This window comes from Tasmannia lanceolata, unplaced genomic scaffold (assembly GCF_043159265.1).
Source record: "Tasmannia lanceolata isolate RefF3 unplaced genomic scaffold, GAP_Taslan_0.1 ptg000013l, whole genome shotgun sequence".
Taxonomy (NCBI): Eukaryota; Viridiplantae; Streptophyta; class Magnoliopsida; order Canellales; family Winteraceae; genus Tasmannia; species Tasmannia lanceolata.
In genome coordinates, this window is record NW_027518690.1 from 46383203 (window position 1) to 46455291 (window position 72089).

Consider the following 72089-nt stretch of genomic DNA (forward strand, 5'->3'; position numbering starts at 1 on the left):
CAAGAAAATGAAAAAGATTATGTCCACAGATTCTTTAAAATCTCATCTGTCGCTTGCTAAAATCAATTCAAGAAATGGCAGAGAAAGAGGAGTTCTTAATAGAAAATCAATGGAGAATTAGAGAGATCTGAAACTGAGATCGAGAGAATTTTGGAGCGGACGTTAACTATTTACAGAGACATAGAAAAGCTAGAGAAAGATTTGGGAATTTCTATGATGTTGAAACATAAAGAAATTAGAGGAAAAAGAAAGGGTTAAACAGGGGAAAGCTTGGACGGATTCTCTTGTTTGAGCATTTGCAAATAAAGGCTCGTCACTTTGGTCTTCCAAAGTTTTAGAGGAATAAAAGACAGCAAAAAGAGGTAATGCTTATTCTCTTCTCTTATGAGTGTTGTATTTGATTCTATATGTTCACTCTTATTTAATTTTTGAATTAGCAATTTCTGTTTTGGATTGAATTCATTTTAACTGTATATAAGTTTTCATCTTAATTTGAAAATCAAATTAACATAAAAAATGAATGAAATTGATACAATCAGGTTCTAATATGAATAGAATCAGTTTATATGCTCTGTTTCAAAGAATTTTTTTTTAGAGTTATTTGGAAATTGTGATAATGTTTTGAGATATATTTTTTTACAAAAGATGAAATGATTTTTAGTGCTATATGATCAGGTATATCTATACTTGTTGGTTATAGTTTCATAAGCAGGGGCGTGATTTAACCATTTCTTGGGGATAGTTCTAAAAGAATGTTGCTTGTTGTAAAGAGCATACCTTGTGAGATTCAAGTTTGCCCTGTGTGTGAATTCAAGATAATAAAAATGGAAATGTTCAGTTGTTAGTATATTTAGTCTTTTGGATTGCTATGGTCTAGTTCTTCTAGGATTTCTTATTACACATGTAAGAAGTACACGGCTTGATTAAAAATTGATTCGATTATTTCATTTTGAAGTGTTTTCACTAGCAGTAGGGTTTTTCTTTCAATTCTCCCATTCCCTCAGATTTGATCGAACAGTGAAGATTGGATGCTCATATCCATTTTGCTTTTCTTTTTTTTTTATGTCATAGAGGACTGCTGAAATTTCCATTTCCCTAGGATGTACAGGGCTGATATCTGAATTCACTTTCTTCCAATAGTGGCACTCTCATTTTGATTGATTCGGGAAATCTTCTTTTAAAGGATGTTAATATAAAGGTGTCAATGATCATTAGGGGATTTGCTCAGTCCAAGTAGCACTCCCCTCTTCTATTCAAAAGACTTGCCCAATCTTTTAGATGAGTATCCCCTAGACCTCAGTAGCCTTATCATTGCAAGGGCGATGAAAGCGTTAGCCCAAGCCCATCCTTAGGGGACTTGCACAGTCTGAATAGCGCTCCCCTCTTTTTGTTTTAAAACTTGCTCAATCTTTTGGATACCCTTAAACATAGGAGCCTTATTATTGTAAGGGCAATGAAAGAGCTATCTAAAGCCTTCTTAGGAGACAGGCCATGTCTCATTTATTGGAGTGGTTATCATCCTTTTAGAGAGACAAGCTATGTCTCAACAGAAAAATCAAACCCTTTTAGGGAGACAAGCTATGTCTCAACATGAATGTCTTACCCTATTAGGAGACAAGCTATGTCTCGTGCAGAAATGTCTTATCTTGTTAGGAGACATGCTTTGTCTCGTAGAAAGTCACACCTGTTTAGAGAGACATGCTTTGTCTCGTAGAAAAGCTTACCCTCAGGGAGACAGGCTATGTCTCATTCAAAGAAATTTATATCCTTTAGAGACAAGCTTTATCTCATTAGTAAGTCCACCCCTAGGAGACATGCCACGTCTCTTTAGCACCTCTCTTAGAGTCACCAGTTTGAGAGTCAGTCCTTTACCATAGGAGTCTGTCCTTAGTTAGAGAGTCAGTCTTTCATGAGTCAGTCCTATCATCATAGGGGTTAGGATTCTTTCCAACCTCTAAACAAATCATGTGTTTTTATCCACTCTTACAAGGTATAGGATGCTGTCCAACCCTTGCAGAGTCGTGATTCTGTCTTTTTCCTCCGCAAAGCATAGGATGTTGTCCAACCTTTGCGGGATATCAGGAGTCTGTCCTCCCCTTATGATGATAGGATTCTGTCCTCTTGTGTCAAAAATAACAAAAACATTTTAAAAACCAAAAATCTTAAAAATCTTGAGTCATTCAGAGTAGTTAGGATAATCTTTTCTGAACTACGTTGGCTTGATCCTCTTTCACGGGGTACGTAGTGCAGCTTGGGATCTTTATCCCAGGTCCAGCCAAACCTTTAAAAATAAACATTTCAAACCTTTCAAAATTACAAAAGTCTTCAAAACCGTTTCAAAAAAATCTTTCCCTAGAGTTAGGAGTCTGTCCTAGTTGTTTGGGGTGTTTTAGAGTTAGGAGGTTGTCCTAATTTGTATTGATATAGTGTGTCATGTCGTGTGAGTGTCCCTAGAGTTAGGAGGCCTCGAGTCGATCGGTTAGACATTTAGCCGAACCGATGGCTAGACTAGGAAGCATATAGTCAGCCCATGATTTTCATTAGGTTGCACAGCCTAGATACACATAGGATGTAGGGCCCACCTGCATCAGCTTAAGGCTAACCAACTTGCATTAGTTAGGGCATATAGAGAGTCCTAAAACTTATAATTCACATGAACTTAAGCAATTGTGCAAAAAAAGCTTTAAAAATCAGTCGAGTCTAGTGAATCGAGTCTAGGATAGCGGTTCTAGATGGTTAGGCATCGTAGTTTAGAATAGGTCATCGAACTACGTCGACTCTGATTCTTCCCGAGGCCGGGATACGTAGAGCAGCCAGGGTGGACAGCCATCTTGGTCTGAGTCAAGTCTTACATTAGAGTTGTAGGATTTGTCTTGTCCAGTCATGTATATAATTGATTTGTGTTGTGTGTTTTGCTATGTTTTCTTACTTTCGTGTACAGATCCTATACCTTTAACTATAGCATGCATGTGTTTGCACATCAGAACTCAGACACCAATTAGGTATGACATTCATAACTTAGATATTCTTAGGCGACACTTCTTTCATTTATTTTGTGTGTGTTTATTATTCATCTCTGAGACATGCATGATTAGGTAGATGTCTTCTCGGAGATATATGTTCCCCTTTCACATGACTTCCGCTCAAAACTCTTCAAAATTAATAATAAATGGCATAAGAGACCAGGTGCTTGCACTTGGCCGGACGAGGTGCTCATCGGTCCTTCCAAATTCGTAACCAGGCACGAACCTTCTTTTTATATCTCTGGTTATCCGTTGCAACAGAGCATAGTATGGGATCCAGAGCCCACTTCCTTGGATGGCGACTCTTCTTTGTTTAAGGTACGCCTCGAATCTGGGCTAGTCCCCGAATCGAGAGGTATCTCACCTTATATCGCCACTCATGCTGTGAGGGGCACTTCTTTCGAGAGTTCCTTGGTAGAGCTCTCCATTCACGTGGATGATCTTGAGACTGCTCGTAGGGGCTCGTCCCCCGCCTCTCTCCCGGATCGGGGTCCACAACAGCTATATGATCGGGTCGTTTTGTGACTAAAATCTTAAATATTATGCATTTTTCTTGCAATGTTTTAGCATGCGTCCAAGGGACCTTGCAATTTATTTGTTTCTACTTCACATGAAGGGCATGTTTGGCTACCTTGATTTTTTTTTTACCGAAACAAGTTTGTTAGAACAAGGTTATGAGATCTTCCTTTCGAAAGATATGAGAAGCAATTTTCACATAACAACTCATTTGAGAAGTAGCTTGTTAGGACATCTTATTTATAGCTTGTTGGAACACTATCACCCCTTTTAGAAGACAGCAGAAGCAATTTTCACTTCTTGGATTTGATATTTTTGCTTTTTGGGTTTTAGTTTTACCCACGCTTTGCTCCTGCTTCAATTTCATATGTTTAAGATACATTCAAGATGTGGATCTTTAGCTCAAATGGTAGAGCACTTGGGAAATTACTTACAACCAAATATTTCTCAAGAGGATGGTGGTTCAAATCCACCAAGATCCTTTAACTTTTTAATCTATTTTATTGGCATTGCCTTAAATATTCTTATGAAAAACATAGTAGCTACTATGGGAACTGATCCTTGCAAAAAAAATCTTTCTAGGAGCGTAGTTTCCTTGGAGACACTAGACATATGAGTGTATGACCCTATCCAAAATGAATGACTACTTTAGTAGGACCCATAAATGCACAATAAAACTTAGATATTTTAGTAGGGCCCACAAATACATGGATCATTGTAAAAATTGATTATTAAAACTCTAGGACTTTAAATTCATGTATTTGTTGATGGCTAACGGGTGATTTCAATGTCCGCATGACTGTAAAAAGTCCCCGCTAGATTCCCCAAAGTCCCAAGTGTCCGCACATTAAAGTCCAAGTCCCCAAAGAGTCACGGACAATATGGAGAAGTCCGCACATTAATGTCCGCGCATTAAAATCCCCCGCGACTAACGCCCCCCCCCCCCTTAAGATATTAGGGGGTCGATTTTTCTATTAATTAGCAAGGGGTTTTCTAGACATTTACCAATGGCATGCTTCAGTCGTTAGCTGATAAAACCGAGCCAATTAGGGTGGCACTGACAGAATAACCCTCGAGAATAGGGGTGCAACTCGGGTCACGTTCAACCTAAAAAAATCACGGGTTGGGTTGTCTCTGAGTCGGGTCAGATTCGGGTTCGGGGTGAGGAAGTTGAACCCGAGTTGGAGTAGGGTTAAGGTGTTGGACTGTTGGGCAACCCAACCGACATCAGAACCCAATATTTTTTTTAAATTTTTTTGACCTTTTTCCACTTTAGAACATAAAACCTGAAGGTCAAAGAGATGCAATCACCATTTCAAACAAGTTTACCAGCAAGATATCATTATAACCGGGCTAACCGACCAGATTTGAAAATCGGGTTGTGTTCAGGTTGAGATATTAATTTTTCAGGTTGGGTCAGGTTAGCCTCTACTGGGTTAAGAGTCGAGTCAGGTCGGGTTCAAGTTGACGATTTAGAGTTTCGGGTTGGATTCAACCTAACCCAACCTGACCCGAGTTGCAGCCCTTTATGGAGAAGGAAATATGAGTTAACGGAAACGCTAGACTCGACTCGATATTTTGGTCTGTGGTTTACTGATGCAATTCCGCATAGCAAAATGAAAAGAAAGAGCACACCCAGTAGGATAATTCACACCTCTTTTCCAAGTTAAAGTGATGCGAATTATCCTAGTTGGGGTTGCGAATTTATCATCGCCCAAAGAAAAAGGAAAAAAAACATTTGGTAAGTGCGTCCCATGTTCCGAAATTTCTAACAGCAAGGTGTTTTTAAAGCTGTCACTTAGGGGTGTCAATTTTGGCTCGGGCTCGGAAGCTTGCTCGGGCTCGACTCAGTATGGGCTTGGCTCGAGCTCGGCTTGAATTGTTAACGAGCCGAGCCGAGCCTGCTCGTTAAGCTTAACGAGCCGAGCCGGAGCTAGGCTCGGTTGGTAGGCTCATTAAGAATTTAAGATATATAAAATTATAAATATATATAGGGTTCCTAGGAGTGTTATGTAGTGGGTCCTTGAAAGGAAAAAAAGTGCCTACTAAATATGTTGATGTGATTAAGGATATGTACGAGGGAGCAATAACTAGTGTTAGAACCACGTATGGCACGTCTAGTGAGTTTCCAATTACAATAGGACTACACCAAAGATCAGCTCTAAGCCCTTATCTTTTTACACTAGTTATGGATGAGCTTACGGAGGGTATCCAGGATGAGGTGCCGTGGTGTATGTTATTTGCGGATGATATAGTATTAATCGACGAAACCAAAGCAGAAGTAAATGCTAAATTAGAGTTATGGAGAACTACTTTGGAATCTAAAGGTTTTAGACTGAGTAGGAGTAAGACAGAATATGTGGAATGCAACTTTAGTAATGTAAGGAGACGGGACAAGGGCGTAGTAAATATGAGTGGACAGGAGGTACCTAAGAGGGATATATTTCGATATCTTGGTTCAATTCTACATAAGGAATGAGAGATTGAAGAGGATGTTATCCATAGAATAAGAGCAGGTTGGTTGAAGTGGAAGCTTGTCTCAAGAGTTCTGTGCGACCGTAAAATCCCTACTAAGTTGAAGGAAAAGTTTTATAAGACAGCTGTGAGGCCAACCATGCTGTACGGCTCAGTATGTTGGGCCACCAAAAAGCAGCATGTGCATAAGATGAGTGTAGCAGAGATGTGAATGCTTAAATGGATGTGCGGCCACACAATGTTAGATAGAATTAAAAATGAAGACATTCGTAAAAAGGTGGGGGTGGCTCCGATCAAGGAGAAGATGAGAGAGCACCGCTTAAGGTGGTTTGAACATATCCAACGTAGGCCTTTGGACGCTCCGGTAAGAAGAGGTGACTCGTGCCAAATTGAGGGAGTAAAATGAGGTAGGGGTAGGTTGAAAATAACATGGGTAGAAACAGTGAGGAAAGACTTGATAGCTAGGAACTTAACAGATAACATAACTTTGGATAGGATAGAATGGAAGAAAATGATCCACGTAGAAGAACCCAACTAGAACCAGGATTAGAGCCGGGTAGATCCCTTTTACCCTCTTCATCAATTTTTTCCCTCTAAAGGATTGAAATAAACAAGAGGGGGGTGAATTGGTTTTAACACTAATTTATACCTTTTTAATTTTAAGTATTAAACCTAATTTGATTTTTCTTCTCTTGATTAGATTTTGGTTAGTTCAAATAAGATCAAAACAAAATGAAATGCCAAACCAAAATCAAGAACGAAAGTGCAAGACAAAGAAGAAACACACCGATGTATAGTGGTTCGGGCAAAGCCTGACTCCACTCTTCTTAAGATCGTCCTTAAGGATTTCCACTATGTGAGACCTCCACGATGCCCGGCTCCGAGGCGATTACACTTCCAAGGGATATTAAATGAGGATGCCCTTGACACCTTTACACCGACTCTCCTTCTTCGCCGAGTTCTAAGCGATACTCCCTAAGGTATTAAGATAGGATGCCCTAGCCACCTTTACAAGAATAGAAGATGAATTGCTTGGCTTCTCTTGAAAGCTTGATGCACGATGTAGTCCCCTTGAATGCTTCTCCACAATAGGATGCAAATGAAAGCCCTAAATCCAAACTCAAAAGATTTGCAAGTGCAAGGCAAGTTTTGGGGAGAAAAACAAATTCTTAAGTTAAAATGAGTTGCAAGTTGTTTGAATGCTTAAGGAGGTTTTTCCAAATATTCAAGAGTGAAAAATAATCTTCTTGAATGTGTATTTATAGCCTATTGACAAAATATGACCGTTTGGGGGTTTAAAGATAAAAAACCAATTTTTAATTTAAAGACCAACGGCTCTATTTTGAGCTGTCGCGACGTTCTCTGAGTTCCGAGAACCATTCTCGGAGCTCCGAGAAATTCTCGGAGTTCCGAGAGAATAGCCAGAAAATGGAAAAATTCTACTGGACCATTTCTCGGAGTTCCGAGAGAATGGCCAGAAGTTGAAAAATACTACTAGACCATTTCTCGGAGTTCCGAGAAGCCTAAAATCAGCAGACTTTTTCTGTTTTTGTTGCCATTTGATTTTGGGCTTTTGGAACTCAATTCCTATGATAATTTGGAATGTTTATGAGGGTCCCAACATGTTGGTCCACCACATAACCATTCACTTAACCATTCAAGTTCTTAATTGGTTTTGGAAATTATTTTGAAAACCTTGCCTTGACTTAGAAATCTAAAGAGAAAAAAGATGTACAATGTATTCTAGGTAACTCTCAACTTCTCTTTAACCGTGGTCTTCAATTGGTCTTCCATCTTGTGTATGCTTGCTTGAGAGATAATGTGAGCTCCACTTAGCTCATTTGACTCTTGTGTGGTACATCTTCAAGCATGACCATGTGGTGTGTTGGTTCCTTCAATAATCAACCGATCTTAACACAACACTTCAAGGCAAATTGATTAGTATTCAAGAGCATAATCAATTATGTTTAGAATCATCAAAACAAGATAGGAGAGTAGACCCTTAGGCTTACAATCTCCCCATTTTTTATGATGACAAACAAAATTGATTATGAGGTGTGTGTGGAGTGACATAATAGGCAAGTGAATGCAGGAACTCCCCCTCAATATATGTACAAAGATAAACGATAACCAGTAAAAGCATATAGTGCATATAGGCAATTGAATAGATAATCAATTTCAAACTTCTCCCCCTTTTGTCATCGACAGAAAGGGCAAACTAAAATGTATAGCAATTAGGAGTGAATGAAGATTGAGTTAGGTGCTCCCCCTAAATCAATGCTTATGGTATAAAATATATAGCCAAGTAATGCACATATACCTGTTCATGATCGAGATGTTGACATATTGTCAAATTGTTAGGTATTTTAATTAAAGTGAAGGTACCTCTCCATCTTAGAGAACTAAGAAGGCTAAGAGTACCAATTGAGTAATTTTTTAAGATTAATATTTGACATTTCATTCATGCAGATACTACCAAACAAGGATGATATATATATATATATACTTTATAGATAAGCTGGTGAAAGGCACAAAGTATTTATCTGGCAATTTCTTTGACTTGATCCGCACTCCAAATGTTCAAGGCACTTCGGATATAACATATCCTATCATCACTAAGGGTTTTTGTAAAGATATCAGCCAATTGTTCCTCAGTGTTGATATATTTTAAGCAAATATCCCCTTTTTGTGAGTGATCTCTAATGAAGTGGTGCCTAATCTCAATATGTTTTGTTCTAGAGTGTTGTATGGGGTTCTTTGTCAAGTTTATAGCACTAGTACTGTCACATTGGATGAGAATATTTTCCATTTTAATTCCATAGTCCATCAATGTGCTTTTCATCCATATGACTTGTGCACAGCAAGCTCCAGCTGCCACATATTCTGCTTCTGTTGTGGACAGAGCTACTGAATTTTGTTTCTTGCTAAACCATGAAACAAGTGATTTGCCCAAGAATTGACAAGTCCCACTAGTGCTTTTCCTATCCACTCTACATCCAACAAAGTCTGCATCTGAATATCCAACGAGAGTGAAGGCAGTAGATCTTTCATACCATAGTCCCAGACTTTGGGTTCCTCTTAAGTACTTGAAGATCTTCTTGACTGCCGATAGGTGAGACTCCTTTGGATCCGATTGAAATCGAGCACAGAGACAGACAGTAAACATAATGTCTGGTCTGTTGGCTGTCAAATAGAGTATGCTACCTATCATACCCCTATACATCTTTTGGTCCACAGATTTGCCAAATTCATCCTTTTCTAACTTAGCAGTTATACTCATGGAAATTCTTGATGTCGTACTGCTATCCATACCATACTTCTTTAATAACTCTTTTGTATATTTTTCTTGATTTATAAATATCCCATTTTGGTATTATTTGATTTGGAGTCCTAAGAAGTAGGTTAACTCACCCATCATGCTCATTTTAAATTCATTTTTCATTAGAGTTGCAAATTCATCACACATTTTTTTATTAGTTGAGCCACAGATGGTGTCATCCACATAAATCTGGACAAGGAGGATATCTTGATTTTCTCTTTTGATAAATAATGTTTTATCCACCTTTCCCATCTCAAAACCTTTCTTCACTAGGAAGGTGCAAAGCCTCTCATATCAAGCTCTAGGAGGGCACTTTTGAATATAGCCATTTAGGAAGGCACTTTTGACATCCATTTGATATAGTTTAAATCCTTTATGAAATGCATATGCCAAGAGTATCCTAATAGCTTCCATACGGGCAACAGGAGCAAATGTCTCATCATAGTCTATTCCTTCCTCCTGATTGTACCCTTGGGCTACAAGCCTAGCTTTATTTCTAGTGATAATTCCATTTTCATCAATTTTGTTTCTATACACCCATCTTGTGCCAATGACTGGGTGATCACTAGGCCTAGGTACTAGCCTCCACACCTTGTTCCTTTCGAATTGACTCAACTCTTCTTGCATAGCCATCAACCAATATTCATCATTCTCGGCTTCCTTGATGGACTTAGGTTCTAATTCGGATAGGAACGCCAAGTTGTTACTCACATTTCGATATTATGATCTAGTTCTTACCGGCGATGTGGCATCACCTAAGATTTGGGATTCGGGATGATCTACCAATATTCTCCTATCCCTAGGTAATGAGTCATCATCTACACTTTCAACTTCATCACTAGGTAATGTATTTGTAGATGCATGGGGAGGAGCATTTGTCTTAGGTAAGAAGTATTCAATAGGTTCATCCTCATCATGTGGCATTTCTTGAGGTGTTCGCTCTCTCTCATCAAATGTAACATGCATGGATTCTTCTACAGCTAGGGTTCTTCTATTAAATACTCTATATGCCTTGCTATGTGTAGAATACCCTAAGAATATGCCATCATCCGATTTCTTATCAAATTTATGTAAGTTATCTTTAATGTTCAAGATGTAGCATTTACAACCAAACACTCTAAAATAGCTTATATTTAGTTTCAAGTTTTTCCAAAGCTCATAAGGTGTTTTCTTAGACATTGGCCTCATATATACCCTATTTATGATATAGCAAGCGGTGCTAACCGCTTCCGCCCAAAAGTATTTAGGGAGATCATTCTCATGTAACATGGTTCTAGCCATTTCTTGGAGGGTTCGGTTCTTTCTTTCTACAACCCAATTTTGTTGAGGTGTCCTAGGTGTCGAAAAGTTGTGTTTGATGCCATGTTCATTACAGTAAGTGTCAAAGTGTATATTTTCAAATTCCGTTCCATGGTCACTCCTAATGTAAGATATGGCAATACCTTTCTCATTTTGGATTTGATTACACAACTTAAGAAAATTTTCATAGGTTTCATCTTTATGTGCTAAAAATATGACCCATGTAAATCGTGAGTAGTCATCCATAATGACAAACACGTACATCTTTCCACCTAAGCTACTTGTCTTCATTGGTCCAAAAAGATCCATCTGAAATAGTTGTAAGGGGTAAGTGGTTGAGATCATATTTTTAAGGGCAAATGAGCTCTTCAATTGTTTGCCTAATTGACAAGTTCTACAAATGTGATCTTGGGTGTACTTGAACTTAGGCAATCCTCTAACAATATCTTTTGAGGAGAGGGTTGAAATGAGATCCATTCCGGCATGACCCAACCTCCTATGCCATAACCAAGAATCTTCACTAATGGCATTAAGACAAGTCATATTTTGGAGTCTAAGATTATCTAGTCCAATAGTGTAAATATTATTGTCTCTAGAACCTATGAATTGCACTTTTCCATCTATCTTATTTTTAACAATGCATTTGTCGGGGTTGAAGACTACTTCAAAACCATTGTCACACAATTGACTAATGCTAATAAGATTATGAGATAAGCCATCAACATAAAGTACATCATGTATGGGAGAGGTAGAGTTACCTATGGTGCCTTCTCCTTTGACTTTTCCTTTCTTATCATCTCCAAAGGTAACATCTCCACCATCCTTGAGTGATAGGGATGCAAATTGAGTGAGGTCTCCGGTCATGTGTCTAGAGCATCCACTATCAAGGTACCATGTGTTCTTCTTGTTATGACTTTTAAGGCATACCTACATATGAACAGGCAAATGAGATCCCTTAGGTACCCAAATCTTCCAAATCTTGCTAAGTTCATTTATTTTTACTTTAGAGTTCAATTTGATTTTATCTTGTTTAGCATACATGCAAGCAACCTTATAATGTCCTTCTAGACCACAATAAAAGTAAGTTTTAGTACCACTAGAAAAAGCCTTTACAAATTTATTTTTATAGTTTGACAATGTAGTATTCCATTTATGTCCAAGTCCACTTTTATTATGTGACAATCTTGGAATATCAACAAGCTTACCACTTTTAGTAAACCATGTTCAAATCTTTTAAAAAGTTTCTTTAACTCATCATATTCATGAGATAGTTTACTATTTTCATGCTTTAGTTTGTTGTTTTCAATAGATAGTTCTTGTCGATTTTCATTTAAAATCGATGGTAGCATTTAAATCATGAATTTCAACTTTATATTTTTCATTTTCATCATCTAAAAACTCATGGTCTTTCTTTAACCAACCAAATTCTTTCGTCATGTTAGAAAGAGAATTTTCAAGTGATGCATTTTTATCAAATTCAATTTCAAGTTCATCATGTGCATTTTGCAAGGAATCAAGAACTTCTTTTAAAATAATAACATCATTTAAAGTACTTACCTCTTGATTGTCATTTGTTGAGGCCATGAAGCAAACATTTTTTATTATCAAGCAATCTTCTCTATCATTTGGTTCATCTTCACTTTCATTGTCCTCATCCCATGTGGCGGTAATTCCTTTCTTGCCTTCTCTTCTCTTGAAACGATTGTTTGAAGTAGGCTCATTGTTGAGTGAACAATCCGGGCGAATGTGTCCAAGTTTCTTGCATCCGTAGCATCGGGGTTGAGATGATCCATCACCGAGCTCTTCTTTCTTCTTGAATGGAGGATTGGTTCTTCTCTCATGCCTCCCATATTCCTTTGCAAGAACTTGATCCTTCTTGTTACTCATCTTCCATGTCTTCCTTTGCCTCTTCATCATCGCCTAAATTGCAAGCAAAAGCAACACATTTTCCTTTTTCAATTTTATTTTCAATTTCGGGTGCTTTTGTTTTGAAAATCATCTCATGGGTTATCAAGGACCCTATTAGTTCATCTAGGTTTAATGTGTTCATGTCCTTGGCTTCGGTGATTGCGGAGGTTTTGGATTCCCATGATAAAAGTAGGGATCTAAGGATTTTGGTCACTAAATCTCTATTTGAAAATTATTTTCAAGTCCCCTTAGTCCATTTACTAGGTTAGTGAATCTAGTGTACATGTCGGCAATAGTTTCATCGGGTGTCATTTGAAAAAGTTCATATTGCCTAAATATATTATTCATTTTAGATTCCTTAACTTGGTTAGTTCCCTCATGTGTAACTTCTAAGGTGTCCCAAATTTCCTTTGCCGAATTCAAATTTGAAACTCTATTGAATTCTCCGGGTGACAAAGCACAAATTAGGGAATTCATGGCTTTGGCAATGTAGTTTGAGGCTTGTTGTTTGGCTTCGGTCCAATCATTTAGATTTCTAGTGGGCAATGTATATCCATTGTGAATGGCTCTCCACATTTGGTAATCTTGGGTTAAAAAGATTTTCATTTTGGTTTTTCAAAATCCATAGTTGGTTCCATCAAAATAGGGTGGCCTAGTGTTTGAGTATCCTTCATGGTGTTGAGGGTAGTTTGCCATTTTTAGAATCTTTTCTCTAAACCTGTTAGGGTTTTTTTTTTAAAAAATTTAGAGACGAGGCTTTGATACCAATTGAAATAAACAAGAGGGGGGTGAATTGGTTTTAACACTAATTTATACATTTTTAATTTTAAGTATTAAACCTAATTTGATTTTTCTTCTCTTGATTAGATTTTGGTTAGTTCAAATAAGATAAAAAAAATGAAATGCCAAACCAAAATCAATAATGAAAGTGCAAGACAAAGAAGAAACACACCAATGTATAGTGGTTCGGGCAAAGCCTTACTCCACTCTTCTTAAGATCGTCCTTAAGGATTTCCACTATGTGAGACCTCCACGATGCCCGACTCCGAGGCGATTACACTTCCAAGGGATATTAAATGAGGATGCCCTTGACACCTTTACAACGACTCTCCTTCTTCGCCGAGTTCTAAGCGATACTCCCTAGGGTATTAAGATAGGATGCCCTAGCCACCTTTACAAGAATAGAAGATGAATTGCTTGGCTTCTCTTGAAAGCTTGATGCACGACGTAGTCCCCTTGAATGCTTCTCCACAATAGGATGCAAATGAAAGCCCTAAATCCAAACTCAAAAGATTTGCAAGTGCAAGGTAAGTTTTGGGGAGAAAAAAAATTCTTAAGCTAAAATGAGTTGCAAGTTGGTTGAATGCTTAAGGAGGTTTTTCCAAATATTCAAGAGTGAAAAATAATCCTCTTGAATGTGTATTTATAGCCTCTTGACAAAATATGACCGTTTGGGGGTGTGAAGATACAAAACTTATTTTTAATTTAAAAACCAACGGCTCTATTTTGAGCTGTCGCGACGTTTTCGGAGTTCCGAGACAATTTCTCGGAGTTCCGAGAGAACGGCCAGAAAATGAAAAAATTCTATTGGACCGAGAAAAATTCTCGGAGTTCCGAGAGAATGGCCAGAAGTTGAAAAATACAACTGGACCATTTCTCGGAGTTCCGAGAAGCCTAAAATCAGCAGACTTTTTCTGTTTTTGTTGCCATTTGATTTTGGGCTTTTGGAACTCAATTCCTATGATAATTTGGAATGTTTATGAGGGTCCCAACATGTTGGTCCACCACATAACCATTCACTTAACAATTTAAGTTCTTAATTGGTTTTGGAAATTATTTTGAAAACCTTGCCTTGACTTAGAAATCTAAAGAGAAAAAAGATGTACAATGTATTCTAGGTAACTCTCAACTTCTCTTTAGCCTTAGTCTTCAATTGGTCTTCCATCTTGTGTATGCTTGCTTGAGAGATAATGTGAGCTCCACTTAGCTCCTTTGACTCTAGTGTGGTACATCTTCAAGCATGACCATGTGGTGTGTTGGTTCATTCAATGATCAACCTATCTTATCACAGCACTTCAAGGCAAATTGATTAGTATTCAAGAGCATAATCAATTATGTTTAAAATCATCAAAACAAGATATGAGAGTAGACCCTTGGGCTTACAAGGATTCATTTAGCGGACCCCAACTAGCTTGGGACAAAGGCTTTGTTGAGTTGAGTTGAGATATATATAGAGAAAAGTGAGTCTACAGCCGTGTAGAGAAGCAAAGTTAGTAATTGAAAAAACTCATCCCCGTTTTATTAACGCAGGGGCTTCCAGCCGTTTGTTTAAAAGCAAAGTTACGTTCAAAAAACTCATTTGTAAACCTTAGATAGACAGAAAGAAAAATGGAAATTTGGTCAAACGGTACCTCAAAATATCTGAAATAGTGAGATGGAACCCTTGAATTTCAAACTCGTCAAAGGGTTTCATTTTGCTTTTCCTGACAAGGTTTTTGACCGAAATACCCTTCCACCCTCAAAATACACGTTAAGCCATTAAAAAGGGATAAAAAAGTGGTCCCTTCTCTTTCTACCAACCCTTCTTTTTCCCCAATCCCCATTAACGCCCGGAACAAAAAAAAGGAGAAAAAGGTGAGTTTTATTTTTGTCCTATTAGGGTTTGTGCTTGTAACCCATAATATCTCATTTAATGAGTTTGATAACTCTGTATTTTTATGATGGTGTATAAGAGTGTCTTAAGGGTTTATAAGGGTTTATAAGGGCTCATAAGTGTTATTAATCTTTGATGGCCCTACCATTGAGTTGATCCTTTACTACGTATTTCATAACTGCCGTGATTAGGGTTGTCTAAGGGTTTATAATGGTTGATAAGTGTTATTAATGTTTGATGGCCCTACCATTGAGTTGAACCCTTGCTAGGTATTTCATAACTGCTGTGATTAGGGTTGTCTAAGAGATTATCCAAAAAATAATCCCTTATTTTTTGGCTTTGATAATCCCATAGAAAACTCCCATTTAGGTTCTAGAAACCACCTTTTAGCCCATGACCCTATTTTATTCCAATTTGTCCAATTGAAAACAGCATAGATAAGCTCCATTAAGCCATAACTTTATAGCCCATTTTAGAGTCTTGAAGTTTATGTTAGAGAGTTTAAAACCCCTGTGTAAAATTATAGAAAAATGCCCGAATCAATAGTTTCTCTTCTTTTACACTATGATGGAAACTTGAAGGATGAGGTTTCTTGGGACAATGTCGGGGGGAGGAAGACATTGTTATCGGTTTCCCGCCGAAATAATTTTGATGAATTTCAAAGTGCAATCCAAAGAAGAATTGGTATAACAGAAAGGAATATTTTATTATCGATCAAATGTCGATACGTTGTTGATCCATATATAATCACTTTAATCGACGTTGATGATGATGATGTCCTTCAAACACTGTTGAGGATGTTTGACAGAACATGTTTTATTCTGTGATGATATACATACCGAAAATCATAAGTGAGAACGGTATTAATTCATTGAATTAGTCAATGCTTCCCCCAAACAATGCTTGTATTAGTAGAACCTTTACTAATCCTAACATTCCATCTACTTCGATTCCGCTCCAAGAACATGCACGCAAACGGAAAAATGTCAAACTTCGCCCGCGTTTTGAAGTGGACTTGCAAAAAGACTACGAAAGTGAATTTGCAAGTGAAGACATCCTTGATACCAGTATAGGAGGTGGTCTAGGAGAACGCATCATAAGGTATTTCTTTGGTGATCTTTCAAGACTTCCATAGTTCAAATTATGAATTAATCATATGGATTGAGGCTGATTATATATTTTCGAACTATACAGGTCTCGATTTGACTTAAATGAAACATTGGCAAGTGGTTTGCATGCTAACCATGTTACCGGAGGTATATATGAGTTACAAAATGATGGAGATCAACGCAGCATAAGGTGTTTTTGTTCTTTTGTAATCTTTCAAGACTTCCATAGTTCAAATTATGAATTAATCATATGGATTGAGGCTAAATATATACTTCCAAACTATACAGGTCTCGATTTGACTTAAAATGAAACATTGGCAAGTGGTCTGCATGCTAACCATGTTACCGGAGGTATAAATGAGTTATAAAATGTTGGAGATCATGAAGTGGTTGTCAATAATATTTTTGAAAATGATTTCTGTGTAAGGGGTTTAGATTATAAAGAAGAAAGAAATGATGATGATGATTATGAGGAGGAGGAGGAGGAAGTGGAGGACGACGATGATCATCATGAAAACATCGTTGTTAGTCCAACCGCTCAGCCTATCAATGGAGGCTACAGCAGAGGCTTTCCTATCAGAGGGGGTACTCCTATTAGAGGTGGTACTCAATTAGTTTTGAGTGACGGTAGTGGGCCAATGGAAATATATGGCATATTTGTTGGAGCCCAAGAGATAGAAGCTGATACATTAAAATTTGACCAGTTAACAGTTGGGGCAATGTTTTATGACATGAGACACTTCAAGAAGGTTGTTCGAAAATATGCTATTAGACAGATATTCATCTTTAAGAAGGCAAAGTCATCGCGCAAAAAGTACTCCGTTCGATGCAAGGAAGATGATTGCAAATGGCGTATAACAGGTGTGAATCATATGACTTTTGTGGTACTGAAGTCGTTTATTGCGGACCATACATGTATAGCTAAAATAATGGGCAATGATCACCCTCTCGTTACAGCAGCTTGGGTAGGTGAAACATGTTTACGTTTATTCGCTAGCTCAGAGGACGTCCGTCCGTAAAGTCCCTTGAAACTACAGATTCCGTCGATTTGATAACTCGAACGTGTAGTTGTTGTGCCTTCCAAACATATGGACCTCCGTGCGGACATGTAATCGCAGCCATTAACATCACAGAATTCGATCTGTACGATTACTACGATGAAGTTTTTGATGCAGAGATGTATCAGGATACATACACTGAGGTTGTACACGCAACACTAGAACGGACACAATGGCATGAAAGTCCTGAACCGTTGATGTCAATATTACCACCGCTTGCAAAGTGACCGCCTGGAAGGCCACATACGAGAAGAACGGATCAAGAGTTGAAAGGTGGATTACATTACAAGTGCACCCAATGCCGACAACTTGGTCACAATAGAAGAAGTTACAAAGAACCACCCGTCGTCGGACCGAACCTCGACGAAACTGCTATTGGACCTTCTGCACCAATACTCATGAGGTCGGGCGTACCTCGTCAAGCTCCCTTCTTTGCGTAAGGGTGTGGGTTTTTTTTAGGAGAAGTTGTATATGATTTTTTTTGTTATTTTGTAAACAGTGGCCGTATTCAGATACACTTAAAATTTTTTTGGAGTAGAAGTCACCCTATTTTTGAAATGGTAACATATCGATTGCTGAGTTATTATAGTGGGTCCCACAGTTTGGCATAACTCGGCCTGATATGGTCAAGTAATAATAGAGGTCCCCTCCATCCCTGGTAATTTCTAAATTTTCATATGTGATACTTCCATTTCATCTCTTGGTCACCCCATTTTCATATGTGATACTCCCATTTTCCTTGACCCGGTAACCCCTTCCATGCCCAACAGACATGAACTGGAAATTTTCCAGGTATGATAACCCCATTTCATCTCTTGGTCACCCCATTTTCATATGTGATACCCCAATTTTCCTTGACCTGGTAACCCCTTCCAGGCCCAACAAATAAGAATCGAAATTTTTCCAGGTGTGATACTCCCATTTCATCTCTTGGTCACCCCATTTTCATTTGTGATACCCCCATTTTCCTTGACCTGGTAACCCCTTCCAGGCCCAACAAACATGAACAAAAATTTTTCCAGGTGTGATAACCCCATTTCATCTCTTTGGTCACCCCATTTTCATATGTCATACTCCCATTTTCCTTCACCTGGTAACCCCTTCCAGGCCCAACAGACATGAACCGAAAATTTTCCAGGTGTGATAACCCCATTTCATCTCTTGGTCACCCCATTTTCACATGTGATACCCCCATTTTCCTTGACTTGGTAACCCATTCCATGCCCAACAGATAAGAACCACAAATTTTTCAGGTGTGATACTCCCATTTCATCTCTTGGTCACCCCATTTTCATATGTGATACCCCCATTTTTCTTGACCTGGTAACCCCTTCTAGGCCCAACAGACATGAACCGAAAATTTTCCAAGTGTGATAACCCAATTTCATCTCTTGGTCACTCTATTTGCATATGTGATACTCCATTTTCCTTGACCTCGTAACCCCTTCCAGGCCCAACAGACATGAACCGAAAATTTTTCAGGTGTGATAACCCCATTTCATTTCTTGGTCACCCTATTTTCATATGTGATACCCCATTTTCCTTCACCTGGTAACCCCTTCCAGGCCCAACAGACATGAACCTACAATTTTTCAGGTGTGATAACCCCATTTCATCTCTTGGTCACCCCATTTTCATATGTGATACCCTCATTTTCCTTGACCTGGTAACCTCTTACAGGCCCAACAGACATGAATCTAAAAATTTTCAGGTGTGATAACCCAATTTCATCTCTTGGTCACCCCATTTGCATATGTGATACCCCCATTTTCCTTGACCTGGTAACTTCTTCCAGGCCCAACAGACATGAACCGAAAATTTTTCAAGTGTGATAACCCCATTTCATCTCTTGGTCACCCCATTTTTATATGTGATACCCCATTTTCCTTGACATGATAACCCTTTCCAGGCCCAACAGACATGAACCTAAAATTTTTCAGGTGTGATAACCCCATTTTATCTCTTGGTCACCCCATTTTCATATGTGATACTCCCATTTTACTTGACCTGGTAACCCCTTCCAGGTACAGGTAAAAGAGGGTTGTAAGCCTGTAATATTTTTAAAATAAACAAAACCGCCTGATGAGTGTTTAGGTAAAAAAACATGTCTGAAAAAGTATAATGGGCCATTCCACAAATTTGAAATGTGGGGCTACGGTATCTCTATTTCCGCTATTTCCGTTATATTTTGGCCCTTTTGATCAAATTTCCAAGAAAAAATAGGCGCCTCTCTCTCTCTCTCTCTCGCGAAGAAGTTTCGTCTCTTCTCTCCGCCTCTCACGCATCTCTACTCTCCACCTTTCTTCCTCACAAAAAAGCTTCATCTTCTTCCTTTCGGCAGCGTACCAGGTATGATTATTCCCCTCGTTTCATTTTTTTCTTGATTTTTTTGTTGTTGTGAAACGCAGTTGATTAGGGTTCGAACCTACTGGTTCGTTAGGGTTCGAGCCAGCAGAATAGAACCCTAATCATCTGGAGGAAAACGGGTTGTTTTTCTCTACTTTTGATTTGTTTTGTTTTGAAAACCCTAATCGAACCATCTTCTTTGTTTTTTTTTTTTTTTTTTTTTTTGGGGTTGTGAAAAAATACCCTAATCGAACCAGTAGAATCGAACCATCTGCCTTGATTTTTTTAGCAAGAGAAGATACCTTAATCTTCTTCTTCTTTCATTTAATTAGGGTATTTGCGAAAAACAGATTATTACGGTTCGATTCACTAGCTCCAGAGAGAGATGTTGTACCACATATGTCATGATTCACCCCCATTCTGTCATGATTTTATATCAAAATTGAAAATTTGAAACAGGTCACAACTGCATGCAGGTTTTTTAGGAAAAAAAAAATTCAACAAATGAGCTCGGTAAGGTTCGCGAGCCTGGTGGAGCCGAGCCCAAGCCTGGTTCGAGCCTGAGCCGAGCTGGGCGAAGCTCGGCTCGGATTGGCTCGTTTACACCGACTGTCGGTGGTCAAATAGTAGAAAAAAAAGGGTACGAAAAAATCTCTTTGTTTTTCCACTAACAATCACTCAATTTTTTTTGGAGCTTTATAATGGAGAGGGTCTGATTTTTCTTCTACTCAGTTCTATTCTAATTTGTTCAGAAGAACGATGAGTTGTTGTGGATCTTCCCAGGGAACGGGAGAAGGTGAGTTCTTCTGTAGCCTTCTAGTTTTTTTTTCTGTCACTATCTGTTGGGATTTTTTTTTTTTTTTTAAATTTTCTGCATATTATTGTTCTATCAATTAGCTTCATTATTTCTACACTTTTATGAACGATGAAACCTAGTTTTAGTATTTTTGTCTGTTGTGATGTGTTTCTTTGTGCTGCACATGTAATTTTTTGGAATAATTCGTGCATAATTAAGAAGTTTTTGTGGCTGAAAGTATTAAATACTTATGTTGGCTTTAGCCCATAACAATAAACAACCCCTACATTACTAATTGATTTTTTTTGGTAATATAATCACTATTTTTATGTGGGTTCAACTTCTAACATAGGCATCTCTATTGTTAAAGATTGAGTGCAAGATTATGTGATTTTGAAGCCTTTATAGTTCATAACTTCATATTTATTGGCCAATGGATGTTGGTAGGGGCACTGTTAGTTGATCTATGCATATGGGCCTCCTTTGATGTAGCATGTACAAGAAGTTTGTTTCAATTACTTGCACTTATTTTTTATTTCATGTGGTTATATTGGGATTTGTCTTGTGGGTTGATAAGGTAAGCAGGTAAAATATATAATTATGTTATTTTTCACAATTTTTATTCATGTTCCACTTTCTCTTCCTATAGGTCATTCCATCATTCATTTACCGAATGATAAGTGCTATGGAGCAAAGTTAGCAAGAAAACATTGTACATGACACCATATGAACTTTTTTTTTTTTTGAAAGATTACAATTTCATTAATATTAAACTAGCATTCGGGACCAGGGGTCCCTACCCGCGTTACATAGGTTAGAAGAAAAGAAAAAAATTGGTGTACCCAAGAACATTACTAGCTTGGCACATCCCTACAAACTATTACAAAAGCAGTCCATTCATCCCCTTCTATCCTTCATCCTTCAAGATGACCACCCTGGAAACTTGGGAGACCTCTGTGCCCTGCCACACATTTTCCTTTTTAATATAATAACCAACAAACCATCAAACGATTCTCAAGGGGCAAACAATTCCTTCGAATGCAAATTAGCAAGAAAAGTATCCTGAGCAAGGACAAGGCGAAAGACTGAGTCTCTCAAGCCAGAGTTACCGGGATGTGCGCTTCAGGATTAGGTCAGCCAGTCTCCATTCACTATTTGCATTGTAAGAGACTTGAATAGCTCCTCTACCATCTCAGTCTCAAACTTCCTTAGAAATTCCTTTCCATTATGTTTTCACCACTACTGTTTTGCCCTCCAAATTTTCGTCACAATCCTATCTCGCTTCGGGCCGAAAAGCGATTATACAGGCTTGATACCCTCGGCCCTTTTTACCGCTTGCTCTTCTCCTCATCTTTGTTCTCCTGCAAAGATGTAATTGCCATAGTGTAAAATAACTTTTTCGTAGCATCCAAATCTTCCTCATAATCAATTCCAAAGACATCTCCAATGGCTAGAAGTTCATCCATCTCCTCGTCAGGAACGACTGCCTCCTCCTTCAGCTCTTGAGTTTCTAAGAGGGGGGGGGGGGGTTTGACTCCTGCATCTCTTCATCCGTACGTAAACGTTTTCGGATTTCCATACTTACCTCCTGGTCAAGAGTGTCCCAAGATTCCTCAGATCTCGTTTGGGCTGTCTAACAATTTTTCCAGACGAGCAATTTCTGCTGCCCTAATCTCCTCCCACCGCTGACGACGGGCTTTTCTCTCGTCTGTTAAAGCCTTCTGAAAAAATTCCATTTTATAAATCTGAACAAAAACTTCCTTAGGATTAGACTTACCGGACATGAGGAGAAAACGCTCATTCTTCTCCATAGCATCCTGTTTAAATTGTTTCCATTGTTGCTTCAGAATTTTCCTCGAGACTTCTTTAGGAGTCGGGCATACTTCCGATGCTAGCTGTTCATTGTATTCTAAATCCCGAAGGAACTGTATATCGTCAACCTCGAAAGAAGCCGCCTCCCACATTCCTAGAGATGCAGAAGAAGAGGGCATTGAAGAAGTAGGGGCCTGAAAGGTTTATCAAAATCTTTCAAAAGAGTGCTAAACTTCGCAGCCAAGGAATTGTTTTTTATGCCCTCCTTACGAAAACCCAAAAGGTTTCTTTTAAAGAGAGATAACCCTCCTTTCGTGGCCGAGATATATTTTTTCTCGGTTACTACTCCTTTCCCATTATTATGAGGGCTAGCTTTTGGGAGAACAGATCTAGTCACAATCGCCTGATCATTCGAACTTTTTGACTTGTTTTTCTTGTACTTTCTAAATAAGCGGTTTTTTATTTTGACAGCTTTTTCTACTGCCACGAGATGAGGACTACCTTCGGAAATATCTTTTCTCATCCCTTTCCCCCAAAAAATACTCGATTTAGCTTTAGAGACCATCTGACATGTCTTTTCTTCGGTTCCGGTCTCAGTCATTTTCGATGAAGGGACTGAAAAATGCAAGGTTTTTGGGTTAGTCACCAATCTCGAGGTTTCAAAATTTTCAAAATCGGGGGTAGGTAAGGCCAATGGCTGCTGTTCATTTGAAATGACCAAAATACCCTCGGGCTCTGCCAGAGAGGATCCATTCATCGGCGATTCCACCGTTGGGGATAAGGTCTCATAGGTTATTGCCTCCTCCGAGGCTTCCAGAGGGGCATCGGCTGGGGCCCCTACTCCTTAAAGAGCTTTAAAGGCTCCTCAACCAATCTGATTCCAATGGGGTAAATCTTAGAATCTACAAGGATATTAATAAAGGAAGGCAAGCAGTTCCATAGAGGAGTTAATACTTTCACAGACGCAAATTCCATGCAATGATCATGGCTACCCGATAATTGAGATTCCAGGACCTGTCCAAAGTGATGGCCCAACAAATCTACTATTGAGAGGGACCATGCGTGAAGCGGGATATTGGAAAATCTCAGCCCCACAATCCTTGCACCAGTATTTAAAAATAGAGACCAGGGCTGAAGGGAGACAAGATATCCTCCCAAAGCATCACCCCCTATTCGAAGAATAGTGGTGGCTTGGTGTTGAGATTCAAAGGTGAATAGCATTGAGAGTGGGCTTAAACAAAAAGGCTTGCTCAGTTGTGGCAAAGCCCATTGCCTTTTTGCCCATAACCAAATTTGCTCCACCAGGGCCCTGTTTCTCAAGGTGCCTATTAGACAGCTTTTCAGGACTTGTTTTCTGTCGTTAACTACCTCAATGGGTACAGAAATGGCTGGGTTGCCACCCCTAGAGGGCTCAGGGGTAAGATTATGAGGCATCTTTGGCATCCACATCTTGCCCAAATCTATCTTTCTTCCGGGCTCAATTCTTGAACTAAACTTTGGTTCCAGGCATTTTCTACAAATATTCCTCAGGCCAAAGTTAAAATAGAAACATTTTAAGCATTTCTAATCACTAATATTATGCTTTGGATCAATCCTTCAACCATTGATGTTGTGGTTTGTTGACCACTTTGTCTGTATAATAGTCAATTGTCTGTGTTCCTGAAATTTGCAAATATGCAGGTCCCTTTCCAAGAATGGGAATTCTCCCCATCTAGCCGTCCTCTAATGTGGTATCATTCGTTTTTTTATTCTAATATATTAGTCTGATTTATTCGTTTGAATGGAGAGCAAGGGGTGAGATTTTTAGCAGGCCCTAAATGAGGCATTGTTCTCTGTGTCCGTGACTAGTTTTCAATTTCTCTAATTAAGGATACGCTTGCTATTTAGGTGATTTTTTTAAAGGAAGTTCCTATTTAGGTGATTATTTCTTCCTAAATGAATATTTTTTTCCTTTGATGATTCTGAAGAAGCGCATTTAAATAAATCATTTACAAATTGAAAACTGATCTTAAGTTTGAAAATTTTGCGGATCTTTTTCCAAAAACTCAACATTAAATGCACACGAATAAAACATGTGAAACTATAAATTCCTAAAACTTGTATCTCTATTTAGTCACAAAGGCTTCTTTTCTACTCGTAATCCTTGCCTATATTAACCATTCCTCCCTAGCCTACTAGGATTCTACTCTTTAAATGTACTTGTTCGCTTCCAATGAAGCTTCTTACATGCTTTATTTTGACTTTCAATGATACTTCACACATTTTCTCTTCACTTTCTCGCTTCCCACATTTTCTCTTTTCTAAATTCCATGCATTTTCTCTAGTAGCCTATTAGGACTCTTCTATTAAGAGCGTTGGGATTTTATAAATAGAAGTTATCTATTTATATTGGGCTCTTGGGTTGTTTTGGGAACTTATCCTTCAACAAAGTCAAAACAAATAACAACACTTGCATATGACTTGTAGAAAATATCTTCACAAGTGAAAAATGTGTGGGGACTCTTTGTGCTCTCTCTTGCGAAGGGAAAGTGAAGAGGATACTAAAGCTTATGGGATTTTGGATCTCATGAGGAGCTAAGGTGGGCACTGCCAATAAGAAGAAGGGATTGATGGTTGCGGCTTGAGGGCTTTTCGTTGTTGTCAGTGGGAAAAGCAATCGTTGTGCAATGAGGCCTCAATGCAGTCATTTGTGCACTTGGATTTTCAAGCATCAAGCATGTCGGGTCTGTGTGCTTCTTTTGTGATGTTTGTCCTTTCTCTTTTCTAGTATCATTTTCTTATATTTGGCTGAGAAAAGATTGAGGCATGCATACATTTATATCATAACACACTTATGCAGACTCACAACTTTTTGAAGACTAACTTGCTCTTAAAATGTTGTCGGTAAAGTAATACACAATGTCCATATTCCAAGCACTTGGGTTTATTTATAACACTTTGTTCCCGCAAGGAAGATTGATCTGATATTAGATGTATCAGATTTTTCCTTTTTTCGGGTGACGAAACCGATCAGCTAATGGATGCTTTTGAGCTGCAAGCTTAGTTATAAATTCCGTTCCGGTCGCCGTTCCGTTTTGGCTACTGGAACAGAACGTTTCGGTGTTTCGGCCGTTTCGTTCGGCGTTTCGTTTGAAACTTTCCGTTCCGCTCCGGCGAGGGGAATTAAAAAAAAAAGAAGTTAAAAATATGAAAAAAATCCAGTGGGTATGGTGAATTTTTTGGAATTTTTGTTCCACTCCGGCGAGGGGAATTTTTGGGAATTTTTTGATTTTTTTTCGAATTTTTTGCAAAAAGACGAAAATAGCCCTCCAAACAGCACCCCCACGGTCATAAAACGAGGGTAAATATGTAAAATACACTCCCCAACAGCCATACGGGCATTTCCGATTGTTCGGCGAGACGGTCTTTGCTGTTAAGGGCCAAGTTGGAGAGTTTCTCGATCGTTCGATGTACTCAATGATAGGCTCGTCCTTCCTCTGTCGAGTGGCGGCGAGCTCCTCCATGCTTACGGTCCTGCGGGTGCTGTAGAAGCGGTTGAGGAACTCACGCTCGAGTTGCTCCCAACTGTCGATGGAAGCAGGCTCGAGGTCTGTGTACCAGTCGAACGCATTGCCACGAAGAGAGCGGACGAACTGCTTCACCATGTAATCACCGAATGTGCCGGCGTTGTTGCACGTCTCCGCGAAGTGGGCAACGTGTTGTTTCGGGTGCCCTCCCTTCAAACTGTTGGAACTTAGGAGGTTGGTATCCGGCTGGCATGCGTAACTCCTCGATGCAGGAGCATCCCCTTGGAAAAATCACATTGGCCTAGAAAACTCAATAGTAATCAAGTATCTCTTTTATTTCATTACTTAGTGTTTGTTTAGCCATTTTAAGCCTTTCTTATCCATTTTGATCATTTTCTCTAGGTGGGGGTAATTAGGTATTTTCATGTTGTAATTGGCTATATATAAGGCCTAATTTCTTATTTGTAAGGGGCTTTTGATGAATATATTTTGAAACCTAGGGTTTTGGGGATTTGCAAGAAGAAGGGATTCTCTTGCTATTTTCTTGTGAAGAGGGATTTGTAAGCTTTTGCATGAAGCTTTTCCTCCTTCTTTCCCATCCTCCCTTGTTGAATACAAGGTTATATATATATATATATATATATATATATATATATATATATAGAGAGAGAGAGAGAGAGAGAGAGAGAGAGAGAGAGAGAGAGAGAGAGAGAGAACATTTCCTACACACTTGTGTAGGTAAGTTACCTACACACTACCTTAAAATACAGTGGGGGCCCACATTGTTTGGGTGATCCAAACCATTCATTTGAATGGTCCTCACATAGATAGGGTGTCCACAAAAAATCAGATCCATAGAATCATCCTAACCATTCAAACTATGGAGGCAAAAAATGGACTAATTTGTGAAGGTTTATACACGTCCATTTTACCTCCACAAATCGTAGGGTTGGGATGATCCTATGGATCTGATTTTTTGTGGACACCCTATCTATGTGAGGACCATTCAAATGAATTGTTTGGATCACCCAAACAATGTGGGCCCCCACTATATTTTAAGGTAGTGTGTAGGTAACTTACCTACACAAGTGTGTAGGAAATGTTCTCTCTCATATATATATATATATATATATCCAACATTGATCGAGCATCCCATGGCTTGGTCAGACATGGAGCTTTGCCAGAAATTTCAAGTGCCCATGAAGAAATTCTCTTATTTCTTGTTCGTGTGAAGTAGTGGCTGGAAATATGAAGATTTTGTGAGTTTTTGCTTTTAATTTCATCCACAATTCAGCATCAGTAGATAACCCTAAGCTTTCTTTATTGATTTTGGAGTAGAAAAACTCTTTACTGTGTCTCGGTTGTGCATTTGGATCAATGCCAATTTCAATTTCTACAAGTGTTAGGGATGTTGGGGTATGAGTGGTAGAAAGTTCCATTTATTTTGGGAGCCCTAATCCCAACATTTAATCATGTTGTCATCTTGATCGTGGGACACTGTTATTGAAAGTGTTATATATTGAAAGCTTATTCCCCATTCTTGGTGTTTGCATTTTAAGGAAGGTTTGGAATTGAATTTTAAGACTCTCTGGACTCTAGGAATGAGCTAAACATATGGAGCACATGTGGTGTTTGCTTTAAGTCCTTAAAGAAGCAGAAATTCCTCTCTTCAAAACGCATGTTTATTGCTTGACGAAATGTTTGTGTTAGGATCGTGTTTGGTCAGCATAACTCCATTGTGTTAGAAGCTGGATGGAACTGATTTCATTGGCTTTTAGTTTTGCCAAAGATGAAACACTTAATGTTTGATAGAAGGCCTGTGAAAAGGGTTCTATATAAGGTTTTTGTCTTTTGAGAGATATGACTTGCCCTGCGTCAAAAAATGGTATCAGAGCAGGTTGTGCAATGGTTCTAACCTCTGAAGGCCTGGTGAAATTGCATTTAGTATTCTGTTCTTGAATCTAGAATTTAAGTTGTTTATAAGTGACAGCATTTGATGGAAGCATTGACATTCATATGGATAGGATCCAAGTGATTGGCCGAGCTTACTAATTCTGGGACTGAGATTTATAATTGCAGAATCTGCTCGGCAGCACTGATAGTGTTGGAATGACAGTGTAGATGTGCTTCAATACTCCCTCATGGCCGGAAATTGAATTCTTTTGGATCCGTTTCCTGGAAGTTGGCTGCTGCCCATCATTTGGATTGATGAATTAAGGCACTGCTCTTGGGATTAGAAATGGTTTCAAATTTTATCATTAGAAGCAGCTCTTGCATGGCTCTAGCTCCCTTCAATCCAAACTGAGCACTAATAGTGAACTGAAACAGCTCAGGAAGACAGAAACAAGGTGAGCACAATGACAGAAAATCGCAGGCCCTTGCACTTGCTGCGATGACATATTCGGACAGTCAACTGTGTGGTTGAATCTGGTTCTGTTTTGGATAGTTGGAAATTCCTTCCATGCATACAAGCTCTCTAAGCCTTACTGAAATTCAAGTATTTTGAGGATCTTTCTTACATCACATTAAGAGTAGAAATTTTACAAGTATCTGATTCCTTCGCAGCAGAAGTCAATTTGGAAGAGATACTCTAAGCACGCACCCTTTTAGCTGGTCTTGCCTTGCATCTCAGCCTTATGTTCGATACCACTGCATCAAAAGCGATTATACACTTATTGGCCAATATCCACTACTACTGATTGCTACGGTTCAGATTCTATGTTGGTTGCTTCTTATTGTTAACATTGATTTGATATGGCTCATCCTACTTTCGAAGAATTATTTGATCAACTTAGGGAAGGAGCCAAGAGACAGGATGCCATGTTGGAAAAGATCCGTGGCATCATTCGTAGATGGGATCAGATTTGTTCCCAACAATACCAACCCCCTCCAATGAAGAAGCATACTTTTCAAGAATGGGAGAGGATTAGTAATGGAGAGAAAATGTCGAGGACGACATCTCCAAGGCCTAGTGCTCATGTTTCCTATGACCGCCATTGGGGTGAATTGATGAGGCTAACATTCCTGAGCTCTATTGGGGAATGGAGTCTGCGGAGATTGTAGATTGGGTACATACCGTGGAGAGAGTGTTTGACACCAAGCGAGTACCGGAAAGGGATTGAGTACAATTGGTGGTTGACAAGTTCATGGACCGAGTAGCAGATTGGTGGCGATTCTTGACTTACAGGCGACGAGAGCTCGATGAACTTCCAATTCAAACATGGGCTGAATTGAAGAAAGAGGTTGCACACCAATTCCTACCATATTGTGATCATTCCAAGCTGAAATCAAGGCCAAGAATGGCTTGGCCTTCTTCCCCACCACCACGGCCAAACAAGGTTCTATCTTATCCTTCTTCCATGATTGAATCATCTACTAATTGCTATGTTTATCCTAATTTCAGCACTCACTCGGTGGAAGCAATCCATATGCAAGGAAAGCATGAGAAAAATGATGATATTGACAAGGAAAATGAGCATGATAGTCACTCTCAATTTGAGCGCCAAGAAGAAGCCGACAATGTCATTATTTTGGAGCCAGATGAAGGCATTGAGCTTGATGAAGCTAGTTCCATTAGTGGTGACTTAGAGGTGAATTCTAACCATATGGAAGAAGAAAATGAAATGTTTGAAGCTATAGGGCAGCAAGTTCACTTGGAGCCAAGTAATGGAGATGATGCCCAAGTTACATCAATGCTTGTCATTGTTGATGGGCATCCCAATCATGATGAGCTTGAAGAAGAGGCCAATGACTTTCTAGAGGAATATGCCAATAATGAAGACCGTGATGAATCAATAATCATTGAAGAGTGCTTTGAAGATGTGAACGAATGGTTACGTGAGTACGCTTCTATGGCCGATGTTCTTTCACTTGCAAGTTATGAGGTTGGGGATATTGAAAGTAATGAGGATGAATTGCTCTATATGGCTGATATGGACAACAAGCGTGAAATTCATGGTGGTGAAGTTCCTATACTTGGTATTGGCTTACAGTGTGAACAATATCAATTTGAAGAAGCTTTTGGGAATGAGCAAGGGCTAACACATGTCGGTGAACTTACACATGGGGAAAACCTTGAAGAAGGATTTCATGAACCACAGTCTAAGAGGAGAATTTTGGCCATGGTTTGGAAAATAAAAAGGATGATATGTTAGAGCGTGTTGGCTTCTTGAGTTCTTGGTGCTGCCCTCACATGCCACTATAATTCAAGAGGAGTTCTATGAGGTATATTCACTTACATCTTCGCATGGATGGTTACATATCCATTTACTTGACTGTCGAGTTTCCTATCGTCATCATTATGGTAAGAAAATTGTTATGCTACAAAATGGGTCAAATATGGAAGATTACTATGGAGATGCGGTCCTTAATCGAGTATGGATTATATTCATTTTTGATCCGGGAGGAGTTTGAAGATGACGAGGCCGGTGGGGAACTCAAAGACGAGTTCTTTCAAGAAGGGGAATTTGATACAGGAGCATCCCCTTGGAAAAATCACATTGGCCTAGAAAACTCATTAGTAATGAATTTTCTCTTTTATTTCATTACTTAGTGTTTGTTTAGCGATTTTAAGCCTTTTCTTATCCATTTTGATCATTTTCTCTAGGTGGGGGTAATTAGGTATTTTCATGTTGTGATTGGCTATATATAAGGCCTAATTTCTTATTTGTAAGGGGGCTTTTGATGAATATATTTTGAAACCTATGGTTTTGGGGATTTTGCAAAAAGAAGGGATTCTCTTGCTATTTTCTTGTGAAGAGGGATTTGTAAGCTTTTGCATGAAGCTTTTCTCCTTTTTTCCCATCCTCCCTTGTTGAATACAAGGTTATATATATATACTAGCAAAAACCCCCGTGGATGATCCTAGCCCTCCAATCTATAGAGGTTTCCATAATTCCTCTTCAATCGGATGGTTAAGATCACCCTATAGATTTTTTATTAAAAAAGCATAAAGGAGGGGGTAAGATTGAAATTATGTGGCTTTAATGGTGCCTTTGTTAAAAAGCATAAAGGAGGGGGTAGGATTGAAAATATGAGGGTTGAATGGGTGCATTTGTTAAAAAAAAGTCAAAAAAGTGATGTGTAATTCTCATAGAATTTTCAAAAAATTCTCTTCTTTTCTCTTCTATTATATATATATATATATATATATATATATATATATATATATGCAACATTGATCGAGCATCCCATGGCTTGCTTGGACATGGAGCTTTGCCAGAAATTTCAAGTGCCCAGGAAGGAATTCTCTTATTTCTTGTTCGTGTGAAGTAGTGGCTGGAAATATGAAGATTTTGTGAGTTTTTTCTTTTAATTTCATCCACAATTCAGCATCAGTAGATAACCCTAAGCTTTCTTTGTTGATTTTGGAGTAGAAAAACTCTTTACTGTGTCTCGGTTGTGCATTTGGATCAATGCCAATTTCAATTTCTACAAGTGTTAGGGATGTTGGGGCATGAATGTGGTAGAAAGTTCCATTTATTTTGGGAGCCCTAATCCCAACATTTAATCATGTTGTCATCTTGATCGTGGGACACTGTTATTGAAAGTGTTATATATTAAAAGCTTATTCCCCATTCTTAGTGTTTGCATTTAAGGAAGGTTTGGAATTGAATTTTAGGAGTCTCTGGACTCTAGGAATGAGCTAAACATATGGAGCACAGGTGGTGTTTGCTTTAAGTCCTTAAAGAAGCAGAAATTCCTCTCTTCAAAACGCATGTTTATTGCTTGACGAAATGTTTGTGTTAGGATCGTGTTTGGTCAGCATAACTCCATTGTGTTAGAAGCTGGATGGAACTGATTTCATTGGCTTTTAGCTTTGCCAAAGATGAAACACTTAATGTTTGATAGAAGGCCTGTGAAAAGGGTTCTATATAAGGTTTTTGTCTTTTGAGAGATATGACTCGCCCTACGTCAGGTTACCCCTCCCTTCAAACTGCTGGAACTTAGGAAGTTGGTATCCGGCGGGCCTGCGTAACTCCTCGACGCGTTGGGTGTACGGCTTGGTGTAAACCGGTGAAGATTGAGGAGCTCTTCCATACTGAGCGCGGATGGTGTCTGCTATCATGTTCTGAAGTTGTTGAACCGACAACGAGGCCATGGAGGCCTGGGGAACATTTAGTGTAGGAGTGTTCATAGCAGGGTAGCATGCGCTTGCCTGCTGTTGTTGTCCTCTGGCGCTAGGGGCCTCCACTTGCGGGGTGAATCCCGGCGGGTGGGATGGGTCTATGCTTGATTCTTGGTGATGGCCCGACTCGAGCCTGTTCATGAGTCCGGCGATTTGAAGGTCTTTTTCCTCCACCGCCTTGTTGAGTTGTTCTAGTTGCTCTGCCATGCGGACGACCTGCTCCTCGAGGGTAGTGGTGTCAACCATCATCACATGTCGGACGAAGATGGGAGAGCTTCCTCGAGACGGGGAGAAGCGGATGTAGATCCGGTCCTCGACCCGACACTTGATCATGAACTTGTGGAGGATCCAGAGAGATCGAACTTGGTCCTCGGACTAGAGACAACTCTCGCCACCGGTCGCCCTTTGACATAGTTGACAGGCTCCATGAGTTGGGAGAGTCTCGCCGTCGTCTTCGCACGCGTTACGGGGCCGATGGGAGTGTTGGTGGAGGAAGACGGGCGTCGCACATTAACCCAAACTAAATACCCATGACCGTTGACGAGTCCTCAGTTCAAAATCAAAAGGGCAGAAAAAAGCTTAGATATTTCCAAACGGGAAGGGGTATATCCACCCTATTTCCTTACTTGGGACAGCCCCCTATAGTCTATTTATGAATTATGACTACTCTTTTAGACTAGAGGTGCGTGTCCCAAGTAAAAAAAGGGGCGTGAATATATCATTTACGCTTTAGAAAATCGATACATATGGAAATGAAATGGGCCCTTCTCTTGGATTTTAACCTTTAATGCCTTCTCTTTATCTTAGACACCTTTGTACGGTTACAATTCCCAATTCCCAATGAGCTGTATAAACCAATAGAAAGGTTCAAAATAAAGAAAATGGGTGGAAGGTACCAATATAGAGGCGACAAAATTCAAACGTTAGCTTAGTAAACTTTAACGTCAACATAGAGACTGGCACATTCTAAAAATAACAAGAAAAATTATTACACGTATCTGAGTAGGATTCTAATTTCCTTGTTTCTCCTTTCAACGGTAACTAGTTGCAGACCCTTGCGATGCACGGGGCGTTTAGGAGAAAACAGAATATCTATGCCCTAAAACGCCATGACTTCATTAATTAAAAAAAAATCCAATATGAAGAAACTAAAACTAAAAACAAAAAAATGCATTGAAATTGTTCAAAGAATATGAATAATACACACAAAAGACAAATAAAAATATATATGATTGCAAAATGTAATGCCTCATAAACAAACAAATAAATGGTAACAATCAACAATTACAATAGCTACCATAAATGGGTCATACACATTACTGAAATCATTACACAAAATCACAGTTTTCAAGCAAGAATAGAATTCTGACATTTTTTTCTGCATAAATCTAAACATAAAGCATAGACATGAACATGAGAGTTGGGAATTGGTGCTCTTGCGGTCCGAACTGAGAAAAAAAATACTTCACACAATATTGTTAAATAAATGAAGTCGAAGAAAATAACCCACCTCAATCACATTAACATCCTCCAATCTTGATGGGTTCCATTAAATCTGTAGCTTATTGAATGAGGGGAATTCTCCTATTTTCATGGGAGGCAAATATATGGACTTTTGGGTCAAATATATGGACTTTGGCAAAAAAATATGTAGCTTATTGAATGAGGGGAAATTTCCTATTTTCATGGGAGGCAAAATATATGGACTTTTGCAAAAATTCTGTAGATTTATCGATTTAAGATAAATTTTCCTATTTTGAGGGGGCTCTTTAGCTTATTGAATGAGGGAAAATTTCCTATTTTCATGGCAGTCAAATATATGGACTTTTGCGAAAATTATGTACATTTATCGATTTAAGAGAAATTTTCCTATTTTGAGAGGGGACTTGCTAACGGAATTGAGAAAAATTAAAAAAAGGGGATGCCACATGGTGCACTAGAAATATTTTTCTAAAATGTATAAAAAACCAATCAATCCACATAAATAATTCAAACAAAAAGTAAAACAAAAAGGGAAACAGATACCAATATTGTGGCCGATGCTGCAATGCCATGTACGTCTCTATTGACATCCTCTTTGCTGTAACTTTCCATCAATAATATTTTTCTTCCAATACAAACATGGCCTCAATGGGAAAGTAAATTGACATACTAAAATAAAACTGATTGGACAAACGTTTGCATGAAAAAGCTTCCCCAATGATGATATCCACTTCGTTTCATCAAGATCATTGGCATTGTTCAAGAGAGAAATGTATTGAGAACAGTATATTCCATGATAAGCAATCTGTTGAAAATATGGTGTACTAAAATGAAAGGAAACTCAAAAGGAAAAAAAAATCACTGATTATATATCAATTTCAGAATAAAAAATCAACCATAAATACTAAATAGACAAAATATAATTCTGGATAGTTTGAGTGGTGTAAAACTCCCTGTTCTGCAGAGATTTTAAATACCTTCAACACAAAATCACTTTTAGAGCCTTCATCTTCTTTTTGATAGGCATATTGGCAGCACGTATCTTCAAAAAAGAAAAAACAGAAATTTTAAAGATCATGTTTTGCTGGTGGAGGATAATTTAAAAGCATCCTAAAAAATGAAAAATAAGGGGAGACAGGGATGCCTGAAGAGATTGCTGAAAACCTTTTGAGTTCCTATAAATGGAAGAAGAGAGAAGGCATATGATTTAATGGCGAATTCCTTGGAGTAGATAACGCATGGGAACTCAATGAGTCGAGAGATCCTTGGCTTAGGTTTTGAAAGTAATCCATTATTATTGAGAATCACGTTTGGAATAAGCAGATAAGATTCGGAAAAATTGCAATAGGCGAAATTTATTAGAGATTTAACCTCTATAATTGATATTGATGTGGGTGATTTGGGACGTGGATGTAGCTGTTTTGAAAAACGGCAACCAATAGGAAATGACAATCCTTTAATCGTTGGAGTTAGAATAGATTATGGGAATAAGAAATGGATTATTTTGAGCTTTAAATAGCAAAAAAATAAACGCTAGAGGTAGAAATGTGTTTTTTTTTTCATTTCGTTTGATTTTTAATTGCCATGAAGAATGGGAAACCGCAATTTCACTTCCCAATTTAATATAGATAGATATAGAAGCGTTTAAATTACAGAGAGAGAGAGAGAGAGAGAGAGAGAGAGAGAGAGAGAGAGAGAGAGAGAGAGAGAGAGAGAGAGAGAGAGTTATGGGCATTTAAAGTGGTGTTAGTTATTTGGTTATTTGTTATGTGTTTTAGGTTGTGGATGTAGTTATTTCATGTGTTATATAAGTGGGTTAGTGGGGTAGTTATCTAAATCTACCTTTATGATTATATTTAAGTTTTGTATTCAATGAATTGAGTAGAGAAGAATTTTACAGCAGCAAAGGAGACTTTATTTGGAGAGTCATGGTTCCTCTCGAATCGAGCCACTAGGAGGTCAGGTTGCCTCGAATCAACCTCTTTCCCCCTCTTTTTCTATTTTCCGTTTGTTTGCTTGTGTTACGGCCGATTAGGCACGTAATAAATTGGTATCAGAGCCATCGATCCCGCGCCATGGCTACAACATGGGAGATTTTGGATTCAATGAGTGATGATTTCGAAAGATCAAAGCACTTGTTTTGGAATTTATGGACGGTCAACGACAATTTATGGAGGGATTGAACAAAATCAGTGCAACGATCGAGGAATTTCGCAAAGACGAAGAAAAAGTTCAATCTTGAGAAGGTTGATCTTGTGGTGGAGAAACTTGCAAGAATCAATGCCGACGAAGATAATTTGGTTGAACATCACGTCAAGGATCATCTTCATTTTGTCGACCCATACGATCGTTCCATCGTTTCGATGAGTGTTTACGAAAAATCGGATTTCTTTCCAATGATCACAATGGATTTTGAAGGCGAAGTTCGGATGATCGCAACTGTTAAGATTTGGGACCCCGGTGGAATAATGAATTTTCTCCATCAAATCAACCTTGAGGACAAGGTTGTTTTTAAGGGGGATGGAATGCTATGGGCATTTAAAGTAGTGTTAGTTATTTGGTTATGCGTTATGCGTTCTAGGTTGTGGATGTAGTTATTTCATATGTGTTGTATAAGTGGGTTAGGGGGTAGTTATCTAAAACTACCTTTATGATTATATTTAAGTTTTGTATTCAATGAATTGAGTAGAGAAGAATTTTACAGCAGCAAAGGAGACTTTGTTTGGAGAGTCATGGTTCCTCTCGAATCGAGCCACTAGGAGGTCCGGTTGCCTCGAATCAACCTCTTTCCCCCTCTTTTTCTATTTTCCGTTTGTTTGCTTGTGTTACGGCCGATTAGGCACGTAACAAATTGGTATCAGAGCCATCGATCCCGCGCCATGGCTACAACATGGGAGATTTTGGATTCAATGCGTGACGATTTTGAAAGATCAAAGCACTTGTTTTGGAATTTATGGACGGTCAACGACAATTTATGGAGGGATTGAACAAAATCAGTGCAACGATCGAGGAATTTCGCAAAGACGAAGAAAAAATTCAATCTTGAGAAGGTTGATCTTGTGGTGGAGAAACTTGCAAGAATCAATGCCGACGAAGATAATTTGGTTGAACATCACGTCAAGGATCATCTTCATCTTGTCCACCCATACGATCGTTCCATCGTTTCGATGAGTGTTTACGAAAAATCGGATTTCTTTCCAATTATCACAATGGATTTTGAAGTTCAAGTTCGGATGATCGCAACTGTTAAGATTTGGGACCCCGGTGGAATAATGAATTTTCTCCATCAAATCAACCTTGAGGACGAAGTTGTTTTTAAGGGGGATGGAATGCTATGGGCATTTAAAGTAGTGTTAGTTATTTGGTTATGTGTTATGCGTTCTAGGTTGTGGATGTAGTTATTTCATATGTGTTGTATAAGTTGGTTAGGGCGTAGTTATCTAAAACTACCTTTATGATTATATTTAAGTTTTGTATTCAATGAATTGAGTAGAGAAGAATTTTACAGCAGCAAAGGAGACTTTGTTTGGAGAGTCATGGTTCCTCTCGAATCGAGCCACTAGGAGGTCCGGTTGGCTCGAATCAACCTCTTTCCCCCTCTTTTTCTATTTTCCGTTTGTTTGCTTGTGTTACGGGCCTTACGGCCGATTAGGCATGTAACAAATATGGCAAGATTTTAGTAAAAGATTTAATTTTCGTTACCGAAAATATTGGTGCAAGATTTAAGGAGAAGACTTGATTTTCCAAAAATTTAAAAAAATGAGATAATTTTCGTTACCGAAAATGTTGGTGCAAGATTTAAGGAGAAATTAAAAAAAGTTGAATGCGGTATGCAGAGGGGGTGCCACGTGGCACACCCTCAGCGTACCACATCCAGCTTTATATATACTAGTAAAAAAACCTGTGCGATGCACGGGGCATCGAAGAAAAGATAGTGACTAATTAGAAGAAGCATTAAAACTATATGCATTAGAGAAATTAAATAAATGATCATATTGCATATTTATTTAAACATTGTAAAATAGAAAAATGAAGCAATAGTTGACATTGGTTGGTTGTAATCCTTGACATTGATTGGTTGTAATCTTTGACATTGATTGGTTCTTAAAGGATCGAACAATACTTGATTTAGACACATATATTTAAACATGAATTTGAAGATGTTTTAAAGAATTTACGGGTTGTTGTAATCAGGTGAAGAACCTGAAGGAATAAATTAGGACGTATTAGCTTGTTCTAATAAGTCAAATAACTAATATCCATGGGAAACAGTTAAAGGTCATTGCATGTTGAGGTGACAACTTGAAGTCTTTCATAATGTATCAAGAATATGAAGCAATAAATAAGAATGTATAAACTTTTAAAAGACATACCTTCAGTGAACCGTTGAAAAAGGGAATTCGGATAGGAAACCTTCCTTAACTACTATCAACCTGAAAATAAAAAAGACATAAAGCATCATATATCCAGAATAGATATCTTTTCATTAAGTCCACCAAAAAGAAATGAACAAAACATACCGTAGGCATCATATGAGGTTCAACTAATGATGTTTCATACATAGATCAAACATCATTGCCCATGGAAACTGTAGAATGCATGGCCCCACTTATTATCAGCTTCAGATTCCCAAAGTTGTAACACATTTCCCACACCAAATCCACAAACATTAAACTATTTATTAAGATCACTTTCTTTCAATCTCTCATTTGCAGGTGCATTGGATACCTCATACTAAATGAACGCCTGGTGGGCTCTAGCTTCAAACCCCTTCCTCGAGATACTTCGATGTACTCCAACTACAAACCAGTACCATCCCAAAAGAATTGCAAAATGAAAAATAAAACAATACTATACAGAAAATGTAATCCAAAGAAGCATTCCACTCATTATTAATTGCGTTTTTCAGTTCTTCTAGTAGTTTGGTTTCCAATCTCAGCCCATTTGTTACCAATCATCCCGTGGGCTTCAACTAACATCATGTCTTCTTCACTCTATGTATCCTTCCATAAACAGTACCCCAAGTAAAGAACAAAAAGTAAAAGAAAGGTAAAACACATTGAACATGTGAAGTGTTACAAACAAAAGAAAACATAAGTGTCACCGTTGCACAGGCGATTAAAATTTCTTGACATGTTGCATAAGAACAGTCATTAAGAAAATACAATTTGCAAATGCGGGTATGCCTAAAAGCATTGCGAAAAAAGAGTGCTATTTGTAATAAAGAATCAATTGATAGTTTAAGCAATAGAAATGTCTCCATTTAATCATAAGAACATAAACACATGGAAGCCAAAAAACAGAGAGAGAGAGAGAGAGAGAGAGAGAGAGAGAGAGAGAGAGAGAGAGAGAGAGAGAGACCAAATTAACTATTTGAGCTCGAGGAACGAAAGTCATACCATTGTCATGGTTTCTTGGCGAGCTCTTAGATCCAGAAGCAGCAGAAGAAATATAGCAGAGAAGAATAGTTAGGGAGATAAAAAGGGAAAGTGAAACGAAAAGTCCAGGGCAGCTTGACAACAGGGAGGTATAACTGGCCTCAAATTTTGAGAAGTTTAATTTTTTAAAACTCAGAAAAGCAAGTAATTGTAGCTTCAACTTACCTTCATTAGCATATTGCATTTCAAAAAACATCAAATGATCAAATTCAACATTTTGTAATTTCCATTGCAGCTGCAGAAATCAGCCCTATATTTTGCAAGAGGTCATGGAATAAGGAAAAATACAGCAGGGTAGAAACCCTAGTTGTATAGATTCCATCTAAGATGGGATTGGGGTTTGGAGAGGGACGGATTCGTGAAAATGGGGTGACACAGAAATTCCAAATTATAATACAGAATCTGACTCTCCTAATCTAGCCCAGTATGTTTCTACAAAAACAACCATTATAAGAACTATTAGGAAGAAAAATAAAATGAAAATACAGAAAACTAAAATGAATAATTCTAAGTGCGACAGAGCTTTAAAAGTAAGAGGAGGAGATCGCATGGCATGAAATACAACAGAACAGCCAATTTCAATTCAAAAGAATCAAAGTTGTTCAAAATTGGAAACAGAATCGACTTTTCTAGTGAGTATGGATGATCTCAACGGAAATCCCCAAAGTACAAATAAAACTGAGCAAAATCCAATAGATGTAATAATATTGAGATAAAAAGAAAAAAATTGAATTTCAGGAAATTGGAGAGATGACGGTTCCAAAACATAAGCATAAACATTCCCTACCTCAACCAAAACTCCACCGATGCAAAACCCAGTCCGTAGACCCAGCAAGAATCTAATATTTACGCTGGTTTTGACCCGAAACCCTAAATCTGTGAAAATATTTTGCAGGAGAAGATGGAAAAAAGGGTTTAGGCTTTGAGAAGGTTGGGAAGGGCAGTTGGAGAGGAAGGTGAAGGATATCGAGAAGGAGTGTCGGTGGGCGGTTGAGAGCGAGATAGAGAGATCGATATAGTTCTCCCCGGAGAGAGAGAGAGTAATGCTAGGAAACAAAGAGATGCGTGGACCGGGGGGGGGGGGGGGTGTGTGTACGACTGAAATTATGTAGTTCAAAGGGGTTTATTTGGTGAGAAAGCAACCAAAGTCGACGTGTTAAATTCACAGAATTTTCAAAGAAATGAAGATATATATCCGTGCGATGGACTGGGTGACCAAAAAAATTAAATGTTTCATGAAACAATGTCGTAAAACTGTTAAACAAAAAGAAAAAATATATACATTCGAAAAAAGGTGCACATTGAAAACGCAGCTGGGATCTAAAACATAGTAAAAAAAAGATTCATAGTCCTTATTTGGAGGAAGCTCAATTCATGTGAGGCATAGGTGCTATTGTATTTCAATTCATGTTCTCAATAGTCTATCATTGTGTAATGGAGGTTTAAATCTGTGTGTATGCATGTCAGTGGGTAAGCATTCACTCTATAAAAAATCATACACTGGGCATGTTGATTCAAGTCGACCATTAACCCGTGTTAAATCCTTTATCATCATATTTCTGATACTATTAAGTAACATCAACATAAAATTTCATCATTGCATCAAAGTGTGAATAATATTGAGAGTAGACCAAAAGTTGTCTCTATGAGAGCTATATAGCCCAAAATGATAGAAAGTAGCCCAAAAGTTGCAAGAGATCATATGATCCTAACAATCTGAAGAATGGACCCTGATTTTTTAAATCCATTACCCGGAGCTTTCGCTCTTCATACAAAGATGGCATCTTCAATCTCACAATCTGTATAAGAACTGTTAATGAGGAAAAAAAATAATCGTGTAGAAAATATCAGAGAAGAAATTTGTTACTAAGACGGAGACTTCTCCAAGAAATTCATTATGTGTTGCAACGTCAGATCCGAAGAGCTACAACAAAACCTATGAGAACAAACGCTCAAACCAAATAGAGAAAAATTAAAACCATAGAATTTCTACCTGTAATCTAACTTTAATCTAGCTACTCTAATCACGGCAAAACCAATCACAAAACATGAGAACTCTTCCCTTAAAATTCTATAGATATTTTTTACTACTACCAAACTCAAATAAATCAAGTTACAGGGTTCTTCATGATGACCGAATGAAAAATAATTTTTTTTTTTGGTAAGCAACGAAAAATAAATTTGGTAGCTAATTCCAATAGAACCTATAGGTTTCTAAATAAGTTTGGGTTTATTGCTAATTCCCAAAAAAACAAAACCCATATATTTGCTTCTGGGAATGGGTAAGCTATAGGGCTGAAGAGGATAAAAAAAAACATTTGTTGACAACTCAAGAAGGATAAACCCAAATATTTGCCTCTGGGAATGGGTAAAGAAAGAAATTAAACAAAAAATAACATGAAACCCCTAATACAACACAAAGGAATCAAGAAAAAAAGTAAGTAGTACCTTCCGGAAAAATCCCTTGTCATTTCCTTCGACACCTGATCCAGTTAAAGCTCCACAAAAAGGAAAACAGAGATCTAGAAACCAATAAAGCAAAAAAAAAAAAAAAAGAGTAAAAAGAAATAAAACAGAGAAAAAATGAATAGAAAGCTCACCTTCTCTTTATATATTGTGCAGTAGAATGTGGGAACGTTAGGAAGCCCTAGTGATTTCGACCATGGTTTTTAAGGAATGAGGAAGGAGGTTTTCTGTATTTCACAAAAAATGCTCTGACCTGCAGGATTCTGGTTTTGGGTTTGTAGGTGGGTTTTGAATTTGTAGGTGGGTTTTGAATGAGGAAATCAGTACTGGTTGGGTCAAAGACAGAGAGGGTGTGATAAAATCGATAGAAGAGGATGGTGTTGGAATTTTAGGGGACATGAGAGAGAGAGAGAGAGAGAGAGAGAGAGAGAGAGAGAGAGAGAGAGATGGCGTGGGAATTTAACGGCATAGGAGGTATTTTCACTTAGATGTGTTGGAATTTTAGGGCATAAGAGGTATTTATCTGTTTGGGGGTGATGTGTTAAATCCACCGAATTTTCAGAAAAACGGAAAAAATCATTCCTTTTCTCTTCTGCTATATAGTAGTAGATAGATAGATATCTTTCTTGGATAAATAAAGACCAACGTGGCTTTAGTCTTTTCCGCTGTACCTCGCCATTTTGTCACAAAGTTCGTTACAAGTACACATCAGGATCAATTTCATCATTTACTTTGGCAAAGTTGGATCTCCTCATGCTCCAATTTGAGTGAGGGGGGAGTATTGACTTAAGATATATCATAGTGATAAGCCTTTGCAATAGTGTAGTTGTAACAGTTTCTGTTGTTTTTATCCGTCCCGCCTTTGCAATAGTGATAAGTCTTTGAGTGAGGGGGTCGAAATATCACTGCCCTATTTAGAGAATCCTCTTTTTGGTGAGTTCCTATTAGAGAATCCTGTTGAAAAAGGAAATGGCGCACCCACGTGATTCTGTTTTTATGTTTTACATATAAAATAGAAACCAAATTTGATTGGGATTTTGCGTCAATAATATATCCTGCAATAATTTTTCAAGGCGGCCAAATATGCAAGTCTTCTCTATAAAATACTTCACACCTCATTCTACGTCTAAACAGAAGCTCTCTTTCCTTTTTTTTTTTTTTTTACTGTTTATTTTTCTCTTCTTCTTGGTCTTCTTTGTCATCTAAAAATCAACCATGACAGGCTCAGAGGGAAAAACCCTCAAAGTTCCGTTGCTCAATCAATCCAAAGGGGAGTCTTGTGTGATTCCATGGTCTCAAAGAGTTTGGAAGCATTTACAGTTGGCACACGAAGCAGGTATGCGTTCATTTGAAAATGGAGACCCCATAGAGAGGCTGCTGATGAACACAGAGAAGCTGCTGATGAACAAAGAGAAGGTATGCGTGAACTTAGAAAAGAAGACCGCATAGAGACGCTGCTGATGAGGCTGGTCATTGAACCAATAAAAAATAGATGTTCTAAATAAATTACGTGGAGATTTATCTTATGTTGGGTTGAGTGAGTATTTGCTTGGTATTACGCTCATAGTCAGTTTTATTATTCCAGTGGGAAAAGTGCCGCTTTTTCTCCAGAAAGTTATCATGTGGGCTTCATATGACATGTTCACTTGGGATCACCAAATGAACATTTTAGATCATGTATACCAGGTGGGCCAATTACTTTTTTGTGGGCATGTATTTACACTGAATACACACACATAAATAGGCTGTGCCCTCCGATCTATAGATGTTCCATAATATGCACTCATCTATAGAGATCATTCTATAGAAATTATTTTTTAGGCGCAACCTGTTTACGTTATGGCGTGGCCCATCATATGGACGGTTTGGATCATCCTATAGTGTGGTCACTTCAATACTTTTTGAAAAATAAGGGATTATAAGGACTGGATAAGGATTGTGTTTCCTGTTTTAAAGGGCTACTTGCTATTTTCCTTTGCGTTTTCTGTGTTAGAGGGGTCTGGATTCTATTAGGAGATTTAACCCTTTAATTTACAAGTCGGGATCGTTTAATTTAGGAGATTTGCACGGTGTCTAATCCCTTTCAATTTTATGGAGAGAGGGAGAGATTTTAGTGATAAATTTTATAAATAGAGGGAGAGATTCTTAGGATAGGACCAATTAAATATGGAGAGAATCGATTTTGGGGGCTAAACTAATCTCTCTTTCCACTTAGTCTTCTTGCTCTTACCTATTCTGACTGAATTTGGGATGGGAGGAGATTAAAGTATGGTTGTGAGTAGAGAAGAAGAAAAGGAGACGGAAATGGTTTAATGAGGAAAACCAACCTTCAAAATAAGTCTCATTAATTGATATCTTCCCCTAATTACAATCATAAGATATTAGAGAAAATGGTTTCTACACACTGTTCTCTTCACACTAGCTTAAAATACAAAGGAGGGCATATTGTTTGGGTGATCCAAACCATTAATTTGATTGGCCCTCACATGGATAGGGTGTCCACAAAAAATCAGCTCTATGGGATCATTCCAACCCTACGATTTGTGGAGGTAAAATGGATGTGTATAAACATTCACAAATCAGTCCAATTTTGGCCTCCACGGTTCGAATGGTTAGGAAAATGTTTTAAACGCATTTTTTCTGACAAGTTTGGCTACTATCAATTTGTTTTCATAATAAATTGGTTTCTTCAAGTGGATATGAGGGATGAAGTCGCTAAAAATCAGGAAACTAAATTCATGATAGTGTCTGCCGATTAGATGTGGCTAAAATTTAGAAAAAAGTTCATCAGATTTAGAGTAGAGATTTTAGTTTCCTGATTTTCAGCCACATCTATTGGCGAGAGACACTAGTTTCCGAGATTTGGTTTCTTGATTTTTAGCCACTTCACCCATTATCTCCACATGGAGAAACCGAATTATCATGAAAAAAATAATCATGATAGCCAAACGATCTCTCAACTCAACAAAGCCTTTGTCCCAAACTAGTTGGGGTCAGCTACATGAATCATTTAGAAAAAAATCATGAAGGAAGTAGAAGGAATCTACCTGGCGCAAATCCTATTTCTTGTTGGGTTCTTTTACATGTGGATAATTATTCCATTCTATCCTATCCAAGGTCATGTTCTCTGTTATGTTCCTAGATATCAAGTCTTTTCTCACTGTTTCTACAGAAGTTTTGGGTTTGCCCCTACCTCTTTTTACTCCATCAATTTGGCACGAGTAGTCTCTTCTCACCGGAGAATCCAAAGGCCTACGTTGGATATGTCCAAACCAACTTAAGCAGTGCTCTCTCATCTTCTCCTCAATTGGTACCACCCCAACCTCATCTTAAGCGGAGCCAAACGATCTCTAAATGACAAAATTGTAAACGCATTTTTTTTTTCTGAACCAATACAGTACAAAATTCAAAATTTTCCCGACCCATTAGCCGTTGCTCACTATGGCCGGGATAGCATTTCCAACACCTAGCTTTTTTTTTCTTTTTAACTTGGGACAACCCCTTCTAGTGTAAAAGAGTAGTTGTGAATACACTAGAGGGGCTATCCCAAGTTTAAGAAGGCGCAAATATATCACTTCCCTTATCGAAACACTATCAATTACAGTCGAGAATGCAGAGATTTTATATGGTGTAAGTAGGGGTGGCAATGGTTCGGTTTGACCCCCAAACCGAACCGAACCGAAAACCGAAATTTGAATGGGTTTGGTTTAACCAAACCGAAACCGAATTTCCGGTTCTGTTTCGGTTCGGTTCCATCAATTTTGCCATCTCTTATTCATAATCACTATAAATCTTCAGTTTCGGTTCGGTTTGACCCCAAACCGAACCGAAACTAAATTTAAATCGGCAACGAAACTGAATTTTCGGTTCGGTTTTGGCTCGGTTTCAGTTCGATTCGGCTAATTTTGCCACCCCTAGGTGTAAGCCCTGATAGTCCCTTATTTTTCAAAAAGTATTGTAGGGACCACATCATAGGATTATCCAAACCGTCCATAAGATGGACCAAAATGTAAATAGGTTGTTACCCAAAATCATTTTCATAGGATGATCCCAACCCTCGATCTATAGAGGAACTGCATATTATGGAAACCACAATAGATCAGAAGGTTAAGATTATCCTATGGAAACGATTTTTTGGGGAACAACTAGACCTGGCAAAATCAACTTGTGCCTGCGGGTCGACCCAACCCACCCGCAAATTTGCGAGTATGGGTTGGCATTTGAGTGACTCGTCAAAATTGACCCGCGGGTCACTAAACCCGCCAAAACGTGGGTTGGGTCGGGTGAACCCGCAGGTACCCACATTCAATGGCGGAGCCAGGATTTATACATAAGGAGGGCAGGCTTCAAAATTTAAAGGGGGCTGGGCCTAATTGAGCTGGGCCTACTAAGGAGTTTGGCCTAACTCAAGAGGGGAAGTTGCCCCCCTTAAACTCCGCCCCTGCCCGTATTTCGTTTTTTTTTTTTTTTTTTGTTCGAGTATATACCCGCTACATTTCCTAACTCGCAACAAAAAGGGCAGCTTCAGATAAAAGAGGTGTTTTCTCTCTTTTGGAGGGTACTCAAAGCATTTTTTATACTTCATTGAGAAGCAATCCATACAAACCGTGAGATCAAATAAAAAGAGAAATGGACGGTCTAGATTAAGAGAAAATGCAACCTAGTATAAAAAGGGGATAAGGGTTCGTTGGTACTCAAGGCATTTTTTCCAAGTCTTGTCTTCTATTTTGGATGCTATAATTTCCTTCTTCACCCAAAAAAACATACTCTTTGGCAAAAAATTGCGGGTTATCCACGGGTTGACCCAAGTACCCAACCTACCCACAGTGGTTGGGGATCTCCCAGGTGCTGACATGTAGGGATACGGGTTAGTTTTTACCCAACCCATTTGACGAGCACCCGCATGTCTTGTTCGTGTGTCTAGGTTATTTTTTACACCTCTCTGTCTCACAAATCTCTTTCTAGGGTTAGGGTTGTTTTCCTACTTCGTGTATCTAATGCTTTGATTGTGATCACAACCCACCTATCTTTAATGGGACTGTATATTATAGAAACCTCTCCACAGATCAGGGGGTAAATGAACAGTTTGGATCATCCTAAGAAGTGGGCCTGCTATAGTTTCTTAAAACTACTAGACTTCACACGTACACATCATATAAAATCTCCAATGCTAAGTGTTTCCATCTCATACTGAAGAAATGTTGAGATTGGTTGTTGTAACATTGTTAATCCCATATACTTTTTAGAGTTTAGCAAGTTTCTTACCTAAATTTCTATTAGACTAGATATCTATTTTGGAGAATGATGGCTTTGTTAATCTCATTATTTTTAGGTAAAACCAAAGGTATCCAAGATCGTACAGTTCCTTTTCTTCTAGGTCCCGTTTGGATTAGAGGGATTTTCTGGCAAAGTTTGGAAAAAGGGACTTTCCCGAATTTCCTGCTTTTCCATTGTTTGATTACACACAACAGGAACAGTTGGTGGGCCTAACAGAAACCGTTGGTGGAATGGTGGGCCCATTTTTTAACAATGTAGGCCCCGCCCATACCACACCATAGGATAATCCAAACCGTCCATTTGATGGGCCATAAACATAAATAGGTTGCCTCCCAAAATATTATTTCCATAGGCTGATCCTAGCCCTCCGATCTAAATAGAAACTACATCTTATGCAACCTCTATAGATTGTAGGGTTGTGATCATCCTACATAAATGATTTTTGGGGCACAACCTATTTATATTGTGGCCCATCAAATGGACGGCTCGGATCATCCTATGGTCTGGACAGTACACTTCATTTTCAAAAATATGGGTGGGGCCTAAATTGGTAAGAACCACACCATAGGATGATCCAAACCATGGACGGCTTGGATCATCCTATGTTGTGGACGGTACGCTTCAATTTGAAAAATATCGGTGGGGCCTACGATTGGGCCTTAATGTTAGTGTACGACCAACTCCATAGGATTATCCAAACCATGGACGGCTTGGATCATCCTATGTTGTGGACGGTACGCTTCAATTTGAAAAATATCGGTGGGGCCTACGATTGGGCCTTAATGTTAGTGTACGACCAACTCCATAGGATTATCCAAACCATGGACGGCTTGGATCATCCTATGTTGTGGACGGGCCTTAAAGTTACTGTATGACCACTGGATGATACAAACCATTCATTTGATGGGCCAACCCTTTTAGGGGCACAACCCATTTACGTTATGCCCATCAAATGGACGGCTCGGATCATCCTATGGTCTGGACGGTACACTTCATTTTCAAAAATATGGGTGGGCCCTAAATTGGGCCTTAATGTTATTGTACGATCCACACCATAGGATGATCCAAACCATGGACGGCTTGGATCATCCTATGTTGTGGACGGTACGCTTCAATTTGAAAAAATATCTGTGGGGCCTACGATTGGCCTTAATGTTACTGTACGACCAAGCCCATAGGATTATCCAAACCATGGACGGCTTGGATCGTCCTATGTTGTGGACGGGCCTTAATGTTACTTTACGACCAACTCCATAGAATGATCCAAACCATTCATTTGATGGGCCACAATGTACATAGGTTGTGCCCCAAAAATCATTTCCATAGGATGATCACAACCCTACAATCTATAGAGGTTGCATAAGATGTAGTTTCTATTTAGATCGGGGGGCTAGGATCAGCCTATGGAAATGATATTTTGGGACACAACCTATTTACGTTTATGGCCCATCAAATGGACGGTTTGGATCATTCTATGGTGTGGTATGGGCGGGGCTTACGTTATTCAAAGATGGGCCCACCATTCGACCAACGGTTTCTGTTGGGCCCACTAACTGTTTTTTATATGGGCCCACTAACTGTTCCTGTTGTGTGTGTGTGTGTGTGAGAGAGAGAGAGAGAGAGAGAGAGAGAGAGAGAGAGAGAGAGAGAGAGAGAGAGGTCAAATGGTGGGAAAGTGACAGCTAGGCTTATCAGTTACTACACGAAACTAAAATGGTGGGAAAGATACAACTGCACTATTGAATAGGCACTACTCGAAATTTCGGCAAAATTTAAGGATCGTCCCAACTTACAGATTTTTGGACACTTGTAACTGGAGCACAAAGGTATTCGGTCGCCCTTTAAAACACTACTTTACTGATTTTTGGATACTAACTTTTCTCTTAATAAATTAAGCTACTGGAGAAAAAGAAAAAGACAATGGAAAACCTGTAAGAGAGCTTTTTTTTTATTTTGATTTAATATGATTGTTATTTCGCTTTTCACAAGATATTTAGGTTCTAATTTTATTATTTTGTTTGTGCAGGGAATATCAACAAGGTGTACAGAGTTTAAAATAGGTATTCGGATTTACTTCAATAATCGTCACAATTGTGGGTGGTAAGGATGCATTCTGGATTTGTCTGGATGTTTTGGTAGCATTTGTTATGCTTATCCTGGCTCTTTGGACTCCGATCAAAACGATCTTATTTAACGACGTAAGTGTTCTTCTTTGGAAAATTGTTAAATTTTGTATATGAGTTGGCTCTTTGGTGATTTCCATTACCAATGTGCTCGTCTACATTGAGGGAAATATGAAGCCATTAGAATATACACAGATTATCATGGCTCCTATTTCCTTCATTGTTATGGAGTTTAACAGCCTTTAGTATCTTTTTAATGCATTGAAATGGAGTGTAACGGCTCCAAGGATGGCCAACTAGGCATATGTTTGTGGTCTTTTTTTTTTTTTTTTTTTCCGTTTGTTCTTATTAATTTGGAGAAAAAGGAGGCTGGGTTAAAAACAAAGCAAGATGAGAGTTCTTGATTATAATGTAACGTTGTTACTGTGTTAATGACTACTTTTGTCTTAAGTGAGGGCCTTTTTATGAAATAAATTAATTCTGTTGTTTCTCTCTTCGTCTATTGATTGTAATTGTGACACGTGTAGGGTGATATAACAATTTATCTGTTTGTTACCACGTGGGGTTGGCCCATACGAACTTTTTTTAAAGAACGGTGGGGCCCCACTTGATTGGATGATCCAAACTAGACCTGGCAAACGGGTGGATCGGGCCGGGTCAACCCGCGGGTGATGCGGGTGCGGGTCCACGGGTCGGGTGAGAAAATGACCCGCATTTTGGCGGGTCAAAATTTACGTGACCCGCGCGGCCCGCGGGTGGGCCGGGTCAACCCGCGGGTCACCCGCAAATATGCCGCAAATATGGGATTGTAATAATTATTTTGATTTGACAGCCTCTATTTTTCCCATAATTGTCATAACCTCCGATATGTGATTTGCCTAAATAGGTTATGCTCCAAAAATCATTTCCATAGGATGATCCTATCCCTCCAATCTGAATGGTAGAGGGTTGATCCTAACCCTCTATAGATCGGAGCCCTCTATAGATCGGAGGGTTAGAATCAACCGATGGAAATAATTTTGGGGCATAACCTATTTAGGGTATGGCCCATCTAATGGACGGTTTGGAACTTTGGATAATCCTACGGTGCAGGACATACCGTACTTTTTATAAAGTGAGGAGTTACTCATAAAAAACAAACAGCAGTGATGATAACATTCTCAAAAAGATTAAAAAATACTGTAAAAATGCGGGTGCCCGCAGGTTGACCCGACCCGACCCGTGTTTTTGCGGGTTGGGTCACCCGCGGGTTGGTTTTTGACGGGTCACGGAAACTTAGACCCGTGCCCGCAAATTTGCGGGTGGGCCGGGTCGACCCGCGGGCACGGGTCACTTTTGCCAGGTCTAATCCAAACCATTCCTTTCAGTCGGCTCATGCAGGTCCACAAATCAATGGTCCTGATAACGCTTGTATGCTAAGTTGGACTTAGTGAACACAAATTTTAACTTTTGATTCATGAGGAATGCTACACTCAAGCTCACCCTTGCATAAATAAGATGAAAGGGCATTGGTCTAAAGTCACCAAAGTGCATTTATAATAGCAGCACCGGAAACTGTAAAATCAATTACATCGAATGCACTTTGGTGACTTTCAACTAACAGTGGCACCCTTGATGCACATTGGTCACTTCCAACCATGGTTTTAGATTTTGGTTTTGGTATTGCGTTTCGGACCTCACCAAAACCGAAATTTCCGAAATTTCGGTTCAAAGTGGGGAAATTAGCTATATAATTAAAAAAATGAGATTTTTGGGTTGAATTTCTTGCAACTTCAAACAAAATTATAGAAACTCGAAATTTCAGCTGAAATCTAGTACAGTTTCTGGAATTGGTAATTCGGTTTCGGTGTTGACCGAAATCCGAAATTTCGGAGTTTGGTCGAAATTTAAAATCATGCTTCCGAGTTCCAACCAATGGTGGCGCTCTATCATCAAGGGCACTCCCTAGTTTATACTGAATCTATCTGTAATAGCAAATTGCTAGGGACTATTACAGAAGGCATTTCGCGGACCTCAGATGAATTAAATGAATAAGACAAAATATGAGCAGATAATTAAATGAATAATAAAAAATCTAAGCATTTTGTGGAACAGCTGTTGCATGAGAGTGCAGCCACCTCAAATGAATTAAAGGAATAAGACAAAATATGAGCCTAGGTGACTGAACTCTCATGCAACAGCCGTTTTGCGAAAAGCCTTATGCGATGTCCCTTGTGTTTCCTTTTGTCATTAGTCATCACCCCTTCTTTATACGGCATGTGCTGTTTTGATAGGGTAGGGTGGGGCGCAACATTTTATACCGAACCATATTAACCGTTTTAACTTAATGACTGGGCCCACCATCTCTACCCAAAACTAGATCTGGTAAAAAGTGACCCGGACCCAAGGGTCGACGGTGCCCGCCAATAATTTATGGGTCCGGGTCACTAATAGTTTGAAATTTGACCCGACCGTACGGGTCATGTCAAAACACAACTTAGATAGGTTGTGCCCCAAAAATAATTTCCATAGGATAATCCTAACCCTCACATCTGTAGAGGTTTCCATAAATAATAATATGCAATTCCTCCATAGATCAGAGGGCTAGGATCATCCTATGGAAATGATTTTTTGGGCATAACATGCTCATCACATGAATGATTTGGATCATCCTATTTTAGTCTGGGCATAAAAACAGTAAAAAAGGAAAAAAAGAAAAAAAAAAGGGTGACCCGTGGGTCACCCGGCCCGTACTGGTGGGGTCCGGGTTCACCAATCTGCGACATGTAAAATTCCAGGTCATTTATGACCCGACCCGTATGACCCGGACCCGTATGGGTTGGGTGAAACCCGGACCCGTATGGGTTGGGTGAATCCCGGCCAGGCCCACCCGTTTGCCAGGTCTAACCCAAACCCATGCATATGGTGGGGCCCTCTCACACGCTATGATGGTACCGGGGTACCATTTTACACCTTATGTTTTGACATGGCGGCCACCATTTCCACCTAAACCCATGCATTAGTGTGGGGTCCACCAGTTTACACCTCATGTTGCTGATAGGATGGGCCCACTATTTTTTATTTGGTGGGCCTACATTTTACACCTCAGGTTTTTATAGGGTGGGCCCCACCTCATTTTGCTGATATGGGGCCCACAATTTTACACCCATACTTAGCATAAGCTCGGAGTTTGCTGGCAACCAGAAAAGGCCACAATCTATGCCCATTGGCAATTCTTTCATATAATCTATTCACAGTTGAGATAAATTGCACGGTCGAGATGTATTCTTAGAATTCGATGCCACTGTCACATGATTTTGTGAGTATTAGACCTCTGATGACCACGATACCTCTGGCCCATGAATCTAAGCCCAACACAGACAATCTAGGAAGCCCACCTTGGACCATAAACAAAACAAACTTTTTCTAGCCATGACAACCTAGGACGCATGAGCCCAAACTAGACTCGTATAGTAGGAGCCCCGTTATAGGCATACCGGTCGGCCCATATGTATAAGTGGGCCTTAGCTTGGACCCATAAATTTAAAATATTTTCCCTTTCCAAACTTTTCTACAAAATTCTTACATTCCAAACAGGGCCTTAGGGTCCGTTCGGTTGAACCAAAAATAGGGAAAATAAAGTAAACTTAAATGGTTTCCTGGTATCAAATTGCTTTGATCGATTTAAAAGGTCCCTCGAAATAAAACTTGTTCAAAAAAATAAAAATAAAAATTCACGCCTAAAGAAGGAGTGAAAAAACAGTAAATTTTAGAAAAGTCATCCCGTTTCAAACTCTTATCCAAAGAGGGCATTAATCAATGACAATATGGGAGATGAGTTTTATCCGACCTCCACCAGATTTCCTCATCTTCCAATCCTTAGAAAATTGAAAAGTCATCCCGTTGCAAGAAAATACTTTCCACATTGGAACAAAAATCCCACCATAATCCTTTAGAAAATTGAAATCATATCTCAATTTTCCTTTAGACACCCCCCTTTCATTGAACCACACAAACGCAAGAATTCCTCACTCCCCCAATTTCCTCATCTTCCAATCCACTGTAACATAAAGCCAAAAAAAAAAAAAAAGGTGAGAAACATTAGGAAGTAGATCTAAAGTGCATGACAAATTATCAGACAAGGCTATAGAGACCCTTTATTTATCTAGGATCAGTCTAATTCAAGCCACCTTTATGAAGCTATAAATAGATTCAACTAATTAAATGAATTAAAACTAAACAAACCCATTAAAAAAAAAGGAGTGGGAAAGATGGGGATATATGTCCCTTGAATGAAACTCTTGAACATGTGCAAGATCTTTGTGATGGGCATCTGGCCAACTTACTTTCCTCCTCCCATTCCTTAGTTGTTGTTCTTCCACTATGGTTGTTTTCTTGAGATTACTCTTGAGAGGAGGGCCATTAACTATGAGTGATGTTGGCCCACTTGTTGCTTTACTGCTACTCTGGCTGTTCCTAACTTGCTGACCCTTTGCTTCATGAGTAGAAATGGTTTGCTTAGAGGAGAATTCATGGCTATTTTGATACCTAGTTGGTGCATAACAAGAGCACACTAGGGAGGTGCATTTGTTCTGCGCCGCTGCTTCAGCCAGTAGTACAGACTACAGACAAAAAGGCCACCTCTCTCTCGAATTGTCTCTCTCTCTCTGTGTTTTTATCTATCAATCTATCTCTCACACATCAAATTAGAGTAGATAACTCACTTCTTAGGAAGAGAATCTCTATGCTTGAAACTTTAGATTGATCAAAAGGAAACCACGAGAAGATATGAGATAATTTATGCAATTTGTGAATGTTAGCTGGATTTAAATGATTACTCTTGAGGTTCATTTTGAAAGGTTGATTTGTGGCGTAGAGAAAGATGAAAAAAATACCTTTAAAAGATTTGTGGGGTAGAGAAAGAAGGGGGGGAAGCTTTAAAAGCAAGAAAGACAACCATGCCTCCCCACTAATGAGTGTGTTTCTTACTTTTACCTTCGCACTCATGACTCGACCGAAAATTGGAAGTAAAACTAAAGTAGATGACAACTATCTTCTGAAAAGCGAAAGAAATGTTCTATTATTTCAGCCATATTCTGTTTTTAACTTTTTCTGTGCAGCAGAAAAACATACATACATTGATTATAGAGAGCTAGATTCTAAGGAACAAAATGTAGACTGAGAGTGAATCCTACGCCATCAAACCAAGATCGGATGGTGAGGGAAGTGCGCTCTGTTTGATTAACGACTAGAGGAAAATGCAAAAAAGAATGAAAAAAAGACAATGAAAAAGACACAGTTAGGCTCGTTTCTAAGGATCTCTAGTCCCCGAACAAATGCCTTTGAGAACACCTTGATCTGATGATCTTAGGTCTGCCATCCATCAAGCCGCTTTAAGGGTCCACCAACAGCGGCTAAAACATTGATTTGATGTCCGATATGGGACGAAGACAATGAGAATTGCCTTATTATGTTCTACAAGTTCAACGGTATTGATTGCACATTTGCACATGTCCCCATGTGGAACTGTAAGATCGATCATCACCATTGATCCTGCATTCCTGCCTATTCTTTCTCATTTATAGATGCAACTGTAAAACCTTAGAATGCTTTTGAAAGTGCACTGGTCCATTCTGTGCAGAGTGTGTAGACATAATCAAAGCCCATCCTGGTACTTGCCATTTAGAAATCCCCCCATGTTTACAATGATTTATGTCCTGTTGCCCCACACACACCATGCAAGAAACGTAAAAATATTCTCAAAAGGAGCAAGGTGAGGCCAGTTTTGCATACCTTCTGCTTTAAGCTTTAGATCAAGTAAACCAACAACAGATACTTCTATCATGATGATTGATATAAGTTTACAGTCAAATTTAAAATTAAGAGAAAAAAAAGAGGCCTGATACCACCCACTTAAATTTATTCCATCATCGTTTATTCAAGTCCAGCAAACGGAGATATATATGTGGGGATTGCTGGAGGGAGGGATAGTTTATAGGGCGTCCTTCGAAAGGAAGTTGTTTGGTTGGATCTTCCGGGCATTGCTCAAATCATCTACACAATCACCTCTTTCGAAAACAGCTGCAGCGCCCATCCCCGTACCTGTCAAAGATATCAAACATTTGGATAAGTTGTCAAATATCCACGACTAACCTTGACAACCCCCGACTAACCCTATATGTGTGTGTGTGTGTGTAGAAGGGCGAGAGAGACTCACCAATGCATATAGATATCACTCCAAATCGGCAATCCTTGCCCCAGCCTCGCATCTCATGCAACAGTGTTGCCACACAACGGGCACCTGTGACAAGAAACAATAGCAAGATTGTCATTAAAAAGTGTCTTTAACTGTAATTCAAACCAAATCACCATACCCAGATGGAGAAGTTTCCAATAAGGCATTTAGAAAATCATGGTCATGGAAGTTTCCAGATAACCTTATTTTATCTGGATAACTCTCCTCATCCCTGCTCCAACTTGAATTTAACTTACTGTTTAGACTTGATGTGTAATTAATTGTATATGATGTCAAAAGGTATTCATAATGTAATAAGACAAGCCTCAAATTTACAAGGTAAAAAGTGCCAACTGCATAGGCCTCTGGAGCCCCCAAGATACCTCTCGAGATGTATGCATGGACTCTCGAGATGTATGCATGGAAACAATCAAGGATGCCTCCGTGAACTGATCAAAGTTGTTTACTTCTTTTAACCATTTATGGTAACCTACACCTTTAGTAAAATGTAGAAATGAAGCAGAGTATACTGGAACAACAAAGGGAAACATGTAACTATTAGAAAGACGACACCCTTAGAAGATACATCCAAAGCCCTAGAAGAACACTTTTTTTTTTTTTTTTTTTTTTGATGGGTAAGCTGGGGTTAGGCAGGACCCCTACCAGATATATTAATTGAAATCGAAAGATATACAAGGAGCAAGAGAGCAATCCCTAACATAAAGGGGAAAACAAAGAAGCAACAAGCCAAACAAAAGCAACAAAACAGGGCGAAACCCCAAGATACAAGACAAGCCCGAAACATGGGCAAAGCTCCCACACTGCAGGGGGGACAATAGCAACCCACCAAGCAAGGACCGGAGAAAAGTAGCTATAGCCCACTGAGGATCAGAACCTTCCAGGGATAAGGCCTTTGAAAGCTGGTGGAGTTCGAAACCCAGGAAGGGGAGGAACAAAAGGTAAAACCTTCCCTTTCTTTTTTGAGACTAAATTCCAGGGTTCTCCATTGGAAGAAGAGGGAATAGAAGCTGAATTAGATAATGGGCTATCTAATGGGGGCTTACTACTATTAATCACATTTGTTATCACAGTTGCTTTGCCTTTGTCAATTGCGTCTGGGGGAATCGGGGTGATGGTTTCTCCCTTGGATACCATATTTCCTTGATCACAGAGGGCATCAAATCTGTTATAGAGAAGATTCTGATTAGGAGGCAAGCTCCTACAGGTAGGAAGAAGATTTTCGGGAGAAGACTTAGCTTGCTCATGGACTACACTCTTTTGGACAGGTTTCCAAACCTTTTTGGGGACCACATGAGAAGAAATTAAGGTACAATTCTCCAAAGAATGGCTGAAATCTTTGCACCTAGAACATGCCTTGGGCTTCCAATCATAAACAATTTCTTGAATGATCTCCCCAGAGGAAGTTTTAAGCTTTATAGAATCAGGGAGGTCTTGCTCAGCTGAAATTTGGATGCAAATTCTTGCAAAGTGGAGTCTTGAAGTTTCAGCTGTGTGGGTATCCATGTAAAGTGGCTTTCCGATCATGCTTCCAATTCTACTCAAGCAGTGAGGGTTCCAGAATTTGAGGTGAAGCCCAGGAAGACGAACCCAAATTGGGATTTATGGCAATTTTTTCTTTTCAAGTAAGGAATCAGAATCCCACCTCTGCAATATAAGAGGTTTTCCTCCATAATGGAGGTTGTTGCCTTCCAGGACTCTAGTACATTCTTCAGAGCAAGAGAACTTTAGCAAAAGGAATCCATTTTGCAGAGAAACAACTTGGAGAGGGCCAGTAAGGTTCCATTTCCTAGAAAGGGTATCTTTAAGAGTGGAGAAGAATGGCCGTCTCCCAAGGAAATACCCCACCAGACAATTTGCCCACTGATTTTCATACCTTTGGATCTCTTCATCTTGAAAAAGAATTTCCAGATTTGATTTTTCTTCCTCAGCTGGTGAAATTTCTGTGAGTTTAGTTGGGATAGGATGCCTTGCAGTGTAAGGAGTGGAATTCTGATCATTGAACAGATTTTTCCAAGGGAGATTTACAGCTGGTAGTAGATCAACTATATTTGCTGAAGAAATCTCCTTCCCTATTGCCTTTGCATCAGAAAGACCACCATTGTTCTTGAGAGGGCCAACACCAGCTGAATTTGGAGCAGTAATGCAAATAACAGGAGAAACTAGAGGGTCTCTGCTTGAACCGAAGTTGGAAGAGATCACTGGATAATCATTACCAGGGGCGAGGGTGGTAGTGGCTGGATTGGGAACAAAGCCATCCACAGGAGATCCATGATTAGCAATGGTAGGAAGACCATGGAGGTCCTTTTCAATGGGATATGAAGAATGCGGGTAAAGAGCGGCAGTGCTATCACTGATTTCAAAACTGGAAGAAAGATGGGTTGATTCCCCTCCCTTTCCAGCACAGCCTTGAGAATCATGAGCTAGACTAGCTTTGGTGGATTTCACCAAGGGTCCACCTAACAAGCAAGTCTTTGAATTCAAAGCTGAACCAGTAATGACCGCACTAGTACTCTGCACTGTGTAGGATTTCATTTGACCAGCAGACATGGCAGTTATGGCAACATCAGTACCTCCTGCTGAATTTAATGCTCCAGTACTAGGTTGTAAGCTAGCAGCCTTAGGATCAGTGCAAGGGTGTAAGGGGAGAGTACTAGCTGTCAACAAAAGTGTCTTCTCATCACCCAAAACGAAGTTGGAAGTTGGATCCACAGGACAAAGCCAAGAAGAAGAGCTAGGAGAGTCCTTTTCATTTAAGAGGGTAGTACAAGAGCTGTCGTTGCCATTTAATGCCTGAAGCTTCTCAATTTTTGTTGGGTCATTCTTTGACTGATGGAGCTCTGATTGAAGAAGAACACCAACAGGATCTTGGGCAATAACCAAAGGGTAATGCACGAAACTGGATTTGGTTTTGTCCAAACCATTGGAGTGGATTGTGAAGTTGGATTCCTGGTTTGGACTGGAGGTTTTTTCCACAGCAATGGCAGAATCCTCAACAAATGGAGGGTTTCCAGTTTGAGAAGCAGCCAGACTGATTTTCAATCTATCTTCATAGCTAGAGAAGATTTCTTCCTCATCTTCAATTTGCTGCTGAAAAAGAGCTTTGGCCTTCTTTCTACTCTTCTTGTTCTTACTCTTCTTTTTTGATGAGGAACTGGACTCAGTAGAAAGGATAGAATGGGCTGGAGAGTGAAAAATCTCGGCATCAATCTCTTTTAGGATGTCCAATTTGGCTTTCAAGGTCAAGGAGTTATCTATATTTTCATTGTCAACAAGGGCTTTGATTTTGAGAAGTCTTTCACTTAGGGATTCTACTTTACTTAACTTGTATTGGATGAACTGAGTGAAGGTCAATGGCTGTTGCTCTTCGTCCAGCAGCTCAGGTAAGCTGGAATCCAGAGTTTCCAACAATCCAGAAGATGCCTGAACGAGAAATTCTTTGGAGTTTCTCAGAATGCCCGGGGACCAGTTGATCTTCAAGTTACCAAAATTCTTTTGAGCAGGTTCATCATCCGAATCCTCAAGGGGTCCCAGAACTGATGCTTCATGTTCTTCTCTCATGGTGAGACCCAACTTTAGAAGAAGAACGCTCGTGAGCCTTACCGAGTTCGTCAACGAACTCCACTCCTTCACTAGATCTTAAAGAAAATGGGATTTCCCTCCTCCTCCAAGCTCTCTTTCACACTCAGAAAATACCCCCCACCCTCTCTGCTCAGATTTTTGGCTGAGAAGAAGATGGGGTGAGGTCGGATCTGGGTGGGTGGGTTAGGGTTTTGAGATGGGTTTAATGGAGGAAAGGGTGGAGAAGAGGGTTTGAGATGGGTTTAATGGAGGTAAAGGTGTAGAAGAGGGTTTGCGATGGGTTTATGGAGGAAAGGGTGGAGAAGATGGTGGTGGGATGCCAAGATCCGATTGGACGGGCGGTGGAAGTGGCGGCACGGCCGGAATCCGGCCGGAAATGTGGCCGGAGAAGGGGCTCTCAGCCCTACCCTAACGGTGGTACCCCTCTATTGACTTATCCAAAAGAGAAAGGGTTCCTCTTTTTCCATGAAGAACACTTGCACTACCTTAGAAGGATAGAGACACTACCCTCGAAGAACACCTGCACTGGAGTTAAAAAAAAATAGTAAATTGGGATGCGAACTCCTAAATGGCTCACTGTTGTAGGATTTTGACATTTGACGGCCAGTGGCACAGTACCTGGAACTGCATAGATGCTACACTTAAACGACAGACTGAGTACCTTCAATATAGACAAACACTAAAGTGGAATGAAAGACACATTTTTTTTAATATTTGAGAAACAATTTTGGCAATAATAAACAGTCAATCCGGATGATATTTCTCAGTTTCCATTCGATAAAGTCTGTAATCATCCGACTTTTGGACACATACCTTTAAGGATAGATCTTTGAACAATATTACACAAACTACATTAGGAGATACTACCTTGGAAAGTGACACACAGCTATTCATTGTCCGATCGTTTCATGCTTTCATCTGGTCATATTTCTTGGTGAAAGCAAAATACTCTATCATGTACAAGTGGAAGTTTAAAGAGGAGCCTACCAAGATATAAAATGCAGGAGTCAATGAATCGACTCGGCTGCAGAGAAGGAAGACACTACTCCCTAATGGCCCTACTTTGCTTGATGATATGGGCATTGAACCAATCAGAGGAAGAGTTCAACCCAAGCAGTAAACACTAAATAAGTATTCGGGTTTGAACCTGTTAAAGTAAAAAAGATAAATAACACCTTTCTCCAAAAGGGTGTTATTTATCTTTTATACTTTAACACTCCCCCGCACATGTGGCCCACTTGGCAAACACGTGGCACATGTGGTCCCACTTTGGGCCGACCATCGCATGTGAATTTTTGCTATCCGGGAGGTTTGAACTCGAGACCTTTGGCTCTAATACCATGTTAACTTACCAACTTCTCCAAAAGCTTAAGCTGTTGGAGAAAGACGTTATTTTCTTTTATACTTTAACAATCCCCCGCACGTGTGGCCCACTTGGCAAACATGTGGCACATGTGGTCCCACTTTGGGCCGACCATCGCATGTGGATTTTTGCTATCCGGGAGGTTTGAACTCGAGACCTTCTGATACCAACTTCTCCAAAAGCTTAAGCTGTTAGAGAAATGTGTTATTTATGTTTTATACTTTAACAGAACCTACTTGAAATTATTGGTGACAATTCACATCACTTGTTACCTACACATACAGAAAGTACAGTAGAATGTCTAAAAATTGTTGATGAACTACAAATTGGAATAATAAATGAAATCCCAATACAGAAAACATTTCATGAATCCACTTATAAGTGGCAGAGATCAGTCAGAGCATATATGTGAGGAGTCAAGGAAGACTGGTCATCCTATTATTGTATATGGATTTATGAATAATAAGGAATAAACCACATTGTATATCCAAGAATGAATCTTCACTTGGCCACACTAGACACTCAGATGAATCTCCACATGCAAATCTATATAATTTGAAATGCCTGTGTTGACCATTGCCTTAGTAGATGAAAAAAAAAAATAGAGACCAAATTATGAGATTATTTACCGGACTTTTGGGATTTAATAATATTTGGATGTGATAGAAATTATGAATTTTTAAAATTGAAAAAAATACCACGTTGTTTGGAAGTTAAGATTTTGATCCGGCCAGATTAACAAAAAAATGTCGGATTTTGTATTAGAAATGGAAAGTTGACTTTTTATTCTTTTAGGCTCTTTTCACTTGTTTTTCCGGGAAAGGAAAAGAAAAGGATGCTTGAGAAACTAAGTGGAAAAAGGAAAAGATATCCCGAGAAACTGTGCAGGAAAAGGTTTCCCGCGCCTGTTCACTTGCATGCAGGAAATCCCGAGAAACTATCAAAGAGAGAAGGAAGCTCGTCTTTTTTTTTTTCCGTGTGAGGAAAAAAAAATCTTGCAATATTGGTGGGAAATGGAATCTCTCTTTAGCGAGAAAACACCATTTTCCACGTCATTTTTCCAATTTTTCCCAAATTTCCAACTATGTAATGTTGGTTTCTCTGGAAAACAAGTGAACACACTATTTTAGCTTTCTTGGGAAAAAAGAGGTGTTTTCCCTGGATTTGATTTCCCGAGAACGCAAGTGAACAGAGCCTTAGATTTGGGCCTTGAAACTATTTTTAATAAATCCAAAAGGATGGTATTTACCTATTTACATGTAAATCTTACTTAAATGACTTTGCATGTAAATACCACGTTTCATGTATGTGTTTCCCTGTAATTATGTACCGGATCCAGTACAAAGAGTGGAGAAACGCGCGGGGAAACATGCTTTCCCAATTTTTAGGAAGCTCTATGTTTCCTCATTTTCCAGGGGCGCATCTGGTAACTTTGGTTGGTTAATCCCCACGCAATAAAAATTGTTTTCCCAAGTAAATCGGTGGATGGGGTAGAACAATTGCCCCTCTTAACCCTAACAAAATTCCCAAATCTCCCTCCCCTTCTTTTGTCCTACTTTTTAGCCGGTGGGTAGGGTGTGTGTGTGTGGGTGGCGGGGTGGGGTGGGGTGGGGGGGAGGCCATCCGACCCTCTCACCCCCAAGGAATCAAACTTTGGTCCCCCCAAAAGTGGAAGTTTATGGAAGTCGGTGGAAATCTTGTAATATGATGGAAGCTTATAGAAATCCATGGAAGTGGTGGAAATTTAAGATGAAAGATCAGAAAATGCTAGTACTACTTTTAGAAGAAAACCTTAGTGTATCAAAACGTTTTCTTAAGTTTGGGTGGACTGCGTGGACCATCCGACCCTCGCACCAACAAGGAATCAAACTTTGGTCCCATAAAAGTGGGAGGCCCACTCCAGGGTTACTTATCAAGGGATTGGTAAAGGGAGTAATGACTAATCAAGGATCAGCAAATACTAGAAGTGGTTGGATTAGCTATATCAATAAAGGGAGCATGAGTTATGTATTAGGGTTTGGGGTTGGTTGAGAGGAAGTGCTGGCGTGGAGTGGGGGGTAGACCATCCAATCCTCTCACCCCCAAGGAATCAAACTTTCGCTCCCCCCCTCCCCCCAAAAAAAAGTGGAAGTTCATGGAAGTCGGTGGAAATCTTGTAAAATGATGGAAGCAAATGGAAATCCATGGAAGTGGTGGAAATTTAAGATGAAAGATCACAAATGCTAGAACTACTTTTAGAAGAAAACCTTAGTGTATCAAAACGTTTTCTCAAGTTTGGGTGGACTGTGTGGACCATCTGACCCTCACACCGACGAGGAATCAAACTTCGGTCCCCATAAAAGTGGAAGCTAATGGAAGTCGATGGAGATCTTGTAAAAATGATGGAAGCTTATGGAAATCCAGGGACATGGTGGACGTTTAAGATGAAAGATCCGAAAATGCTACAACTACTTTTAGAAGAAAACATAACTGTATATTATTTTCTATTATTGAATAATGAACGCATAAAGGAAATTAATAGGAATTTAGAAAATAAATAGAAATAAACCCCAATACGGCCTAGTGGTACCAACATGGAGAAACAACATTATTCAACAGCAACGTAGCATATCCCTTCTGAGTATGCAGCATTTTCCGATAGCAATATTCTTTCCACAAGTCTATAAATCAGTCACTACTTTGATTTTGAAGCTTGATGAACAACATAGTTTTACTGCATGAAAGTGTCTTGGGTTCCACCAATTATCAAATATGAGGTATATAATGAAATACACACAAAGACTGCTGAAGGTATGAATGTCAAAGGCAATGAATCCAGCCTTCTCCTTGATTGTTTTGATGGTCTTCTCTTGCATTTTATACTTTTTGCTCTTCACCATACTATAAAATTTCATCAAGCCATATATTTGGACCCAAAATAACTCTTTTAATCTACATACAAGTGTACTATTCATGGCTGCAGGAGTCTCGGAGATATGATACCCACTATAAAGTCCAACCTCTTACCAATTAATTTAAAATGCTTCTCACATAGAAAAGAAGCTACAACATGGCATGGCATTCCAATTGTTTGATCATTAGTTAAGATGCAGAGTTATATTAGATGCCCATTTACTGGTTTTATTACTTCTTTTATGCTTCTTTCATTTGTGTTAATTTTTATTTTTCACGGAATTTCAGTTTGCATGAGTTCAAGAAACAAATAACCAGTCTTTTCAGAAGATATAGCAACTCAATGGATTTCAACATAGTCTAATCTACATGGAAGCTAGTGTGACAATGGGAGGGGAGAAGAGAGACATCAATATAAATCTAGACCCAGCCTACGTGAGTCCACAAATGAAGTTAAAAAAGCTGGCAAGAAACAACGACCAACTTGGGTTAACTTGGTGAATGTCCACATAAGAATATTGCAAATATTTGGCGAAGAAATTTTCAGCTCTTGAAGATTCAAACCTGATTTATTTCATTAATTTCTAGAAATGAAGGAACTAGAAGTATCTATCAAAGTATTCCAATTAAAGCTCGGCTGAACCCTGGTCATCCATTTTATGTTATGGCACACTCTCTCAACAAACTAAAGGCAAAATAACCTTTTTTTTTCACCCAACCTTGTTCTATTTGATAGAAATGTTACCATTTGGCCAAATGGTCTAAGGATCATAACCCTGGGTGGTGCACTGGAAAGTAACTTAATTTTTTTCCTGTAAACGTAAGGGGGAAAAACATATACAAAAAACTACCTCTCAAAAGAGAAAAAAAACATAAATGGAAAACATAGAGAACCCACCATGCAAATACCAATCCTCAACCATCATTATCCGACAAGGTTAACACTCAACACTAGCAAGTACTACTTTTGTTAGTGATAATAACTGGAAGCATATCAAAATGTAGGTATATTGCCATTATAAACTGGAATCAGTTATTACAAATACCTGTTGCGCCCAAAGGATGCCCAAGAGCCATTGCACCTCCATTAACATTCACCTTTTCTGGATCAAGGTCCAGTTTCTTGGACCAATATACAAATTGGGATGCAAATGCCTACAAATTGAGCGATGACATTGCAAACAATCAAAAACTTAAACTTTAGTTCAAGGAGATAAAAAAAAATTAGACCTCCAGTGTTTTATTTGGGTGGACCCACTCGGTCTTCCTCTTGATTTAATGAAATTTTTACCATTAAAAAAAAAAAGAGAGAAAAAAAATTAGAGCAGTCCAGGTTGGAGCTATTACCTCATTGATCTCAAAGAGATTGACATCATTAATTTCAAGACCAGCAGACTTCACTGCAGCGGGAATCGCAACAGCTGGTCCAACTCCCATGACTGCGGGATCCACTCCAACAGCAGCAAAGCTCCTACACAAGTAACACCAAAGGATTTTGAAGCAAGGGTGATGTGCATGGGACCCATTCCTCCCTTGCAAGGTATTTGTGGCAGAAAAAAAGATAAATATCGCCATTACCAATGATGGTAACATCTATTATCCCATTAGACACTGATGCGATTCCAGGGGGTCCACATGCCCACAGAGCAGTCAACTGACAATTGAAGTTAGGGAACCCTAAAATTCTGATTTATCATGATTTTCAATTGAATCTTGGAGGAATCTGAGTAAAGGGTAGTATGAAATTGTTTGTTGACTGTTTCTAGGAGTGTGTTCCTAGATTTTATTTTCAGCAAGGATTCCAGTCAATTTAGGAGTTGAATTTGTCTTAGAATAGGAGTTTACTTCGTGTAGGGGTGTAAACGGATCGAATTCGAATCGGATAGTGCCATATCCGAATTCGAATTCGATTACAATATTCAATATCCGTATCCGAATCCGACGGATAATTATTATTCGTTACCGAGTTCGCATCCGACGGATATTATTCGAATTCGGATATTATCCGTATCCGTTTATCCGGATTCAAATCGTATCCGAGTATCCAAATTCGAATAAATTATATCCGAATGTCCGAATTCGTATCCGTATCCGAATTCGATTCATGTCAGTAACTTTAAATAAACTGGTTAAATATCCAAAATTATCTAATTGAAGTTGAATTCGAATGCGAATATCTGCATCCATAACCGGATATCCGAGTTTGCATGCGAATCCGGATTTTCGAATTCGAATACGAATTTGGATATACGGATACGGATGCGGATATTCGGGATAAACGGATATACTTGTCGGATTCGGATGTTAAACGGATCGGATGCACCATTTACCGGATTCGGATCGTTAAGAACCGGATATCTCCTAAACAGATTCGGATAATATCCGCTTGAAGCGGATTCAGATAATATTCGCTTTAAACGGATTCGGATGCTGACGGTAATCGAATTTTCGAATATCCATTTACACCCCTAACTTCGTGTTACAGATAAAAGATTGCAAACTAATATGCAGTGAGGGTAATTTTAGACTTTAGTTCAAAACACGCATGAATCTTGAAAAAGTGGAGGTACAAAGGCCCTTTTGCCCTTCTTGATATTATCAGAGCCCAACCTCAATCATTCTCTTTGCACTCTCATTTTGAATATTTTATTATTTCTTACTGTCTATTTCACGTAGCATTTAACACACATCGATTCCCTTCATGACTTGGCCCTTCAATGGAAACCCTACCATTAAAAATGGTTATGTTATTAGTCATATCAACAATGTTTCTTGACCTGTTGTTGCCAATCAACGAAAACCCTAAACTAAGAATGTTAACGTTATTAAGTGTACCATCATCATCTCTTCCACTTGAACCGAATTGATTAAGAGAAATAATCATTCGGTAGTTTAGAAACGGCAACACTATTAAATATTCCGCCAGCGTTTTTCCCACTCCAACGGTTATATCCAGCAATTGCCCTAATCAGAAACGGCAATGCTATTAAATATACCGCTGGCATTTTTCCACTCGAACCGTTATCAAGGTCTTAAATTTCAGTTTCGGTACCAATTTCGGAACCCACCGAAATCCCAAATTTCGGGCCGAAATTTGGTATTTCAGGAAATTTTGTAACAATTTTTTTTAAAAACGATGACATTAACTCGAAATTTCGGAATAAAGGGCGAAATCCGAAATTTTGCCAAATTTTGGTTTCAGTCCCCATTAAAATCCGAAATTTCAATCCGAAAACTGTATTTTGATGAGGGCACTCCTTACTTTATCAAAAGTACGGTATGGCCAACACCATAGGATGATCCAAACCGTCCATTAGATGGTCCACATCCTAAATAGGTTGTGCCCCAAAAATCATTTCCATAGGTTGATCCTAACCCTCCGATCTGAATGTTAGAGGGTTAGGATTAGCCTATGGAAATAATTTTGGGCACCACCTATTTAGGCTTTGGTCCATCTATTGGACAGTTTGGATCATCCTACGGTGCAGGCCATACCGTACTTTTAATAAAGTGAGGAGTGCCCTCGTGAAAATACAGTAGTGCTGCTAACATTTTCCTCTTTTAAACTGAAAAGATGGAGCTTTTCGAAAGGGACGACGCCTTTCGCGTTTTTGTCACCATCTCTCTCCCACGCTTTTCTTCACCCGAGTGAAGCTAGGAAACCGAGAGTAGGACCTACAACCCAACAAATTGATTTTTGCCACATATGCTAAGTGGCGTGAGCAAGCCCTTGGATGTAGGAAAATATAATAAAAAGTAAAATTTTTAGATACGCATGGCGTTTTCTCATTGCAGAGCTAGTAACTGTTCATTGCTGCCCCCACCAAGGGTTTGTGCTCAAAGAGAGTAAAAAGAGCACCTATTATGAGAATAAATACAGGTGGGGCCGACCTTGTTCAAAGATATGAACAATTTTCTTGTTAGCCCCCCACCAGAGTTTCATGATGAGAGAGAGAGAGAGAGAGAGAGAGAGAGAGAGAGAGAGAGAGAGAGAGAGAGTGAGAGTGGCTTTGTATAAGGATGTGATTTGCTAGGGTCCATCGCAAAAGGCAGTTCGAAGCAGGTCCGTCGCATGTCAGACCAGCCACCTCATGAATGAAAACACAGCTGTTGTCTCCATTCATGAGGTGGCTGGTCTGATATGTGACAGACCAGCCATGAAATGCCTTTTTGCGATGGACGCTAGCAATTCCCAAATATAAATTTAGGAATTTCTGTAAACTCGCATGCATTACAAAGAGATATTTTTTATCGATAATTTGGAGTTAGGCAGACCCCCACCAGATATATTGAATAAAAAAGAAGATTACAAATGAGAGAAAATTACAGACGACAGTAGATAGCTCCAGAAGAGTCTTCTAATACGATGGTGCATTACAAAGAAAATTAATGATGCTTATATAGAGCACTTACATGATAAATATAAAATAGAATCAAGATAAATATGGAAGGAGATGAGAATGCAACATTCTAATCTAGCCTATTTTCAAATTCAGTCTACCCTCATTTCTAATCTTATATATATAAGTAAAGCGGAATCCTCTAAGCGGCGGTGGTGCCACGTGTCAGCCCCTCCTATACATGCAATTTCTGCGTATAGGCTTTGTGCGGACTTTAAACGCTTATATTTAAGGCATTTAATATTGATTTATTTCTATGCCAACCAATATTCCTCAATCCTCTCAACGTATATCTCTTAACTTTCCTAGAATATTTGTGGACTTTAAACGCCTATATTTAAGGCATTTAATATTGATTTCTTTCTGTGCCAATCCTCTCAACCCGTATATCTCTTAACTTTCCTAGAATATTTGTCTCTTCACCTTCCTAAAAGCCTAGAGTCTCATGTCTCTTCCCTAAATAACGGCCAGAAATACGTATTCTCCATAAATATAGCGCAAAAGTTTTTATTAAACACAACTCAATTATATATCGTTTCATATTTCCATTTCTATTTCTGCCAAATCACGTCTCATCCCTAAATAATTGCGAGGAAATAGATATTCTCCATAGATTTACTCTCCTACCCAGACGTTTACATTTTCCCTTTGATTACCTCTCTTACTAAATTTGTCATCTCTTTCAAAGAAGAAAATTAGAAAGCACCAACGTGGATCAAGTAAAGCGGCAAGTTGATGGAGGAAGAAGGCAAATCTGGTTAGGGACGTTGCGGTGGAGGCCGAGAGAAGAAGGTATGGAAGAGGTTAGGTTGGGATACCTTCCCCATTGCCCAATGGATTTCAATCTACTCTCCTGCTGGTTTTCTTTCACTGAAGATAAAGGAGTTATGGCTAAGAAACGTAAATCATAAAGCTATATTTAACTGTTCAGATATTCATTATTAGAATGACCTACTTTTCATATTTTAGTTGAATCATATGTAGAGCGCATGCGGCCTATACTCTATGTAAAATACTTAAGCTCTTTGCTATATCATTTGTAACCCCTCTGTTATCTCTCGAGCATGGGTTTTTTGTGTAGTTTAGGGTCTCTTATGAATTCAATTAATACAATAGTACAACTTTCAAAGGATGTCAGTATGTATATGTAGGATGAGCGATTTTTTAATTTTTTCCATTACCCTTGAACATCTGCTTGCCATTTTTATAGGTACGATCACATATGTTTATTTCCCCATCTTCCAATTTCTTTTGTAAATCATAGGTATCCTTTCCCTTTATTACTCACAATTTATAAGAGACATGTAAGCATGCAAATCTATGCAAGGAAATATTCAAATGAAACTCTATGAGCGCACTTCAGATCATGTTTAGACCGTGTGGTTGCTCTTCACAGTCCTATGGCAGTTGCCAATCACCTAGGTGAGAGTTACTCTTCTTTTTAATTCAGCATTTGCTTCTTCTTCTTTTTTGCATCACATATAAAATGTTTTTTAAATTGAAGGATATAATAAATCTGCGTCTTTTGTGATTTTCTGCTCACCACTAGACATGGACAAAATTATTATTTTATATATCAAAACTTAACCCCACTAGATGCCAATTCATTCGTTTGAATTAGTATTCCATCATCAAGGCATTTGTTGCGTCTGAATTCCCCTTCATATTCCAGGTATTTGTGTTACGGAACATCACATACGTGCCTATGCTTACTACGGCCAGGAGTCAGGATGCATGGTCATTTTCACCGACATTAGCATTGCTTTTGAGATGGGCCATATCAACATATTCTTTACTACTTTCAATTTCTTTTGATGTTTATGGATATTGATTTGGGTGTTGTTGAACCGGTGCATACGGAAATTTGGCTGTTGTGAGTTTGGTTCTGTTGGCGTGATGGGAGATTCTTTTGGAGTTATGGGGTGGCTTGGTTTTGTGGTGCGGATAGGGAGGAGGGAGCTTTGGCGGTTGTGGATCGGTGATTGCTGGAGGTGGTGTTTGTTGGATTTTCCAATATGAGTAGGAGCAGCAGCCCTAGCCCTTCAAGAGCCCTTCAAGACCCCGGCAGTTCCGTAGAAGCGAGCGTGTGTCTTATCCCTATTCACCTTATAGAAGAGACCGTCGCAGTTACAGTTTTGCCTTTGACCCATATCATTTCCTGAAATTCCTGTCATCCATTTTAAGTCTAAAGTTGTTATTAGTTCTTTGTTTTACTTCTAAATAATTGCATTTGATGACTTTTCTTTGCATTGGGTTGGAAGGCAACAAATAGGGGGTGTTTTTTTTTTTTTGGTCTTTACATAAGTTTGTTATTTTTTTTGCATCCTTACATAAGTTTGTTCAATACATTTGAACATTGGTAAATTAGGAGGCACTTCTCTAAAGTTGGTAAGATTTTGAAAGAAAGGACACTCTCGGTATGTATGCAGACTTAACCATTTTCAATGGTTTTTTTTTATAAGAAATCGGGCGAAATGCTAAGTAGGATCCTTTCAAACCTCATAGATCAGTATCCTGTTTGGCAATGCAAATCAATGCAATTTTAAATTCATCGATATACTTATTTAAATTCAAATTTTATGAATAGTTTTTCATTATATCATATCTTATATGTAATTTCCACAAGAAACTCAAAATGAAAACTAAGATTCCATTCTTTATTCATTCTTCAATGTCAAATGTAGCTTTATTAATTTAATTTTATAATTTTTTAATCAATTTGCAACGTTATCAATTAATTAATTTCTCTATTTTCAATATTTTGAATCCTCCTTTTAACTAACCATCAATCTGTAATGTTGCTTCCTGTTTTTTGTCGCCCCGTGCGTCGCACGGGTCTGCAACTAGTTCAATATAATTGCTTAATCTAGCTAGGTTACCTCTCTTAATCCACTTGCCTAATCTAAGAACATGACGATCCAACAATGAATCTCAATCCAATCCAATTTCTCACATATTCTAACACCTACCCCAATTAGAATTCATGCGAAACAAGGCAAACAATATGGCTATCAGGAGAAATTGACACCAAGAACAATTAATGTACAACAACTACTATTAGCTATGGGTGTAAACGGATCGAATTCGAATCGGATATGGCTATATCCGAATTTGATTACAGTATAGACTATCCGAATTCGACGGATATTTAATATCTATTACCGAATTCGTATCCGCCGGATATTGTTCGAATTCAGATATTATCCGTATCCGTTTATCAAGTAAATTCGAATATTTTATTCCAGCACATTATCTTTCTTCTCCTTCTTACTCCTCGAATGAATTTTCCAAACCCTAAAACCAGAGCTCTACATTCTCTTCACAAAATTAACTCTCAAACTAAAATATATGAGATCCTCTTCTTCCTTTTAAAACAAAGGTAGAGAGAGAGAGGCGGTGGGGATGGATTATGGTGTTGGTAGTGGTCTTTGGATTTTTTCTTCTTTTTTTGTGTGTGTATATGATGGGATGTGTTTGGGCTATTTTGAACAGGGGAAGTGTGAGTGCTGATTGCGGAAGATGAAGAGAAATGGGGATGGAGATGGGGATTGGGTTAAAGATGGAGGTGACTGGCGGTGATGGAGGTGGCTGTGAGAAGGTGGAGAGGGGTGGCGGTGGATTTTGGTGGGGTTGGAGGCACCAAGGAATGCCAAAGATGGTGTCTCAAGCTCCTCCTTTCTCCTCTCTCTTGCTTCTCCTTGTAAACCTTAGAAGTTCCCTATTTTAATTGCATTTTGGGTTTTTTTATAACCCTAAGTTCGAAAATTGATCAGAGCCATCTATTTACCATCAATGACCTAGATGCCCTTTTTGCTTTAGAATTCTTTAGAAACTATGACATCTTCTTTCAATCACCATCATCCATTTGTCTCTTTCATCCTACAACCCACATTTGTTGCTCCATAAAGACGCCATGTCAAACTCCAAGAATGCTCTTAAAATGAGAGATTACTTTATTTCCTACCTGTGGACCCCGATCCGAGGACGGTGCCGAGGGACGCGAGATCCCTCCTGCAATCCTCTAAGATTTCCACAACGTGAAGGAGAGCTCTACCAAGGAACTCTCGAAACTGTTGCCACCCTCACAGCATAGCATGAGTGGCGATATATAAAAAGAAAGAGATACATCCTGATCCGGAGCCAGGGCTCGAAACCAAGATATAACTAAAATAACTCAGAGTCGCCATCCATGGATGCGCCATGGAACCAAAACAAATGCTCTGTTTGCAATGGATAACCAGAGATACAAAAGGTCCGTGCCTGATGACGAATGGAGAAGGTCCGAAGAGCGCCCCCAATTCGCCCGAGTGCGAACACTTGGTCTCTTATGCCATTTATTATTAACCTCGAAGAGTTTTGGGCAAAAATCATGTGAAATGAGAACAATCCTCAGGAGTCGTCTACCTAAGTATGCATTTCCTGAGGATAAAGATAATAAACACCCATAAAATAAAATGAAAGATGTGTTGCCTAAGCATAGGTAGGTTATGAGTGACATGCCTAAAGGGTGTCTAAGTTCTGATGTGCAAACACATGCAAGCTATAGCTAAAGGTATAGGATCAGTACAAGAAAGTAAGAAAACATATCAAAAGAAATACAATAATTACACAATAAATCCTAAGACTCTAAATGATTAGCCCGAGTCCTCAGATGGTCTGGTATTCATCCAAAGAAGCCTACGTATCCCCGCCTCCACGAGAATCAAGGCAACGTAGTTCTTCGCACTTATTCTAAACTATGATGCCTAAGACACCTAGACCTCTATCTTAGACTCGATCTAAAAGACCGAACTAGTTCTTAAAAGCTTCTTGTATGATTATTTAAATTCCAGTGAATTGTAAATTTTAGGACAGCCTATATGCCCTAGCTAAATGCAGGTTAGCCCT

General features: G+C 39.0%; 1 protein-coding gene and 2 long non-coding RNA genes across 5 annotated transcripts in view; 1 reads left to right on the forward strand and 2 right to left on the reverse strand.

Annotated features, from left to right (window-relative positions):
• Positions 1-19519: 19519 nt before the first annotated feature.
• LOC143890313 (uncharacterized) lies at positions 19520-43091 on the forward strand. 2 transcript variants are annotated; one of them, XR_013255162.1, is made up of 4 exons: positions 19520-19709; positions 20166-20346; positions 20459-20502; positions 42556-43091. It is a non-coding gene; the product is annotated as an uncharacterized LOC143890313 (long non-coding RNA). The 2 variants fall into 2 exon arrangements; XR_013255161.1 differs by having other exon boundaries at positions 19526-19709; positions 20183-20346.
• LOC143890312 (uncharacterized) lies at positions 31580-39934 on the reverse strand. Of its 2 annotated transcripts, none has more exons than XR_013255160.1 (5): positions 39655-39934; positions 37950-38228; positions 37803-37862; positions 34407-34471; positions 31580-33046 (listed from the first exon to the last, which is right to left on the reverse strand). It is a non-coding gene; the product is annotated as an uncharacterized LOC143890312 (long non-coding RNA). The 2 variants fall into 2 exon arrangements; XR_013255159.1 differs by lacking the exon at positions 31580-33046 and adding an exon at positions 33882-34234.
• An 11613-nt stretch (positions 43092-54704) lies between the features above and the next one.
• The window catches only part of LOC143891324 (3-ketoacyl CoA thiolase 1, peroxisomal-like), a 19936-nt gene continuing 2551 nt past the window's right edge, over positions 54705-72089 (reverse strand). Inside the window, exons 2-5 of the mRNA XM_077395920.1 lie at positions 64150-64273; positions 63849-63957; positions 54930-55013; positions 54705-54814 (exon numbers count right to left, since the gene is read on the reverse strand). Coding sequence (XP_077252035.1) covers positions 54705-54814; positions 54930-55013; positions 63849-63957; positions 64150-64239 — 393 coding nt within the window. The 5' untranslated portion in view covers positions 64240-64273. The remainder of the gene's footprint in view (positions 54815-54929; positions 55014-63848; positions 63958-64149; positions 64274-72089) is intronic.